Source organism: Oncorhynchus masou, chromosome 22, assembly GCF_036934945.1.
Source record: "Oncorhynchus masou masou isolate Uvic2021 chromosome 22, UVic_Omas_1.1, whole genome shotgun sequence".
NCBI lineage: Eukaryota > Metazoa > Chordata > Actinopteri > Salmoniformes > Salmonidae > Oncorhynchus > Oncorhynchus masou.
The window spans coordinates 50506190-50559536 of record NC_088233.1 but is presented as its reverse complement, the minus strand read 5'-3'; the positions used below and the strand labels follow the sequence as shown (position 1 = coordinate 50559536).

At 42.5% G+C, this 53347-nt stretch overlaps 1 protein-coding gene across 1 annotated transcript; it reads right to left on the bottom strand.

Annotated features, from left to right (window-relative positions):
- Positions 1 to 522: 522 nt before the first annotated feature.
- On the bottom strand, positions 523 to 46782 carry coro2bb (coronin, actin binding protein, 2Bb). The gene is made up of 12 exons (XM_064930495.1): positions 46594 to 46782; positions 24380 to 24580; positions 12231 to 12347; positions 10664 to 10813; positions 9092 to 9256; positions 4933 to 5049; positions 4674 to 4778; positions 4234 to 4330; positions 3565 to 3677; positions 2560 to 2650; positions 2306 to 2439; positions 523 to 2093 (listed from the first exon to the last, which is right to left on the bottom strand). Exons 1-12 carry the CDS (start codon positions 46606 to 46608, stop codon positions 1962 to 1964), a joined length of 1437 nt encoding a protein of 478 aa, XP_064786567.1. The 5' UTR covers positions 46609 to 46782; the 3' UTR covers positions 523 to 1961.
- Between the last annotated feature and the right edge of the window lie 6565 nt (positions 46783 to 53347).

Genomic DNA, 53347 nt, shown 5'->3' with positions numbered 1-53347 from the left:
TATATAACTGGTTGTTCAATGATATCTATAAAAATGTCCTTGTCAGGAATACATTCAGACGACACTATGTCCATTAATGGAATAGGTTCCATTGATGCTGTCAAAATAACCACTTCAGTAGTAGAGACAAAAACCCTTGAGCCAAGTGGATGAGGTGGAACAGCTGCTATTGGGTATTTATATATCACCACCCCTTTTTTTAAACTACTGGTAATTGAATTAGAGAGATAATACACCCTGTCATGTACCATGAAGAGTACTGCAGTTTAGGAAAGGGCTCCACCTAGTGGAGACTTTATGTAGAAGCGTGGTTCCTTTGACCTTGTTATCATGGTGCACCTTTGTGTTGTAACAAAAGAAGATGTGGACACGGCAGAATATAGAATTCCAGTGCTTCTCTAGAACAGACTGTTGATATCATTTTTGTTTCTCTGCAGCATGTTTGCTTCGCGCAGTTCCGATGATGCATACCACTAAGCTGTACACAGATTCAACCACAAATGTCAACGTACTGAACACTCCTTGTCATGGTGTCAATGCATTTATTTAGGGAGAGGGGCAACTTCAGGAAGACATATTATGATATTATGTTACAGTCATTAAGAAATAACATCCTCTAGCAGTCATACATTTACCTTGTATCTTACTAAACCCACTGCTGCCTATGGCTATATCCTTAATACACTTACCCTGTCATTTTTCTCTCCGTACATGACATTATTTGTTTTACTTGCAATAAATACTCTCTCCTATCGTTCTATCATCATGTACTACAATATAAATATACCAGTATCGTTGCCGGTTACGGGCCTACTGTATTATACAGTCAAATGATTAGTGTTTGCCGTTGCTAGTTACCTCTGATCGGTAGTCACACATGACCACAGAGTGGTCATGCAGTAGCTACGTGTGGCCAACGTGAATTGCGAGCATCTCTACCGACTTCATACAGACGTCTGCGAGGACATGGTCCCTCAGTGGTCGAGGGGCATACACACATCCCTCAGGGGTCCCTTCAACCTTAAGAAAGCCTCAGTCATATTCATGTTGTGGTCAACCTGCTACCAAGTCAGCAAATATTTGTCACCCAATATGGCTTTAAAGTCTGTTTTTGCCTTTCATCTAACATGGCGCTCATGTATTTATTTATTTTTTAGTCAGAATGTTCATTTAATGGCAAAATGTAACTATAAAGTGAAAATATGATGAGGCTCTATCGCAGATTCATCATAAGTAATAGGATGAATAATGTATGGGATGAATAGTACTAGACAAGCCATCTGTTTGAATAGGCTTGGTTATCACTCTATTGCCTCATCTCTTTCCCCATCCTCCGATAGGACCACTGCAGAGACTACAGACTACATATGCTCAACCCAGCGATACACCTGCAATACCCCTGCTATGCAACTACAGTCCTCACAAGTCCTCATATTCAAGGGCCTTCAAGTCGCAAGACATGACATTTCATGTCTTGAGGACAGAGCCTGCTTGAAGTTAAAGGGAAACAATGGCTTCACTCCCCACATAACTGATCCTGTCAACTTGAGTAAATTCTAAGCAGAGCTATCTACCACAGTTGGTCTTGGTGCTTTGGCTGAATGGGGACATACTAAGGTTCTGTTGCTGAAGGAGGTGAAGTTCTTTGGAACGTGGAGAAGGGATGAGGAGGTGCAGCCAGGTAGGGTGGTGCTGGGTATATTTTTGGCAGTGTTCAGGGCTTGGTGACCCGCTCTCAGGGTGAGGGACACAGTGTGACAGAGGTTGCCTTCCGATTCCTTACCCTTCTCCCAGAAGTGAGCACAAGCTCACTCACTGGACCCGCATGGACTAGACAGAGGGAGTTTCCACCCGGGGTGAACACTTCGGGAAGAAGGGAAGGGAGTCAGCCACCAGTGGTCTCTCTCCCTGAGTGGGCAGGAGGTCAGAGTGGGGAGGTCAGGGGTCAGCCAGGTCAAAGGTCACAGTTTGTTGGCGTTGTTCCGCAGGTTGTTGAGCTCCAGCTCCAGCTGTTGGAGTCTAACGTCTTTCTGCACCAGCTCCTCTCTCAACCTCTTTAGCTCATCTTGCTGCCTGAAGAACGTCCGCATGAGCTGGGAGAGAGGAATGACACACACACACACACACACACGCACGCACGCACACACACACAGAAGGTCATGGTAAAGGCATAGGCAGATGCATTGGCAAGACAGTGCCTGTGGTTGTCCAGTGTGCTATCTATTCTATGTTGTTCAAGACATGCTAATGCTTCTGAGAGTGAGTAGGGATGTCATATACACAACAACACATCAATTGGTTTCACCTCGTTCTCTGTCTTGGGTGGAATACTCTCCAGCAGGCCATTCATCACCATGGTCTTCCTCTCCCTCACAGGGGCCTTGAAGGCCTTCTGGCAGGGCCGCTTGTATCCAGCCTTTAGGGACATCAACACTGGCTCTGCGCACACACACACACTTGGATGATGCTCACCAGGTTTGCATAATTGTATGTTTGTATCAGTATTCATAAAAACATTATTAACATGTGTATGCCATTTTGCAGTATTGCACTACTCACCTCTGTCCATCCCACTCAGCCACTCATCTGCAGTGAGGGCTGGTTCTGTGCCTGCTGTCATAGGGTAGATGTCCTCCTGGTATGTCTCAGACTGCAAAACCACAAGACAATATTAATGATTCCTATAGCACCCAAAGCAGAAAATCAATGCTGCTGCATTGCCTTGTGCTAGTCTAGAAAGCACCTAGGTGGTATGATAAGGGAGATAAGCCAAGCATAACCCATATGGTGAGAGGATTACATTTCAGCTTGTTTCTGTCCTGGGTAATATTCCACACTAACGTAGCATTAATGGCCAATATCATACAGTATCTCAGCGACTCAGACAACTCCCTTTTTTCCAGGAAGGACAACATTTGATATCACTTGATTTACTATGCTGACGCATTCAGTTATTGAGTGCCCTAACACATTTTCTGTAATATTACTATTTGTGGACTCTTAGGATTTGAACCCAGGTCCTTAGGATTTGAACCCAGGCCCAAAGGCCTTCTTGACCAATGAAGCACATTAGTACCATCTCTCTCTCTCTCTCTCTCTCACACACACACACACACACACACACACACACACACACACACACACACACACACACACACACACACACACACACACACACACACACACACACACACACACACACACACACACACACACACACACTAGTTAATTACATTTTGCCATGTAGCTAACTGCTAGAACAGAAATGTTTCTCATTTTGTTTCATCAGACCTGCCTAATTATCACTTGAAAATGTTTCCATTTTTAGTAGGCTAAATTACACATAATTCCAGAGGGATCTGTTTTAGCAATTTGTAATCTATGACATTTCAGATGGCATTCCTTCCTGCTGGAAGGTGAAATAGGATGTAGTGAACTACTATTTAAAATGAACCTTCAGTTAACTAAACTATATTTTTCCTAAGGCTAGTGTAGCTAAAGTTCTTCCATTGTGAAGTGATTGGTAGCTTCAGAGTAGCTTCCCCAACACTGCACTCCATTCACCCTTCGTGGGACTATCATGGAGATGGGCTCGATGAGGCCCCTCAGAGTCACCAGCTTGTAGAAGCGGAACACCTCGCAGGCTGCCACGTCCAACCCATGTTTTGGCATCACTCCTGTGAGGGTGGACAAAGAGAGGGAAAAGGGGGTTGAGGTGAGTCTTAAAGTTAAAAGGGACACCTACATACCATGCCAATCTAGGGGCTTCTACTGTCAGGAGCAATGTTCAGACTGAGCATGGATAGAAACGGAATGTCTGGAACAGTCACAATTCTCGAGTTCAGTTGGAGATGAGAGGCGAGTCTGGTCTATCTGCAATGTTCTGAGTGCTGCGAATGTCCCTCTTGTTAGGATTCCTGATTGTGCTGTGGGTTCACTGAGTGCTGAATTTGAGATCACATCCTCTAAAGTCATGCATTGATGTCATTTTGCGCTAACATCAGAGTTCTGAGTGCAGATCTCAAGTTTTATGATTCAGGACCAATAGAAAATAACTCAACCATGTACCCTGTCATGTATCTGAAATGTTGTTCCAAGAGTTAGAAAAGTATGATTTTCACTCATTGATTAACCTCAATTTACAGGCTTCCTCACTGATGAACGAGACCTGGAAGGATGGCATTGCGATTTGTGAGACTACTTAGTATTCATCGATTGATGTGACTGACTTACCCAGGCCTTTCTGTGGAGCCGGGGACCTGAACTCCATTAGGTACTGCAGGTAGGGCTTCTCTGTGCCGACCTCATAGTATCTGATGTTACCGTCTCCCTGTGAACCAGACACAGATAACTAAGATCTCACAGCAGATAGCAGTAATGTTGAGGTTCCCATGGTAACACACTATTTTACACACATGCACACATACATACATATACTTCACACACAGACACACACCACACAAAATGCATTTTCACAATTATAAGCAAATGAGGACACACACATCCCACATAGGGGTTCCATTTCAAGTCAGTCAATTCAAAAAGTGAAATTAAATCCCATTTAAATTCAAGAGAGAAATTCACATTAAAATGTACAAAATGTCATTCATACACATCACCTCGTGTGATAGTTGAAAGCTAAGGTCAAGTTGCCTTGGTATGACGTGTCTTACCTTGCCTGCCAGGTAGAGCATGTGTGTGTCAGAATCATAGAAAGGGAAGAGCAGCCCAGAGAGCCCATCAATCTCCTCCTCTATGATGGGCATGGACAGGTCCTCCTGGAGAGAGAACCTTAGTGAGACACTGCTCTTCACACACTCTCTCTCTCTCTCTCTCTCTCTCTCTCTCTCTCTCTCTCTCTCTCTCTCTCTCTCTCTCTCTCTCTCTCTCTCTCTCTCTCTCTCTCTCTCTCTCTCTCACCAATGAGCTCACCTGATCCCACAGTGCCACTTGTCTAGTGTTCCATCGAGAGACTCCGGTGGTCACCAGGCGCTTCATGTTGCCCAGAAACACCACTCTGTTCACCCTGTGGCTCTTACAGTCAGCTTCCTGTTCACATATATGGCAACAGCTCTGGAAAATTATTCAAACTGGCTGTGTTACAGCACAGCGTTACACAATACAGTATCTATGTCTACAGAGTTAATCCTAATGCCAAAGTATTTGTGTGTGTGTGAGGTGTTTAGTGTGTGTGTATGTTTGTGTCCAGGTACCCCACAAATGGTGCTGTATATGGAGACAACCCAGGTGTGTGAACAGGTCACTCTGGCTTTAAAGGCCATGTTGCAAGTAGAATGGGCTACTAAAACTAGAACATACACCCCTTGTAGATGACATCACAAAATGAGAAAATAAATACAAATAAACATATATACACTACCGTCCAAAGATTTAGAACACCTACTCATTCAAGGGTTTTTCTTTATTTTTTGCTATTTTCTACATTGTAGAATAATATGAAATATGAAATAACACATATGGAATCATGTAGTAACCAAAAAAGTGTTAAACAAATCAAATATATATTTTACATTTGAGATTCTTCAAAGTAGCCACCCTTTGCCTTGATGACAGCTTTGCACACTCTTGGAATTCTCTCAACCAGCTTCACGAGGTAGTCACCTGGAATGCATTTAAATTAACAGGTGTGCCTTCTTAAAAGTTAATTTGTGGAATTTCCTCCCTTAATGTGTTTTAGCCAATCAGTTGTGTTGTGACAAGACCAAGTCCATATTAAAAGACCAAGTCCATATTATGGCAAGAATAGCTCAAATAAGCAAAGATAAATGACAGTCCATCATTACTTTAAGACATGTAGGTCAGTCAATATGGAAAATGTCAAGAACTTTAAAAGTTTCTTCAAGTGCAGTCGCAAAAACCATCAAGCGCTATGATGAAACTGACTCATAAGGAATGCCACAGGAATGGATGACCCAGAGTTACCTCTGCTGCAGGGGATAAGTTCATTAGAGTTAACAGCCTCAGAAATTGCAACCCAAATAAATACTTCACAGAGTTCAAGTAGCAGACCCATCTCAACACTGTTCAGAAGAGACTGTGTGAATCAGGCCTTCATGGTCAAATTGCTGCAAAGAAACCCCTACTAAAGGACACCAATAATAAGAAGAGACTTGCTTGGGCCAAGAAACATGAGCAATGGACATTAGACCCATGGAAATGTGTCCTTTGGTCTGGAGTCCAAATTGGAGATTTTTGGTTCTAACCCGCTGTGTCTTTGTGAGACACGATGCGGGTGAACGGATGATCTCTGCATGTGTATTTCCCACTGTAAAGCATGGAGGAGGAGCTCAGTGAGGCTGGTTGAGTGAATGCCAAGAGTGTGCAAAGCTGTTATCAAGGCAAAGCATGGCTATTTGAAGAATCACAAATATTAAATATATTTTTATTTGTTTAAGACTGTTTAGTTTACTACATGATTCCATATGTTTTATTTCATAGTTGAGGTTTTCTATTATTCTACAATGTAGAAAATAGTCAAAATAAAGAAAAACCCTTGAATGAGTAGATATTCAAAAACTTTTGACCCCTAGTGTGTCATGTAATATGTAGCTAATGTTATGTAATTTAGCTAGAAATGTGGGTATCGCTGATCGCTGCTCGCAGTGGTGTAAACAGATAATCAATGTGGCTCAGCAATCGTGTAAAGCCTGGTCAATATTCTATTTCATGTTTTTGTGGTGCGTGTGCAGCCCAGCAGTATATAAGCTATTAGATCTCCAATTTACAATGTCATATTGAAAAATATTTGACAAATCCAATTGATATATATCCCACTATTGATTATTGTTTTTAATTGTTTTAAAGTGAAACATAGCCTTTGTAAAAAAATTAAAAAATAATGTAATCGCTAGGACCCATTTCTGAATACTTACTGTAGGTCACTTTTTCAAAACTCTTCACACAATGAGCACAACAGCAGTCTGTGGGCTAAACTGCGGATAGTTTTCCATTGCTTTGTCACAAAATGTATTCAATGACTACATCTATCAAATTTCATGAATTACTTTCTCCCTCAGACACAACCACCACCAAAACTCTATGTACCTACAGGCCAATTTTCACATTTACATACTCTTTTTAAAACTGTTAAACTTAAGTTCAAAACCTAACATGACACAAAATTGAGTAAGACAGCAATTTGCTACATTTCTGCCCTATTGAAATATATTCCAAATCTAAAAAATGAAATACTATCAAAAACAATTAGACCAACCACAGCTGATTCCCATTGTAGCTGAACACCTACACAGGTGTTAGTCTTTCAATTTCATTACCATCTATACAAAAGGAGACATTTTAGGAATAACGCTGTAGTGTAATGTAAACATGGACCCAGCCAGAGATAGAGAAGTGGCTGACAGAGGAAGAAGAGTGAGGAGAGGGAGAGGAGTACTTATGCGTGGTGGAAGAATACTGAGAGTAAGATCAAGAGCTCTAGTCTCAGATGAGATTAGGGCTGCTATAATTGATCATGTAATAAATCATGGTCTGTCAATGAGAGAGGCTGGTCTGAGAGTGCAGCCAAATCTGCAACGCTCAACAGTGGCATCTATTGTGAGAAATTTTCAGCAAAACAACAGGTAAGATGTGCATTCTGCAAGGACATCTGACTGACCTGTGCATTACAGAAGTAAATTGAGCAAAGCCTCCAAACCCACTTGTGTACAATTATTTTTGTATTCCTGCTTAGGACCCAATGGTTACCTCCCACAGGCGGGAGAGGTAGGATTTTCACTGCTGCATTGGAAACTGCAATCGTTGATATGGCCATCAGAAATAATGGCATAAAACTCAGAGATTCAGGACAGTGTTGGCAGACAACATTACATTTGGAAATATTCACAATGTAAGCATAACTATTTCGAGAGTCCTGAAACAACATCAAATCAGGATGAAGCAGTTGTACACTGTCACCTTTGAGAGGAACTCTGAACGAGTCAAGCAAACTCAGGAACCAATATGGTATAGCCTAACCCTTATGTTGCCTTGTGGATTTATTTTAGAGAGTCATGGAGATTGAAGCCAGGCCAACAACCCAGATATTCATCTTTGTGGATGAGGCTGTTTTCAAACTTGGCCAAAACACGGTGGCGAGGAAGGAAGGTGATTGGGAAAAGAGGCACAGTGGATGTCCCGGGTCAGAGGGGCGCCAACATCACAACGTGTACAGCAATATACTCTGATGGATTGCTGTTACACAAATCGCTAATTGGGCCATACAACACCGAGCGTCTCATTTCATTCCTGGATGACCTCTATGGAAGGGTTGTGCCAGGTGAGGAAAGGGTTGCAGTGTGGCGAAATGGGCCAACGTTTGCAATTGTATTGGACAATGTGGCATTTCACCATTCCACGATGGTGTCACTTTTCCTCCCACCTTACTCTCCATTCCTCAACCTCATAGAGGAATTATTTTCCTCATGGACCACCATCCTCATGATCAAATGTCCCTCCTGGACGCAATGAATGCTGGATGCTTGGACATATCTGTAGAAGATTGCCAGGGATGGACCATTAATGCCAAAAGATTATTTCCAATGTACATTGCCCAAGATGACATAAGATGTGGATGAGAACCTGTGGCCAAATGCAGAAGACAGGGTTGACAAGACGGTGTATATACAAATTCTTGTATTTTGGAATCACTCAATGCCAAAAAATGTCATAAAGCATCATGTCTGATTAATTCCTGTAACATATACTGCAGTGAATTCTAATCAGTAGAGAGGTGTCATTCTTGTGTTGTAAAGACATTTTTACAAAAGAAAACATTGTGTATTGCTACCTGTTGTTAGTGTTTTTTTATTCATTGTTTTATGAATGACAAAGTGTGCTTGTTTGGTGACAACCTTTGCTTGTGTTATGGAAGAATGAGTTGATTTGAGACATGTATGAAGTGTTCTGGTAGTTTTATTGCATTTTGGATGTGAAATGAACTGCTTTGCCAAGCTGAAAGTTGGTTAGGAGATTTGCGTGAAGAGTTTCCTAAGTATTGAGAAATGGGTCCTCGCAATTGTAAAAAACTGTAATATAGCTGGTGTCTCTAAGTCTACATGGGTGAATGACCAACCTGCAGGACCTTGCCCGAGCGAGGCTCGATCACACGCAGGTGTTTGTCCTTGCAGCTGGTGGCCAGCAGGCTGCCATCGGTGTTGAAGGACATGCAGAGCACCACGTCTGAGTGACAGTCAATCATCTTCACTGGGCCTCCCACCTCCAGGTTCCAGATCAGGATCTGACAAATGGAGGGACATAAAGAGTGAAAGTTAATGAGGGAGAGACAAAAGTCTGAGGATTTGATGTGATATAAGAGAGAGAAATGGGAGTGAATTTATAGGAATATATATATATATATATATATATATATACAAAAGTATGTGGACATTACTTCAAATGAGTGAATTCATCTATTTCAGCCACAATCGTTCCTGACAGGTGGAGACAATTGAGCACACAGCCATGCAATTAACATAGACAATCATTGGCAGTAAAATGGCCTTACTGAAGAGCTCAGTGACTTTAGGATGCCACCTTTACAACAAGTCAGTTCGTCAAATTTCTGCCCTGCTCGAGCTGCCCCTGTCAAATGTAAGCTCTGTTATTGTGAAGTGGAAACGTCTAGGAACAACAACGTCTCAACCGCAAAGTGGTAGGCCACATAAGCTCACAGACCACCAGGTGCTGAAGCGCTTACAAATGTTCTGTCCTCGGTTGCAACATTCACTACCGAGTACCAAACTGCTTCTGGAAGCAATGTCAGCACAAGAACTGTTTGTCGTGAGCTTCATGAAGTGGGTTTCCATGGCCGAGCAGCCATACACAAGTCTAAGATCACCATGCGCAATGCCAGGCGTCGGCTGGTGGAGTACGCCACCATTGGACTCTGGAGTGATGAATCACGCTTGGTGGATGCCAGGAGAATGCTACCTTCCCGAATGCATAGTGCCAACTGTAAAGTTTGGTGGAGGAGGAATAATTTTCTGGGGCTGTTTTTCATGGTTTGAACTAGGCCCCTTTGTTCTAGTGAAGGGAAATCTTAATGCTATAGCATACAATGACAGTCTGTGCTTTCAACTTTGTTGCAACAGTTTGGGGCAGGCCCTTTCACGCTTCAGCATGGCAATGCCCCCGTTCACAAAGCGAGATCCATAAAGAAATGGTTTGTCGAGATCGGTGTGGAAGAACTTGACTAGCCTGCACAGAGCCGTGACCTTAATCCCATCAATCACCTTTGACCTTAATCCCATCGAACACCTATGGGAACGCCAACTGCGAGCCAGGCCTAATCGCCCAACAGTGCCCGACCTCACTAATACTCTTGTGGCTGAATGAAAGCAAGCCCCCTACAGCAATGTTTTAACATCTAGTGGAAGGCCTTCCCAGAAGAGTGAAGGCTGTTATAGCAGCAAAGGGGGGACGAACGCCATATTAATGTCTATGATTTTGGAAGGATATGTTTGACAAGCAGGTGTCCACATACATTTTTTTTCATGTAGTGTTTAGAGAGAGAGAGAGAGAGAGAGAGATGAAAGGGTGAACAAAGTGAGAGATTAAGATGGGTAAAGCGAGTGAGGGGAGTGAGAGAATTCATTAAAGAGAGGAAAGGATGGTAAAGAACACGACAGCAATGATTTACTGATACCTTAAAGTCGTAGCCAGCGCTGAAGAGGATGCCACTGCAGGTGGGGTGCCACTCTATGAGACCCACTCGTCGGCTGTGTCCATACAACTCCAGCACCGCCTCGGACATGTTCCGCCTCAGCCCTCCCTCTGGAATCTCCCATATCCGCACCTATAGGCCACATATAGATAACGGTCATAGACATCGGCATGTCATCGTGGAATGCTCTGCCACCAGAGGTTACTCAGAAAAAAGGAAGTTTAGCTTTAAAAAACAGTTAAATAAGACCTCTCCTCTTTCTAAAGATCTAATTTTAAAAATACTGTATATCATATATATATATATAATACAGTGCTATCAGAAAGTATTTCCATCCCTTGACTTATTCCACATTATTTCTTGTAATAGCCTGAATTTAAAATGGTTTAAATTCAGATTTTGTGTCACTTGCGTACACACAAGACACCATAATGTCGAAGTGGAATTATGTTTTTTGACATTTTTACTAGTTATAGTAAAAATAAAAAGCTTAAATGTCTGGAGTGAAGAGTATGAAGTAATGTCTGGAGTAAGTAAGTATTCAACCTCTTTGTTATGGCAAGCCTAATGGGTTAAGGAGTAAAAATGTGCTAAACAAGTCACATAAGTTGCATGGACTGTGTGCAATAATAGTGTTTAACATGATTTTTGAATGACTTCCTCATATCTGTACCCCACACATACAATTATCTGTAAGGTCCCTCTGTCGAGCAGTGAATTTCTAACACAGATTCAACCATAACGGAGTTTTGCCAATGCCTTGCAAAAAAAACAAAAACATTACATACCCATTTGAGCATGGTGAAGTTGTTAATTACACTTTGGATGGTGTATCAAAATACCCAGTCATTACAATGATACAGGCGTCCTTCCAAACTCAAATGTCGGAGAGGAAGGAAACTGCTCAGGGATTTCAACATGAGGCCGATAGTGACTTTAAAACATTTACAGAATTGAATGCCTGTGATAGAAGAAAACTGAGGATGGATCAACAACATTGTAGTCACTCCAAAATACTAACCCAAATCACAGAGTGAAAAGAAGGAAGCCTGTCCAGAAAAACATGCATCCTATTAGGCACTAAAGTAAACTGCAAAAATATTTGCTTGAAGAATTACAAAAATAATAACTGTTAAAATATTGCACAATCCAGGTGTGAAAAGTTCTTAGAGACTCAGCTGTAATCACTGCCAAAGCTGATTCACACATGTATTGACACAGGCTTGTGAATAGTTATGTTAAAGACATTATTTCTGTATATCATTTTCAATAAATTTGCCAAGTTTTCACTTTGTCATTATGGGGTATTATGTGTAGAAAAAAAACAAACATATTTCATCTATTTTGAACACAACAAAATGTGGAATAAGTCAATGGGTATAAAACTTTCCCCTATGCACAGGGATACCCACATGCACACACAGGAAGCACACACACAGACATGTGTGCACACACGCACACAGAGACATGCTTGCGTGCTCCCAAAAACACACACACACAGACATAGACACACATGCACACACACACACCAACAATTGTTGTTACTCACAGAGCAGTCCTCTGAGCAGGAGGCTATGATGTTGTCGATGAAGGGGTTCCATTTGATGTCCAGCACGCCTCCCTGGTGGCCGCACACTTTAGGTTGGTGAGGGTCAATTCGCCCAGCCTGGAGGAGCACATGGAGGAGAGAAACAGAGACAACACAAAACAGATACTGTAACTAGCATAAAAGCATTATCATCCCTTTATTTTAATCTAAACATGCTGATCAAAATTCAATCCCATACTCAAAACCTTGCTGAACTCAATGAGTAAGATAACTCAGGATATTTGAATTCAACAGAATATTGTCTACGAAGAAAAATGACACATAACTGTCTACCACCAATACATAACATGAAATGCATCAACAGGGTTGACACCAATATTGACAGCCAGTGTTTACCCCTAACGCCCACTGAGTGGTGCCACTGTACTGTGCCATATGTTGCACTGCATGAAGCCTTTCACATCATCCTGCTTCCCTCAGCATCTCTGAGCTACTGGATCTTAGGGTCAAAAGCTGGATCAATTATAACAAAATAGATGCATTTTGATTTTGAGTAGATGCTTTCTGATGTGTATAAGGACAGTGAGCAATAGGGCTATTTTGACAGAAACCACACAAGTTAAGTATATGATTTCCAAAATAGGGTTAGAAGGAAATCCAGTTGGAAGTACAAAGGAAAGTAGCCTAATTTGTAATTCAAACATGCCTCACAGGCCACATTGCTATCATTGCTTAATGGAACCCATTGTATCAGTGACATTGTCAGTCTTTGTCTTAAAGTGTCTGATACAACAGTTAGGATAGAAAGAGAACATTGTAAGACAGGAGGGTCACATGACTGAAAAAATAGGATTCAAGCTAACTCTGTACCAGTCACACCCTATAGCATGGCTGTTTACAAGTGGAAGATGTAGAAGTGACTAATGTGGGTTAATCCTATAATAAGTGGGCCTATACAAGCCATATGACCTAGACAGTAGCAGAGAAGCCTGTGGCTTAAACTGAGGAACCCTTGTTCACTATCACTTCTACTAATTGGCTATTAAGAGCAGTATTTTAAAGCTGTAGGCTTCCTCATCATGGCCAACAATTAATCATTGTTTCCCCAATCAAACCCCCCCCCTTCCCCACTCCTTCATGCTTAACATATTGGTTTCTGAGCACATTATTTCCTCTAATAAATATCACTTTTTACCACTTACACATCTCAGTAAAAAAAATGTTGTATGTAGGCTAGTAATAATTTTTTGGAGCCTTGTTTTCAGTCCTAACAAACTGGCATCACTAACATGAGTATTGAAAAAGTTTATGCACACCTCACACCAGTGACAACAGACATAGCTAAGCCAACTATTGAAACATTCAATGGCAAAGAATTTATATGTAGTGCCAGTGGTAGAAATAACTAAGCATGTTAATTTGGAGTCAAAAAGGACCGCGTGCGCACTGTGAGCAATAGATGAGAGGGAGGAAGCCATCATATTTTGCAGGTCCTTTTCATCGGTCTCAATCTTATCTATAGATTATTATACAATAATTTAGGGGGGTTTTGGACTATGAAATAACTATCCAAGGGAATATCTTGTCAGAAATGAGGATACTGTGAAGCCACAGGACGCTGAGCTGCGGTAAATTTGCAGGACAGGTAGCTAAGAACAATCAAGTGATCTAGTCAAGTGATCTAATGGACTAGTGATCTAGTCCATTAGCTAGCTAGCTAGCCAAGACATTTGGGTAGCTGAAGGTATTTTCATCCTAGGCTCTAGCAAGGTTGTTGATAATTTCATGGCTGCAGATGTGAAGAATGCTTCATTAACATGTTGCTGCCATGGTAATTCTTACACAGGTACACTCAAAGTCAATCTTAAAATAATGTCCTTCTCGTGGTCTGAACACACATAGGACTATTGATTAATTATAATGTAATTATTAGTGTTTACACAGCCCATTTAAATCTCACCCAATGTCTCTATTCTTTCTAGTGAGGGTGATCTGGCCTCAGGTCAGTCAGCCCTATTAAGTGAGGGTTGCTTTCTTGTACCTCAGACATTAAAGATATATCAAACATTTTGTGCATTAGGTTTACATTGGGGTTTTCAGTACATTTCTTATCAAAATAATTTACATGTGGACAACCAAAACTTTGACAATAGAATCTTCAGAAAATGTCATTTTTTTGTACCCTTTAAGTTGCATCCTTTCTAACCCGTGAAAAACCCACTAAAACAAAAATAAACCACACAATAAATCAAAGAGTATTAACGACTAACAGATATTCATTAACAGGTGGGTTGTGTGTGGTGGCGTGTGTGTGGTAAATATCGTAGGGTAAACAACGTTCTGCTTTCCCCCTATTGCAAGGTTTATTACAAGACAAACATGATAACTTTCTCCATATTAGAAGGCATTGTTTTACATTTTAGTATACTTTCAAAAAGTTACTCTATATTTTTATTACCTATCTCTGTTGGATATTCAATTTCTGCTTAAAAAAAAGCATATTATTTTAAGATTAATACGTAATGCTTTGGAGGGATCAATATGTATGAACTGGGTTGGCACTGTCTGTCAGTCCCCTGTAGATGGGGCGCTTGGTCCGTAATAAGTCTGGTACCTGAGACAGCTTATACAGGGAAACAGATGCATTTTCTATTTTGCCTACTCACGAATAGAACGTCATCATTTGGGATATCAACTATCTTGGAGTACAATACATTGTAGCCTTAAGTTGAATTAACAGAAAATCATAGGTTCTATTTAACAGGGTATGGGGTTTACTTCAAAATGTATTTTAGGGGGAAGTCAAGTCCCGTACAATGCTTTAACCTTATATTTATCAAATGATCAATAAAGGGACCACTCTGAACATTTCTCAGAATAATTCTAACACCACTTACGTACGTCTATGTGTAGGTGTGCCAGGTGTATATTATTATAATGTTTTCTATTGTTACTTCATCAGATCTCTAGTAACCCATTACACTCAATATTATGTTACTTTATCTCTAGTAACCCATTATACATTTTTGTGTTACATCACAAATTTCTCCCCTACACCAGTGTTCTATTTATACAGGTGTTTGAATATTCCCCCTAGTGTTCTATTTAGCAGAATATTCAGGAATAGTGCTTTCTCCTTTCATATCTCCACATACACAATGACATTATACCATCAAACTCCACCTATGAGTCATGTTATCCTTATGTCATCTAAAGTCATGTTACCCTCAGAGACATGTTATCCTCACTACTAATGAGATGTGTAATCATGTTATCCTCATTACTAATCGAGACATGTTATCATCTGAGAAATGTTACTCGAATGAGATTTCTGAGACATGTTATCCTCTACCTGTAGATCAAATGGGCAGGGGTGGACAGAACCCCAGATAACATTACAGATACAAAATAACTTGAGCTAGTCCTCTGACAGCTCTAATTCACTCAATAATTTATAGCTAATTTCAATCTCTAATTATCCAATTTTCTATCAGTTTATTATCCATATTTCAATGTTGTTATCCAAATTTCAATTAGTTTAATATCCACAATTCAATCAAAATTTCAATCTTAATAGTACTAATTTCGATCCATTTATCATTCAAATTTCAATCAACTTAATATGTTATATCTCACAATCACACAAATTTCACATCCACATTCACTTAGTACTATTCCCAAACACACTTGATAATCTCCCTTATTACCCATGTGCATCTTCAACAATTCTCTTGTTGTTACTTGCTTTGCACTATATGTATCTTCAACGGTTCTCTTGCTGCTACTTCCTATACAGTACCAGTCAAAAGTTTGGACACACCTACTCATTCAAGAGTTTTTTTAATTTAAATTTTTACCATTTTCTACATTGTAGAATAATAGTTAAAACATCAAAACTATGAAATAACACATAACCAAAAAAGTATTGAACCAACCAAAATATATTTAGATTCTTCAAAGCAGCCTTTCTTTGCCTTGATGACAGCTTTGCAAACTCTTGGCATTCCCTCAACTAGCTTCATGGGGTAGTCACCTGGAATGCATTTCAATTAAACAGGTGTGCCTTCTTAAAAGTTAATTTGTGTAATTTCTTTCATTCTTAATATATTTGAGCCAATCAGTTGTGTTGTGACAAGACAGGGGTGGTATACAGAAGATAGCCCTATTTGGTAAAAGTCAATATTATGGCAAGAACATCTCAAATAAGCAAAGAGAAATGAAAGTCAATCCGGGAATTTCAAGAGCTTTGAAAGTTTCTTCAAGTGCAGTCGCAAAAACCATCAAGCGCTATGATGAATCTGGCTCTCATGAGGACCGCCACAGCAATGGAAGACCCAGAGGTACCTCTGCTGCAGAGGATAAGTTCATTAGAGTTACCAGCCTCAGAAATTGCAGCCCAAACAAATGAATGCTTCACAGAGTTCAAGTAACAGACACATCTCAACATCAACTGTTCAGAGGAGACTGTGTGAATCAGGCCTTCATTGTCAAATTGCTTCAAGGAAACCACTACGAAAGTACACCAATAATAAGAAGAGACTTGTTTGGGCCAAGAAACACGAGCAATGAACATTGTCCTTTGGTTTGGATTACAAATTGGAAATTTTTGGTTTGAACTGGCGTGTCTTTGTAAGACTAGCACAGCATTCTGCAGCGATACGCCAGTCCCACTAGGCCCAACCCAGATGGGATATCACTTGTTTTTCAACAGGCCATGACCCAACACACCACCAGGTTTTGTAAGGGCTATTTGACCAATAAGGAGAGTGATGAAGTGCTGCATCAGATGACCTGGCCTCCACAATCCCCCGACCTCAAACAAATTGAGATGGTTTGGGATGAGTCGGACCACAGAGTGAAGGAAAATCAGCCAACAAGTGCTCAGCATATGTGAGAACTCCTTCAAGACTGTTGGGAAAGCATTTCAGGTGAAACTGGTTGAGAGAATGCCAAGGGTGCGCAAAGCTCTCATCAAGGCTAAGGGTGGATATTTGAAGAATCTCAAATATCAATTATATTTCGATTTGTTTAAACCTTCTTAGGGATAGGAGGCAGTATTTTCACGTCCGGATGAAAAGCATGTCCAAAGTAACCTGCCTACTACTCAGGCCCAGAAGCTATTAGTAGATTTGGATAGAAAACACTCTGAAGTTTCTGAAACTGTTTGAATGACGTCTGTGAGTATAATATAACTTATTTGGCAGGCAAAAGCCCGACGACAAACAATTCCGTTTTTTTGAGGTCACTCTCTTTTCAATGGGTTTTCAATGGGAATCCAGATTTCTAAGGCACTTGCTTGCAGTTCCTATCGCTTCCACTGGATGTCAACAGTCTTTAGAAATTGGTTGAGGGATTTCCTTTGAGAAATGAAGAAGTAGCACTGTTCAGAACGAGGGTAGAGAGAAATGTACTCTTTGTTAGAGGTGCGTGACCTGAAAGCTCGCTACACTTTGTTTTCCTCCGGTATTGAATGCAGTTTATCCCTTAAATTTGATTGATTAATTACGTTAAAAATACCTAAAGTTATATAAGGAAAGTTGTTTGAAATCTTTGGACAAAGATTACAGGTGACATATGAGATATTTTGTAGTCATGTTGCGCGAGTTGGAACCAGTGTTTTTCTGGATCAAACGCGCCAAATAAATGGACATTTTGGATATAATGTCTGGATTTAAGAAAATATATCAGTTACAGTTGAAGTCGGAAGTTTACATACACCTTAGCCAAATACATTTAAACTCAGTTTTTCGCAATTCCTGACAATTAATCCTAGTAAAAATTCCCTGTCTTAGGTCAGTTAGGATCACCACTTTATTTTAAGAATGTGAAATGTCAGAATAATAGTAGAGAGAATTATTTCATTCAGCTTTTATTTCGTTCATCACATTCCCAGTGGGTCAGAAGTTTGCATATAGTCAATTAGTATTTGGTAGCACTGCCTTTAAATTATTTAACTTGGGTCAAACGTTTCGGGTATTTTGTGAAGTGCACCAGTCCCTCCTGCAGCAAAACACCCCCACAACATGATGCTGCCACCCCGTGCTTCACGGTTGGGATGATGTTCTTTGGCTTGCAAGCCTCCCCCTTTTTCCTCCAAACATATCGATGGTCTTTATGGCCAAACAGTTCTATTTTTGTTTCATCAGACCAGAGGACATTTCTCCAAAAAGTACGATCTTTGTCCCCATGTGCAGTTTTAAACCGTAGTCTGGCATTTTTATGGCAGTTTTGGAGCAGTGGCTTCAATGGCAGTGGCTGAGTGGCCTTTCAGGTTACGTCGATATAGGACTCATTTTTACTGTGGATATAGATGATTTTGTGCCTGTTTCCTCTAGCATCTTCACAAGGTCCTTTGCTGTTGTTCTGGGATCGATTTGCACTTTTCGCACCAAAGTACGTTCATCTCTAGGAGACAGAATGCGTCTCCTTCGTGAGCGGTATGATAGCTGCGTGGTCCCATGATGTTAATACTTGCGTACTATTGTTCGTACAGATGAATGTGGTACCTTCAGGCGTTTGGAAATTGCTCCCAAGGATGAACCAGACTTGTGGAGGTCTATAATTTTTTTTCTGATTTCTTTTGATTTTCCCATGATGTCAAGGAAAGAGACACTGAGTTTGAAGGTAGGCCTTGAAATACATTTCCAAGCTGTTTTAAGGCACGGTCAATATAGTGTATGTAAACTTCTGACCCACCGGAATTGTGATACAGTGAATTATAAGTGAAATAATCTGTCTGTAAAAAATTGTTGGAACATTACTTGTGTCATGCACAAAGTAGATGTCCATACCGACTTGCCAAAACTATAGTTTGTTAACAAGAAATTTGTGGAGTTGTTGAAAAACGAGTTTTAATGACTCCAACCTAAGTGAATGTAAACCTCCCGACTTCAACTGTAGATTTGGGTATGTCATTTTATGTGAAGATTGAGAAAAAGGGTCCGATCCTTTTAAGCAATAGAGTGCATTAAGGGCAAAACCTAATCTTGACTGAGCACACACCTGTTTCATGAGTCTGAATCAATAGACTGCAGCCAGTGAACAATGATTTGTTTAAAGTTTTTTTTTAACCTTTATTTATCTAGGCAAGTCAGTTAAGAACAAATTCTTATTTATAATGACAGCCCACCCCAGTCAAACCCAGACAACGCTTGGCCAATTGTGCACTGCTCAATGGGACTCCCAATCACAGCTAGATGTTAATCAGCCTGGATTCAAACAAGGAACTGTAGTGTCGCCTCTTGCACTGAGATGCAGTGCCTTAGACCGCTGCGCCACTCGGGAGCCCTAACGTCAGCCAGTGTTTCCAACCCTGTACATGTACAGTGCCTTGCGAAAGTATTCGGCCCCCTTGAACTTTGCAACCTTTTGCCACATTTCAGGCTTCAAACATAAAGATATAAAACTGTATTTTTTTGTGAAGAATCAACAACAAGTGGGACACAATCATGATGTGGAACGACATTTATTGGATATTTCAAACTTTTTTAACAAATCAAAAACTGAAAAATTGGGCGTGCAAAATTATTCAGCCCCTTTACTTTCAGTGCAGCAAACTCTCTCCAGAAGTTCAGTGAGGATCTCTGAATGAGCCAATGTTGACCTAAATGACTAATGATGATAAATACAATCCACCTGTGTGTAATCAAGTCTCCGTATAAATGCACCTGCACTGTGATAGTCTCAGAGGTCCATTAAAAGCGCAGAGAGCATCATGAAGAACAAGGAACACACCAGGCAGGTCCGAGATACTGTTGTGAAGAAGTTTAAAGCCGGATTTGGATACAAAAAGATTTCCCAAGCTTTAAACATCCCAAGGAGCGCTGTGCAAGCGATAATATTGAAATGGAAGGAGTATCAGACCACTGCAAATCTACCAAGACCTGGCCGTCCCTCTAAACTTTCAGCTCATACAAGGAGAAGACTGATCAGAGATGCAGCCAAGAGGCCCATGATCACTCGGGATGAACTGCAGAGATCTACAGCTGAGGTTGGTGACTCTGTCCATAGGACAACAATCAGTCGTATATTGCACAAATCTGGCCTTTATGGAAGAGTGGCAAGAAGAAAGCCATTTCTTAAAGATATCCATAAAAAGTGTCATTTAAAGTTTGCCACAAGCCACCTGGGAGACACACCAAACATGTGGAAGAAGGTGCTCTGGTCAGATGAAACCAAAATTGAACTTTTTGGCAACAATGCAAAACATTATGTTTGGCGTAAAAGCAACACAGCTCATCACCCTGAACACACCATACCCACTGTCAAACATGGTGGTGGCAGCATCTTGGTTTGGGCTTGCTTTTCTTCATCAGGTTACAGGGAAGATGGTTAAAATTGATGGGAAGATGGATGGAGCCAAATACAGGACCATTCGGAAGAAAACCTGATGGAGTCTGCAAAAGACCTGAGACTGGGACGGAGATTTGTCTTCCAACAAGACAATGATCCAATGGCCAAGTCAAAGTCCAGACCTGAATCCAATCGAGAATCTGTGGAAAGAACTGAAAACTGCTGTTCACAAATGCTCTCCATCCAACCTCACTGAGCTCGAGCTGTTTTGCAAGGAGGAATGGGAAAAAATTTCAGTCTCTCGATGTGCAAAACTGATAGAGACATACCCCAAGCGACTTACAGCTGTAATCGCAGCAAAAGGTGGCGCTACAAAGTATTAACTTAAGGGGGCTGAATAATTTTGCACGCCCAATTTTCAGTTTTTGATTTGTTAAAAAAGTTTGAAATATCCAATAAATGTCGTTCCACTTCATGATTGTGTCCCACTTGTTGTTGATCCTTCACAAAAAAATACAGTTTTATATCTTTATGTTTGAAGCCTGAAATGTGGCAAAAGGTTGCAAAGTTCAAGGGGGCCGAATACTTTCGCAAGGCACTGTATATCTGAATAATGCATTGAATCCCAAAATTGTTCTAAAAGATGCTTAAGTTATTGAGGCATGTATCTTTGGTTATTGAGGCATGTATCTCACTGTGACATTAAAATGTTTAATCGTACTTTTCATCAATTGTTTTATATGAAATGTTGTTTACACCACACTCTGTCAATACCACAATGCTGAGTCATTACCATCACGGTACATGTATTAAATTACAATTGATATTTCCCATACCTTATATGCTTGTTATTAAGATCATTCCTAAAATAATGTAAAATATTGTCACGCCCTGACCTTAGAGATCCTTGTTATTCTCTATGTTTGGTTAGGTCAGGGTGTGATTTGGGTGGGCATTCTATGTTCTCTATTTCTTTGTTTGGCTGAGTGTGGTTCCCAATCAGAGGCAGCTGTCTTACTTTGTCTCAGATTGGGGATCATACTTTTTTCCCCTCCTTCAGTGTGGGATTGTGTCTTTGTTTCAGTGCATGTAGTTTGCACGACAAAGCTTTTCGTTCATTGTATTGTTTTTCTTGGTGGAACATTTAAATAAAATAATGTACGCCTACCACGCTGAACCTCGGTCTCCTTCCAACGACAAACATTACAAATATTGAGATGTTGATGTGGTAAATACATGTTCCTGAGTATCATCAAGGCATATATGGACATTTAGACATGACAATGTTGAATACATATAATTAAGAAAATGTCAAAATAGTTTTAAACTATATTTGAAAAATTATAATGTGAAATGTTGTATAAAATACCGTAGGCACAATTTCTGTCATTTCCTTTTCAACTAAAATAGCAAATTTAATGACGGTGTAGACATTGTTAATGTTGTAAATGACTATTGTAGCTGGAAACAGCAGATTTTTTTCTGGGAATATCTACATAGGAGTACAGAGGCCCATTATCAGCAACCATCACTACTGTGTTCCAATGGCACATTGTGTTAGCAAATCCAAGTTTATCATTTTAAAAGGCTAATTGATCATTACAAAAATTATGTTAGAACAGCTGAAAACTGTTGTCCTGATTAAAGAAGCAATACAACTGGCCTTCTTTAGACTAGTTGAGTATCTGGAGGATTAGCATTTGGGGGTTCGATTACAGGCTCAAAATGGCCAGAAACAAAGAACTTTCTTCTGAAACTCGTCAGTCTATTCTTGTTCTGAGAAATGAAAGCTATTCCATGTAAGAAATTTCCAAGAAACTGAATATCTCGTACAATGCTGTGTACTACTCCCTTCAAAGAACAGCGCAAACTGGCTCTAACCAGAATAGAAAGAGGTATATGAGGCCCCGGTGCACAACTGAGCAAGAGGACAAGTATATTAGAGTGTCTAGTTTGAGGGACACCTCACAAGTACTCAACTGGCAGCTTCAATCAATAGTACCCTCAAAACACCAGTCTCAACGTCAACAGTGAAGAGGCGACTCCGGGATGCCGGCTTTCTAGGCAGATTTGCAAAGAAAAAGCCATATCTCAGACTGGCCAATAAAAATAAAAGATTAAGATGGGCAAAAGAACACAGACACTGGTCAGAGGAAGATTGGAAAAAAGTGTTACGGACAGACGAATCTAAGTTTGAGGTGTTCGGATCACATAGAAGAACATTTGTGAGATGCAGAAATAATTAAAAGATGATGGAGTGCTTGATGCCATCTGTCAAGCATGGTGGAGGCAATGTGATGGTCTGGGGGTACTTTGGTGGTGGTAAAGTGGGAGATTTGTACAGGGTAAAAGGGATCTTGAAGAAGGAAGGCTATCATTTTGTAAAGCCATGCCATACCCTCTAGACGGGGCTTAAATGGAGACCATTTCCTCCTACAACAGGACAATGACCCAAAGCACAGCTCCAAACTATACAATAACTATTTAGGGAAGAAGCGGTCAGCTGGTATTCTGTCTATAATGGACTGGCCAGCACAGTCCCCGGATCCCAACCCTATTGAGCTGTTGTGGGAGCAGCTTGACCGTATGGTACGTATGAAGTGCTCATCAAGCCAATCCAACTTGTGGGAGGGGTGAAATCTCTTCAGATTACCTCACCAAATTGACAACTAGAATGCCAAAGGACTGCAAGGCTGTAATTGTTGCAAATGGAGGATTTTTTGACAAAAGCTAAGTTTGAAGGACACAATTATTATTTCTATTAAAAATCATTATTTATAACCTTGCCAACGTCTTGACTATATTTCCTATCCATTTTGCAACTCATTTCATGTATGTTTTCATTGAAAACAAGAACATTTCTAAGTGACCCCAAACTTGAACGGTATTGTACGCTGTGACCACACCCACAAATGTGATATTTTTTGTCATACAGAAATAACAAAACATGCCAAAAAGCTTCTGTGTTGCTCAATGTACATTTAACCAGGTCAGAAATCCCAACCTATGGTTCGCAATTCTCCCACGTAGGGGCTGCGAGAAAAGCCCTGTGGCTTCAGGCTATTCGGTGTGGGAGAGTGGGAAATGTTGGGAACCAGTGTCCAAGTAGGCTACACATAGCTATGTGTGTGGAAAACATTTAATCACAGATAAGACTTTTAACATTTTTTTGTATAATCTGTTTGTAACTCCACTCACTACTTGTAGCTGTATAGTCCATTTGTTTGTGTTGTTGGTCTTGGCTAGCTTAACGTTCCAGTAGGTAGCTAGCTATCACTCATTCAAGTGGCTGCTAGCACCATCATGAAAAGGGGCATGAGGGAAGCAATGGTGTGTAAGTAGTGAGAACGCTAGGGCAAGTGAGAACTAAGTAGTGAGAACGCTAGGGCAATGATGAAAAGTAATCTTTAGATAAGTTGCACTTTTTTTAAATGTAGTTTTGTAATTGATTAAAATAAGTTTCTTGACAACAACTTAACTGTGTTTGAAAAAGGTGAAGTTTTTGCTGTGGGCCAATGGAGTAACTTAACCTTATTTACCCTACAAGCGGGCATGGCCATGATGATCTATCTAATACCGACTTGGGCTATAGCTTTGGTAATCAGTGTCAATCATGGAGCACATTCTGATTGGCAAGTGAGGGGTCAAACCTCGACACACCTTCAACTTGTTTATTCATCAAAACCCAGCCCTTTCGCCCCACCGCCAGCTACTGCGCTTATCATTCTGGTTGTGAAAATAGCACAAATATTTCTGACACCTCCCGTACCTACAGAGCTACTGCCAGCGCTTAGATTTACCATTTCGTTAGGCTTGTTAAAATAGAGCGCTCAATGTCATTATGGTGTGCAGCCTACCTTGTTGACAGGGATGACGAGAAAGGACCCTCCACCTGCAGTCTCAGTGACAATGGCCAGGAACTTGGCATTGACAGCACAGAAGTGGTTATCATGAACGTTTCTGGTGATGGGGATGCCATCGAAGCACTGCTCTCGGTTTCCTGCCTTGCCATACACATTCCGAAACTTTGAGCTTCTGTATGTCGGACGCCATGATATCTGGAAACAAAGCACAGTAAATATATCAGTGAAACAGTAAACAGCCTGTCCGCAAAGAGGAGACACATTCTCTTTCTTTATTTTCATATTCTGTGTCCTTTTCAGGGCACTTCCTAGAGGTTTTGTTGGGGATTTCAAGTGTGCAAATGACCCCTGCAAGCTTTAGTGATGATGTTTTCATTGTGAATGGAGGCAGGCAGTAGTCCTTGGCTGTCCTCCCACGTTGTCAGTGTAGTTGTGATTTAATATGAGGTGACCTGAGAGTGCTGTGGGTCTTTGTGGCATGGCATGGTGGGTTACTTAAGGGAATGATAGTCAAGGTGTAATGAGCAGACAGATAAGTTTGGTGAAAAGCCTTCAGAGCGACAGGATCATCTGGTAAAATAATGGGGGTTGCAGCTTATTCATGACTAGCAGCAACACACTGGGAGGCAACGCTTGCCCTATCAAGATCAGTTAGCCCTCAATACAGTTGAGCGTATTTCCACTGTCTGTCTGATATTCAACCCTGAGTGTGTGATCCATAAACAGCAAGGTGCATGAATTAGGGGCTGGTAATATCTGGTGGTCTTGGTAGGTTGATAAGCTGTTATTCTCTGTGGCTTGGAGTTTATGTTGATATAAGCCCATATGTTGTTGGACTGTGTTCCTCCTTACTTACTGACAATGCCGGAGGAGTTTGAGTTCTTAAAGCCAACATTTCTTATTTGCCATCATGTCCTTAGCTGAGAAATGGGACAGGCAGCTGTCAGTATACGGCCCACATGACATTGTAACACGTTTCAAATAGTCATAAGGGCGTGAGGACTTTGACCTATTTTCATATGTAGCAGTTTTTTTACACTGAGAGGATTCCAAGGATAAGCCGTAGCTAGTGAGGGCATCATTATTTTTCCTACTTTTAGGAAGGTGATTTTTGTTGTACAACTCCATTACAACTGAAAAAGAATGTGAAAAAAAATGCAACGGAAAAAAGAGCAGAATGTGATGGCAGATGGATCAGTAATCATTTCAATGGCTTTCTTGTGAAACACACTGTTGGCTATACAACCACCATGCATGATGATGGACTACCTGTTAGGAGTAGATCCTACCAATTTTAAATCCTAAGAAAACACAATTTTCCCTTCCTGATGATAAATATTTTTCTTTCTCCGTGTCTACTACAGAAATAGCTTCCAGTGTAGACTATGCCCCTCCGTGCTGAGCCAACTCTTCCTCTTCTCACCTGGCTCACCTTATTTTTTATACAGTTTCTGCTCTCAGCTTAGATGGGCTTGTCAATAGAACCTGTTTATTAAAATAATTTTCTTGGCCTGTAGTTGCTATAAGACTGGAAACAATGCTCTGACACAAAGTCAAGGTTCCTCTTTATAGGAAACACCTGCCACTTGTCAGAACGTTGATATTTTATAAACCTGAACTTTTATTTTATCCTCTGTATCACATTGTTAACACACTATGCCGTGAAGAACTGAAATCCTGCAGCGTCCGCAAGGTCCCCCTGCTCAAGAAAGCACATACATGCCCTTCTGAAGTTTGCCAATGAACATCTGAATGATTCAGAGGACAACTGGGTGAAAGTGTTGTGGTCATATGAGACCAAAATGGAGCTCTTTGGCATCAACTCAACTCGCCGTGTTTGGAGGAGGAGGAATGCTGCCTATGATCCCAAGAACACCATCCCCGCCGTCAAACATGGCGTAGCAGTCAGACGTCTTGTCGTGTCGTGTTGTGTCGTGTCCCTTGTATATATCGTTTTTTTTAAAACATATTTTTCTTCGCATATCTATTAAACATTTTGCTAAACCTCAACATCTAAATACTCTCCTGCAACCCGCCTCACCCAATGTAGCGTGGATCTGCTTTTTTTCTGAAGTATTTATATTTACTTCGGATCCGGAACCCCTCAACTGAAGCTAGCCAGCTAACTACCAGCTATCAGTCAGCAAACCATTGCTAGCGGTCATCAGCTAACCGGTCATCAGCTAACCTTTAGCTCGGAAAGCTCTCGCCAGTTCGAACAACGCGACTCTAACCAGAGCATAACGGACCTATTATTTTTATTATTTTTATCCCCAGATTCCCACCACAAACGGAACATTCTCATCTGGATCTTCACAACTAGCTAACTAGCTAACCGCAACCCCGGATGATTACTCCTGGCTAGCGTTTCCATCCACTTAGCTTGTAGCTAGCCCGGCCAGATCTCCTGTGCTACCACCGAAGCATACTCCTGGGCTACAATATCAGGACCCACGACCGGTCTATCGATGTCACCGCATGAAGAGGCATAAACAGACTTAACCCCATCGCGACGTCCCCCCAAAGGCTAACTTTCTAGCCCTTGCTATCTGCTTGCTTGCTAATTCGGCCTGCTAACTGCTAGCTTGTTCAGCCCCTGTCTGCTAACTGCTAGCTTGTTTAGCCCCGGCCTACTAACTGTTAGCTTGTTAGCACAGGCCTGCTAAATGTCTGAATCGCCGCGTCCCCAGCCAGCCCAACCACTCACTGGACCCATATTTACTTTCAATCTCTTTTTGATTTTTAATTCGATTATACCTCCCGGTAGCCTGCCTCACCCAATGTGATACGGAATCGCTATTATTTTTAATTTTTTTAACAAATTCAAGAACCTCCAGAAGCTAACCAGCTAACTAGCTACAAGCTATTTAGTCATTGTTAGCCACTGCTAGCGGCTTTTACCTTCTGCACAGCCAGACAGTTTTTTTTAACCTGGATAATACTCGCCAGTCTAGCTTCCCTGTCCCATCCACCGCTGCCCCCTGGACACTGATCACTTGGCGACATAGCTGATGCCTGCTGGACTGTCCATTAATCACGGTACTCCATTCTGCTTGTTTATGTTTTATCTGTCGGCCCCAGCCGCACTCAGGCTCTGTGTGTAGTTAATCCGACCCTCCCTGCCTAGTCAACTCCATTGTACCTGCTGTTGTTGTTCTAGCTGATTAGCTGTTGTTGTCTCACCTACTGTTTTAGCTAGCTCTCCCAATTCAACACCTGTGATTACTGTATGCCTCGCTGTATGTCTCTCTCAAATGTCAATATGCCTTGTATACTGTTGTTCCGGTTAGTTATCATTGTTTTAGTTCACAATGGAGCCCCTAGTTCCACTCTTCATACCCCTGATACCCCCTTTGTCCCACCTCCCACACCTGCGGTGACCTCACCCATTACAACCAGCATGTCCAGAGATACAACCTCTCTCATCATCACCCAGTGCCTGGGCTTACCTCCGCTGTTCCCGCACCCCACCATACCCCTGTCTGCGCATTATGCCCTGAATATATTCTACCATGCCCAGAAATCTGCTCCTTTTATTCTTTGTCCCCAACGCTCTAGGCGACCAGTTTTGATAGCCTTTAGCCGCACCCTCAACTACTCCTCCTCTGTTCCGCGGGTGATGTGGAGGTAAACCCAGGCCCTGCATGTCCCCAGGCACCCTCATTTGTTGACTTCTGTGATCGAAAAAGCCTTGGTTTCATGCATGTCAACATCAGAAGCCTCCTCCCTAAGTTTGTTTTACTCACTGCTTTAGCACACTCTGCTAACCCTTGCCGTGTCTAAATCCTGGCTCAGGAAGGCCACCAAAAATTCTGAGATTTCCATACGCAACTATAACTTTTCCGTCAAGATAGAACTGCCAAAGGTGGAGGAGTTGCAGTCTACTGCAGAGATAGCCTGCAAAGTAATGTCATACTTTCCAGGTCCATACCCAAACAGTTCGAACTACTAATCTTAAAAATTACTCTCTCCAGAAATAAGTCTCTCACTGTTGCCGCCTGCTACCGACCCCCCTCAGCTCCCAGCTGTGCCCTGGATACCATTTGTGAATTGATCGCCCCCCATCTATCTTCAGAGTTTGTTTTGTTAGGTGACCTAAACTGGGATATGCTTAACCCCACGGCAGTCCTACAATCTAAGCTAGATGCCCTCAATCTCACACAAATCATCAAGGAACCCACCAGATACAACCCTAAATCTGTAAACAAGGGCACCCTCATAGACGTCATCCTGACCAACTGGCCCTCCAAATACACTTCCGCCGTCTTCAACCAGGATCTCAGCGATCACTGCCTCTTGCCTGTATCCACTACGGAGCCGCAGTCAAATGACCACCCCTCATCACTGTCAAATGCTCCCTAAAACACTTCTGTGAGCAGGCCTTTCTAATCGACCTCATCCCGTCAGTTGAGGATGCCTGGTCATTCTTTAAAAGTAACTTCCTCACCATTTTAGATAAGCATGCTCCATTCAAAAAATGCAGAACTAAGAACAGATATAGCCCTTGGTTCACTCCAGACCTCGCCCAAGCCTCTCCAGGTTCTCCTTTACCCAAATCCAGATAGCAGATGTTCTGAAAGAGCTGCAAAACCTGGACCCGTACAAATCAGCTGGGCTTGACAATCTGGACCCTCTATTTCTGAAACTATCCGCCGCCATTGTCGCAACCCCTATTACCAGCCTGTTCAACCTCTCTTTCATATCGTCTGAGATCCCCAAGGATTGGAAAGCTGCCACAGTCATCCCCCTCTTCAAAGGGGGAGACACCCTGGACCCAAACTGTTACAGACCTATATCCATCCTGCCCTGCCTATCTAAGGTCTTTGAAAGCCAAGTCAACAAACAGGTCACTGACCATCTCGAATCACACCGTACCTTCTCCTCTGTGCAATCTGTGCAATTTGTCACTAAAGCACCTTATACCACCCACCACTGCGACCTGTATGCTCAAGTCGGCTGGCCCTCGCTACATATTCGTCGCCAGACCCACTGGTTCCAGGTCATCTACAAGTCCATGCTAGGTAAAGCTCCGCCTTATCTCAGTTCACTGGTCACGATGGCAACACCCACCCGTAGCACGCGCTCCAGCAGGTGTATCTCACTGATCATCCCTAAAGCCAACACCTCATTTGGCCGCCTTTCGTTCCAGTTCTCTGCTGCCTGTGACTGGAACGAATTGCAAAAATCGCTGAAGTTCGAGACTTTTATCTCCCTCACCAACTTCAAACATCTGCTATCTGAGCAGCTAACCAATCGCTGCAGCTGTACATAGTCTATCGGTAAATAGCCCACCCAATTTTACCTACCTCATCCCCATACTGTTTTTATTTATTTACTTTTCTGCTCTTTTGCACACCAATATCTCTACCTAGCTCCTTGCAGACTGGCAGCTCCTTGCAGACTGGCAGCTCCTTGCAGACTGGCAGCTCCATGCAGACTGGCAGCTCTAGCTGCTCCATGCAGACTAGCAGCTCTAGCTGCTCCATGCAGACTGGCAGTTCTAGCTGCTCCATGCAGACTGGCAGCTCTGGCTGCTCCATGCAGACTAGCAGCTCAGGCTGCTCCGAACAGGCAGGAGGCTCCGGCAGAGCTGGAGAGGAGAAAGGCTCTGATAGCGCTGGAGAGGCGAGGCGCACTGTAGGCCTGATGCGTGGTGCTGGCACTGGTGGTATTGGGCCAAAGACACGCACAGGATGCCTGGTGCGGGGAGCTGCTACCGGAGGGCTGGGGTGTGGAGGTGGTACTGGATAGACCGGACCGTGCAGGCGCACTGGAGCTGTTGAGCACCGAGCCTGCCCAACCTTACCCGGTTGAATACTCTCGGTCGCCCTGCCAGTGCGGCGAGGTGGAATAGCCCGCACTGGGCTATGTAGGCGAACCGGAGACACCGAGCGCAAGGCTGGTGCCATGTAAGCCGGCCCAAGGAGACGCACTGGGGACCAGATGCGTAGAGCCGGCTTCATGGCATTTGGCTCGACGCTCAATCTAGCCCGGCCGATACGCGGAGCTGAAATATACTGCACCGGGCTATGCACCCGCACTGGGGACACCGTGCGCACCACTGTATAACACGGTGCCTGCCCGGGGGGCTACCGGTAGGCACAGGGAGATTGCGCAGGTCTCCTACCTGGCGTAGCCATACTCCCTGAAAGCCCCCCCCCCCCAGGACATTTTTGGGGCTGATTCCCGGGCTTCCATCCACGTCGCCGTGCTGCCTCCTCATACCAGCGCCTCTCCGCTTTAGCCTTCTCTAGTTCCTCCTTGGGGTGGCGATATTCACCAGGCTGAGCCCAGGGTCCTTTTCCGTCCAGTTCGTCCTCCCATGTCCAATTCTCCAAGTGGTGCAGCCTCTCCCACTGAAGCTGCTTCTGTTGCCTCTCCTGTGGCTCCTGCCTGTTAACACGCTGCTCGGTCCGTGTGTGGTGGGTGATTCTGTAACGGCGTTCTTCGTTTGTCGAAAGAGAGTCGGACCGAAATGCAGCGTGTTGGTTACTCATGTTTTTTAATGAATGAATCGCGGAACATGAAATAACTGATATAAATAAATAACAACAAAACGGAACGTGAAACCTAATTACAGCCTATCTGGTGAAACTACACAGAGACAGGAACAATCACCCACGAAATACACAGTGAAACCCAGGCTACCTAAAAACGGTTCCCTATCAGACACAACAAGAATCACCTGACTCTGATTGAGAACCGCCTCAGGCAGCCAAACCTAAACTAAACACACCAATACGACAACACAATAACATAAACCCATGTCACACCCTGGCCTGACCAACTAATTAACTAAAAACACAAAATACTAAGACCAAGGCGTGACAGATATAGCAATAAAACCATTTTTACAAAGAAGAAACATAATAAACACTACTATAAAAATAATATACTTGCATTGACAAAATCACACATTTGCGTTATAACAGTAAGACACAGTAACTGTTGAGCTCCACAAGGGGGCAGGGCAGAACAGAGCTATGCTAAATAGTCCAAAAGAAAACAATCCATGGTCAAATATTTTTAATTTATTTAACCTTTATATAACTAGGCAAGTCATTTAAGAACAAATTCTTATTTACAATGACAACCTACACTGGCCAAACTCGGACAACACTAGGCCAATTGTGCACCGCCCTATGGGACTCCCAATCATGGCTGGTTGTGATACAGCCTGTATTCAAACCAGGGTGTCTGTAGTGACACCTCTAGCACTGAGATTGCAGTGCCTTAGACCACAGCACCACTTGAGAGTCATAAGGCCAGGGTAGCTTCAAAAGACAACACAAGCTAATACTTCTCTGACGCAATTAGCATTATTTTGCAGAGCTAATAGAAGAATGTAGCTAGCTACATAAGCACAACTGACTATAACACCATAAAGGTTATGAAATGAGTAACATTACTTTGAGTGTCCGTGGTTATATAAGGAATATACACAAATATATTGAGTTACAGTAGAAACGACATAACGTAATAAGACACTTACTTTGATAGAAACGCACACATTTCCAAAGTTATTGTTAGTAATGAAAACAATAATGACTGCGATGCAGATGGAAAATGTGAACACGTGTGTGCAGATGCTGTTCTGATGGGAGATGCGCAAATGTCTGCAGACTTGAACTGCACAAACAATTTGCAAGTGCTTGGGGAATTTTGTCAGGGTCAGAAATTCCCAAACTGTAAATTGTCCACAAAGGTGAATTAATGAGGATGCGTAACACACCTAAATTCAAACTGTTCTTAGAAAATAAAAACTCGTTAGAAAATCATTTGAAATTGATAGGTTGAAAACAGCCTATAAATAAAAACAGGCAGCAAGTGCCTTGGTTTGAGGGCAGCGCTGATTAAATGTCCTGTTGCGCAAAAATCACATTCTGGAATGGAGAGAGCATTCTGACATCATGTGCATAAAAACATCACGCTGGGGCGACCATTAGAGATATTTGGAACTCATGTATTAAAAGGATAGAGTTACATTAGAAATGACATCATATCACATTATATCTATAGTAGCTTTGATTGGACTGATCATGTCAACATCATACTTTCAAATTCTTAGCTAGCAAGCTAGACAAGCAGTCATCATCATGAATCAAGTTGACAATCTACTGGCAAATCCTTTTTAATCCTTGTCATCTGAAGAGAAATAATGAAGGGAAATTTTAGATAAAACGTATCGGTGCTCATCGGCCATAAACATTACACAACAAGTTGGAAATCGCAAAATCAACAATTAATGGTCTGGAAGGAATCCGTGGCTAACTGTGAGTTCAATACAACTGGGAACTCATGAAAAAAACTATTTACGACTGAGAAAACAGGTTTTGAACTTTCATCCAACTCGGAATTGTAAATCGGGAACTCGGGCCACTTTCTAGAGCTACGACCTGAAGATCACTGACGTCATTATGATTCAACCAGTTGTTCCCAGTTGTCTTGAAAGAGCCATAAATCCGTGGCTTTGATGACAAAGTTTGATGACAAAATTTGCCCATGAAGGACAGCCGCGCTATCTTCCTGTTCAAGTGAGCACAACAAGGTGAGTCCAAAAATGTATTGTATGCTGCTGCATAAATGATGTAACATACTAGGGAGATATGTATATACTGTAGCTAAGAAAGTAATACTCAGGTTATGCTGTGTAATAAGCTGTTAGTAGCCCATGTGCCTCACCCTAATAATTTGGTCTATTTTCAATTCTTAATTTCACCTACTCTTCTGATTTGGTGGTGCACATGTAGCCTATAACCTGTTTTTGAGAAATGTAATAATCTAATATTGTAAGAGCTTTCATTGTCTGCTTATATGCCCCCTTTATTCATCCTACGGTTCTGACTTGGTGTACAGGGAGAACAGTGTAAGAATGGCCCATGTTCTGAATTATGTCACTGTGCATGCAGAACAAATAGTTATATTGACTACGTCCGTCCTATTTTGCTCATTATGTCTTAATTGAAATTACGGATAGCCCCTTATCCTCTTGTCGTCCCCTCATGTCATAGTTTGTACATTTCAATTTTCAGTAGAAACCACATTTGTTCAAGCAAGCAAGCCAGCCATATCAGCTATGCTTTTTACAAGGCAGAAAATGAGGCTGAAGGAACTGTTTCGCTGCCAGACAAGGCTACGCTGATAACCAGGTGTAGCAGTGGTAAGGTGATGGGACAGCTGTTGGGACTGTGCTGTTGGGACAGCTTTATGTAGGCCCTAACATTTTGTGTAATGAATGTATTGTTTAGTGTTGTGTTGTGTAGGGGCTTTGCTGGCATGCATCCCACATTTTTTTTGTTTGCCCCATCAAGATGTACATGCTAAAATCGCCACTGGGGTCAAGACAGCTTCACGTTGGGCGTTCATACAACAAATGTTATATTTTTTAAACTAGGCGTACATATACAGTAGTTGGATGGCTAATGGTGTCAAACTGTAATGCTGAAGCACCATGACGCTTCTGCCGAGCGAAGCTGTCAAAAATCCAACTTGCAGGGCAATACTGTCTCCTGTGACACTGCTCTCTAGCTGAAGTGCTGAAAGGCGCAGAAAGTGAATTCACATCAGCAGCAGTAAATGATCATGCTGGGACCCGCTACTGTACAGTGCAGAGGCAGCACCGATAAGGAGCTTATATATTTATAGCCAAGAGATTATCTGATCATTATGAGATTGTCCATTCTTGTTTATGCACAGGGTCACATCATGTTTCACTCACAGACTTAGGCTGTAAAAAAGGTGTTGGGAACAAATGGTTGTAAGTTCGTGGCGAGGGAGCAGAGAAAGAGATGCATTGTGTTTGTAGAGCCATGACTGATTACTATGTGATGGAGACAATCTGACTGATTGGTGCACCACATGTAGGCACACTGGACACAGTGACAGGATGCAGGGCTGGCCCTAGCCTTTTGGGGCCCTAAGCGAGATTTGGTTGACTCACCCCAGGCAAAAAAATGTAGTGGTCCCCCTCTTGACGGCGGAGAGGGAGAAAAAAAGCTTGAAAGTTAATTTTCTGCAATCCTACAGATTTTGCTATGGGGTGGAGAGAAACATTTGCAGTTTTAAAGCTAATTTGCTGTAATTATAGACATTTTGACATGACTTATGCCATGTTAATAGGATATTTGAGTGAGAGTGACTAACACAACGAATGGAGGCCCCTGGAGGTCAACCCCCTGTGCATGTTCCCTCCGTGCCTAGTCGATAATTTGACCATGATTACTACAAGGTTTAGATAGCTGGCTAGACTAATTTACCAATATTTATTCTTTAGCTGACATAGGCTAATTGAGTGACTGTCAATGACTGACATAAGAGAAAAACTAATGATGAACAAACACATTTTTGTTTATTGCACTTTCTGTATTCTACTGTACTAACTCTCAACAGTAAATTGAGACCCCAATTGAGAAATAAATTGGTCGGGGAGACCTAAGCAGGATGCTATCAGAATGCCAGGCAGATTAATAATGTTTGTAGATATATCTTTTGGCTAACACTGCTGTTCAGTGGAGGGAAAAAATATAGTTGGTCTATGCGATGAAACACCCGTGTGTTTGAACATCAGCTAAAACAGATATGCCAGCATTAACTCTGTGGTATTCAAGGACGGATAAAACAGTATGTTGTATTTTTCAGCACACTCAGTGCCTGCTGCATACCAAGTCTATCAACTCCTTAAGCCACAGCATGTTTTAGATATTGTATTTAAACTATAATATAGAATATCAGACTAATAGACAGCACTACATATACCCCTTACTAGATTAAGATAGCAATCTGCTTTTGTCCCAGGCAGGCTAAGATCTGAACCCTGGTCCACAGGAGAAGCCAACGTTTTACCATTAGGAGAAGAGGAAATTCACACTTAAGCTGAGGGTAACACTAATTTTGAAGTTGCAGTTATGCCACACGTTCCCAGTGAGACCATAAGCCTGACTCATGTGGGAGACCAGGGTTCAGATCTTGCCTGTGACAAAGGCAGATTGCTATCTTGAGCTAGTAAGGGATATACTGTATATGTAGTGTTGTCTCTTGGCGCCGATAGAGAGGGCAGCTGTGCTTCTAGCCCCTAGGCAACTTTGCAGTATTTTTTTGTTTGTTTGTTATTTCTTACATTATTAGGCCAGACATTCTTTTGTGTTATTACATACAGCCGGAAAGAACTTTTGGATATCAGAGCGGCAGTTACTGACCAGCATTACCAGCATTACGACCAGGAATGCGACATTCCAGAATCCTTTGTCCGTACCCACCAGGGCAATTGAACTGATTCCAGAGGCTGATACAATAAATCGGCGGTGAAGAAGATGTACTCGGGTGGACTATTCCAATTCAGGAGGCACGCACACAACCCACAGCTTCCAAGTATATTACTCGCTAATGTTCCGTCTCTGGATAATAAAGTTTACTTTTTTATCAAAGATTGTGAGGATTTCTTTCTAGAGAAACATCAGGGATTTTAACATACTCTGTTTCACAGAAACATGGATCTCTCTGGATATACTGTCTGAGTCTGTACAGCCAGTTGGGTCATTGCACAGACAGGAATAAATATCTCTCTGGGAAAAAGAAGGGTGGGGGTGTATGTTTCATGATTAACTACTCATGGTGTAATTACGATAACATACAGGAACTCAATTCCTTTTGGTCACACAACCTAGAATACCTCACAATCAAATGCCGGCCGTATTACCTCCCGAGAGCATTCCCTTCGGTTACAGTCACAGCTGTGTATATTCACCCTCAAGCCGATACCAACTTCACTGGACTTTATGTGAACTGGAAATCATATATCCCGAGGCCGCATTTGTTGTAGCTGGGGATTTTAACAAAGCAAATTTGAGGAAAATGCTACCGAAGTTCTATCAACACATTGACTGTAGTACTGTAGTACTTGTGCTGCTAAAACGCTTGACCACTGCTACTCCAACTTCCGGGATGCCTACAAGGCCCTCCCGCGTCCTCCGGCAAATCCATTTTGCTCCTTCTTTCCTATAGGCAGAAACTCAAACAGGAAGTACATGTGCTAACCAATTGGAATCCACCAGCTGGCTAGAGTGTTTACGGACATATTCAATCTCTCCCGATTCCAGTCTGCTGTCCCCACATGTTTCAAGATGGCCACCATTGCTCCTGTACCCAAGAAAGCAAAGGTACTGAAATAAATGACTATCGCCCCGTAGCACTGACTTTTGTCATCATGAAGTACTTTAAGAGACTAGTCAAGGATCATATCACCTCTACCTTACTTGACACTCTAGCCCACTTCAATTTGCTTTCCGCCCCAACTGATCCACAGACGATGCAATCGCCATCACACTGCACACTGCCATATCCCATCTGGACAAGGGGAATACCTACAGTATGTAAGAATGTGGTTCAGGGGGGCGCTAGAGAGCGTGCTATGGAGTTTGAAACAAATTAGTTTTTATCTTAACCTCTCACGACCTATATCTTCAAACAAATATGACAAAGGGAAAAGGCACCAGAAAAGGGAGCGCTAAACAAGATCATTTGAATGAGATAGACAGCGAACCAATTTCAACGTCGCCAACCCACGAGGAGTTAGCTGAAGAGGCTAGCTTCCAAGAGTTCCCCACAGAGCCTACTCAAAGTGACATACTGGCTGCCATAAACTCACTAAGCAAGAAGGTGGACACAAGGTTGGCTGATATCTCAAAGAGTATTGGGACTTTGGCCGAAACTGTGAAGGCAACTCAGAGAAGGGTGCATGAGGTTGAGCAGACGACAGTCGATCACGAGGCCAGGGTACAGGACATAGAGAAACAGTGCGCAACGTTCAAAAATGACAACAAAACCCTGAAAGCCTGACTGGAAATGCTTGAGTCGCATTCAAGACGCCAGAACATCCGAATATGTAGCATCCAGGAGGAAACTGAGAAAGGGAAACCCACTGAATTTGTCTCGGAGCTGATACCGGCCCTGCTGGGGAGTGAACACTTCAAAACGGCCATTCTGATCGACCGTGCACACAGATCTCAGGCAACGAAGCCGGCCATGTGCGGGCCACCAAGGCCATTCATTGTACGGCTGCACTATGCCCAGACCAGGGATCTCATCCTCAAGCTGGCTAGTCAAAAGTTCCCCCTTAACTTCAACGGAGCCAGGGTGTCTTTCTACCCAGTTCTTACCTTGGAGGTGAGGAACCAACGGAAAGAGTATGATCAGGTACACAACAAATGCAGGGCGGCCAACATCCGATATGGATTCCTCTTCCCAGCCCGGTTGACAACCCAAAAGAGGCCGATCGGTTCTTGACAAGCAAGCTCCCTGGCTGAGGATACAGAACGGCTGTGTCAGCCGGCTAAATGACCAAATACAGGCCATGAATGTGTTTGGATTTCCGGACTAAGGCTTTTCGATTAGAAGATAAGAATTTGGGACTTATGATTGGTGAGATGTTGTGGCTAATATAGCATTGTTTGGCACATCATGTTTTAGCGCCACTCACCCCCTAATGTGAGAGTTAAGTGTTAAGTGTTATTTAATATTAGCGTATATGTGGAGCATCTATAGACGACGAGTTAGTTCAAGCTGTATGTCTAGACACCCTAAGGTTTGTGTGTTAGCCAAGGAGTGCTTCGTTTGGGGAAGTCACTCAGTAAAGGGACGGGAGGGGGGATGGGGTATGTGTTTTATGTTCACATTTATTATTAGTACAGGTGGCACGACAAGCTCCCGCATGGCGGGACGTTTTTCTTCTGAGTTTTGTATGGCAGCAACAATTTGCTCTAAAATAAGAAATGCCACATAGTGACAGAGCACAGAGTAGACCAGGTGGAATAAAGATAGTCAGCTGGAACTGTAATGGCTTAGGGCATGTGGTGAAATGAGCTAAGGTTTTTTCTCATCACTGGGTGATGACATAGTGTTTCTTCAAGGAACTCATATTAAACGCTCCGCTCAGGCCAAGCTACGAGTCGGCTGGATCGGTCAGATATACCAGTCTAACTTTGATGCAAAAGCGAGAGGGGTAGCAATCCTGAGGTAAGGTAAAACATTCCGTTTGTTTACTCATCCTCGATTTCAGATCCTAATGGTCGGTATATTATTGTGGCTGGTACACTGAATTTGAAACCAGTAACCTTGGTCAATTTATATGGACCCAACTTCGATGATCCATTATTTTTTCAAAGGGTATTTAAGGACATACCAAATATCTCAGATACAAGTGTTATTGTTGGAGGGGACTTTAACTGTACGTTAGATCCTCTTTTAGATAAACAGCTATCAAGGTCACTTCAACAATCAAATGCCAGTGTCTGTCTAAATACATTGATGACAAACCTTAACATTGTCGATATTTGGAGACTGACGCACCCAACAGACAGGGATTACTCTTTCTTTTCATCAGTTCATAAATCATATTCCAGAATTGACTATTTTTTGTTGGACTCTAAACTAATTTCAGCAGCTGAGTCGGTTACCTATCACCCTATTCTAATTACGGACCTCTCTCCTCTGTCCATGGTGCTGAAACTCGTCAATATGTCGACAGGTCGGCGAGCGTGGCGATTAGACACATACATGCTGAAAGATGAGGCTTTTTGTCAGTATTTGAAGGAGCAGATTGTCTTTTTCCTCAGAACCAACGACACGGGGGATGTTGACGACTCTACCCTTTGGGAATCTCTAAAGGCTGTGATTAGAGGTTACATTATTTCTTATACATCAGAGAGGAAGAAACGCGCCAATACTAGGCTGAGAGACATTGAAACAACGTTTTTAGGACGAATTCCTCGTATACAGTCCTTGAGAAGATCACAAAGTTAAAATATGAATACAATACCATCCTTTCGAAACAGGTGGGCTCTTTACTTGCTAGAACGCAACAAAGTTATTTTGAACTGGGTGACAAACCACATAAATTATTAGCAAGACAGCTGAGGCATGTACAGGCATCTAGAGCTATTCACAAAATAAAAGACAAGAAGGGTAAAATGGTAACAGATCCGCAGGATATTAATAAATGCTTTGCGCAGTTTTACTCAGAGCTATACCAATGAAAATGCGCTGCTACTGATCCACAAACTATGGAACGCTTTCTCGCTGAATGTGAACTTCCTAAACTAGACAGGGGGGCAGCTGCTGCACTCGATGCAGGGATAACTTTGGAGGAAATTAACTCAGCGATAGCACAATTTCCAAACAGCAAGGCCCCTGGGCCCGATGGATATGTAATAGAATTCTATAAGAAGTACTGCGCCAGTCTAGCTCCACTTATGTTGTGAATGTTTAAACAATCCAAAGAAAATGCTAAACTCCCGCAAACACTGTATGAGGCTACAATAGCACTGATCTTGAAAAAAGATAGAGATTCCATGGAGATGTCGTCTTATCGCCCCGTGTCGTTACTCCCCATAGAAAACAAGGGGTTGACAAAGATATTGGCAAACCGATTGAAAACATATATTTCTGACATCATACACCCTGACCAGACAGGTTTTATCCCGGGCCGACATATACACTACAATTTGAGACGTCTTTTCAACGTAATGTATCACGATCATAAGGCTGAGGCAGTGGTAATAGCTCTTGATGCAGAGAAGGCGTTTGACCGGATTGAGTGGAAATATATGATGTCTGTTCTGGAGCATTTCGGGTTCGGAAAGGAATTTATTAATTGGATAAGAATTATTTATGCACACCCAATGGCGTCCGTGGTAACCAATCAAGAAATGTCGCAGTCATTCCGCTTGTTCAAGGGGTGTCGACAGGGGTGCCCTATTTCCCCTGCTCTCTTCGCTATAGCCATGGAACCCCTTGCTACTCGCATTCGGGCATGTGCCGATATAGCTTCTGTTAAAATAAAGGACACACAGCACAAAATTTCCCTCTATGCAGACGATGTTCTTTTATTCTTTTACTTCTATTCCACCCTTACTTAACTTGATAAACACATTTGGCTCCTTCTCTGGCTAAAGATAAAGATAAGATAAACTGGCAAAAAAGTGAGTTGATGCCAATTTCACGGCCTGTGGATATGCAATTTCTGCAATCTACCCCGTTTAGAACAGGGATGGACAAGTTCACAAGCCTTGGCATTGTAGTGACAAGAGACCTTGATCAGCTATTGAAAGCGAATTGGGACATGAAAATATATCAGCTTAAACAAAATATAGATTTTTGGAAAACTCTGCCTATCTCCTTGGTTGGTCGTATAAACGCTATTAAAATGGTTGTCCTACCCAGGTTTCTTTACCTCTTCCAATGTCTACCCAATTTCATACCACAAAGCTATTTTAAGAAACTGGATTCAATAGTATCTCCATTTTTATGGGATAACAAGGCAGCCAGAATTTCAAAGAAGCATTTATGCAAGTACAAAATAGAGGGGGGCTTTGGCCTTCCTCACTTTAAACTGTATTATTGGGCTGCTAATCTGAACATTGTGTCTTTCTGGAGGGAAAGCTTACCTGCGATGAGACAGAAGGATATGCCTGCATAGCTTTTGATTGAGCAGGCCTCCTGTCAACGTTCCTCACTCCCTGCACTTGTTAATAGCCCATCATATGTGAAAAACTCCACTTATGACTCAAACCCAGTCATTTGTCATACGCTTAGGATCTGGAAACAGATGAGGTATTTTCTAAACATACCCACTGTATACATTGACAGCCCGATTTGCCTGAATCATGCTTTCCACCCCGCATTGGATGATGTGGTGTTTTCACAGTGGAGGGAGAAGGGGCTCACAACAATTGGTAATCTATACATAGATGGTCAGTTAGCTTCATTTCAACAATTACAGGGAAAGTTCAACATGCCAACAACACGTTTTTTCAGATACCTCCAAATCAGGAATTTCGTAAGGACACATATCCCACAGTATGGCATGAAGCCAAATAGTCCTACATTAGATCGTTTGATCCTTGTCAAACCCCATTCAAAAGGGTCGGTCTCTAGACTGTATGATGTGCTACAGGCCCACATAGAGGTATCCACAGACACCATTAAAAGGGCTTGGGAACAAGAACTTGGGTCAGAAATCTCAGATGAGGACTGGGTAGAAGCTCTCAGGAAGATAAACCACAGTTCAGTGAATGCCAGACACAACCTTGTACAGTTTAAGGTAATACACAGGTTACATTACTCAAAAGTGAAACTGCATAATATATTCCCGGACACCTCACCACTGTGTGAGAGGTGCAAGCAGGATGAGTGGACGTTGACCCACTTATTCTGGACATGTCCTAAGTTACATGTTTACTGCGCTCTCATTTTTGATTATTTATCTAGAGCCTTTGATAGAGTTCTAGCCCCAGACCCATTGACCGCTCTGTTTGGTACAGTTGATGGGAATAACCACGAAGGGAAAGCTGTCTCTCTTTGTACTCTATTAGCCAAAAGGCTCATATTGCAATTTTGGAAACTGGAGACTGTACCTACCTTTGAAATGTGGTTACGGGATTTAGGGAATGTAATACATATGGAAAAGATTCAATATAATACCTCCAATAGAAGTCCAATGTTTTACAAAATATGGCAGCCGATACTGGATAAATGGTCTAGTCCTGCTTCATAACTGGGTTGACGATCTGCTGCTACTCTGTGCTGTACTCCACTCAACATTTATTTTGGGCTGAACTACACTGCTTGTAATGACTATATGCTGTCTTCATATACATGTACCACCGAATAGGATTTTGTTTTATTTTGTGTATGTGTGAGTTAAGTTTTGTTTTGTCCTCTAAATTGGCCATCCCATTCAACAGTACAATGAATGTCATTGTTAGTATTGCTGTTTTTTTTATCTGATTTTTTATTTTAAAATAATAAACATATTATAAAAAAAAGAATGCGGTTCATTGACTATAGCTCAGCATTCAACACCATAGTACCCATTAAGCTCGAGGCCCTGGGTCTGAATCCTGTCCTGTGCAACTTGGTCGATCCTGGACTTCCTGACGGGCCGCCCCAGGCTGGTGATGAAGGTAGGAAACAACACCTCCACTTCACTGATCCTCAACACTGGGGCCCCACAAGGGTGCGTGCTCAGCCCCTTCCTGTACTCCCTGTTCACATATGACTGCATAACCCTGCACACCTCCAACTCAATCATCAAGTTTGCAGATGACACAACAGTAGTAGGCTTGATTACCAACAATGACGAGACAGCCTACAGGGAGGTGGTGAGGGCTCTGGGAGCGTGGTGCCAGGTTAATAACCTCTCACTTAACATCAACAAAACAAAGGAACTGATCGTGCATTTCAGGAAACAGCAGAGGAGCACCCCCTATCCACATCGACGAGACCACAGTGGAGAAGGTGGAAAGCTTCAAGTTCCTCGGAGTACAAATGACTGACAAACTGAAATAGTCCACCCACAGTGACAGTGTGGTGAAGAAGGTGCAACCTCAGGAGGCGAGAAACTTGGCTTGGCACCTAAAACCCTCACAAACTTTTACAGATGCACAATTGAGAGCATCCTGTCAGGCTGTATCACCGCCTGGTATGGCAACTGCACCACCCACAGCCGCTGGGCTCTCCAGAGGATGGTGCAGTCTGCCCAACGCATCACCGGGGGTAAACTGCCCCCCAGGACATCTACAGCACCAGATGCCACAGGAAAGCCAGGACAACAACCACCCGAGCCACTGCTTGTTCACCCCACTATCATCCAGAAGGTGAGGTCAGTACAGGTGCATCAAAGCTGGGACCGAGAGAATGAAAAACAGATTCTATCTCAAGGCCATCAGGCTGTTAAATAGCCATCACTAGCACATTAAAGACTGCTGCCTATACTCGGCCTTGTCCGGGGCTATACTCAGCCTTGACTCCTTGCTGTCCCCAGTCCACCTGGTCATGCTGCTGCTCCAGTTTAAACTGTTCTGCCTGCGGCTATGGAAACCTGACCTGTTCACTGGACATGCTACCTTGTCCCGGACCTGGTGTTTTGAACTCTCTCTCTACCGCACCTGCTGTCTCTAACTCTGAGTGATCGGCTATGAAAAGCCAACTGACATTTATTCCTGAGGTGCTGTCCTGTTGCACCCTCTATAACCACTATGATTATTATTATCTGATCCTGCTGGTCATGTATGAACGCTTGAGCATCTTGGCCATGTTCTGTTATAATCTCCACCCATCACAGCCAGAAGAGGACTGGCCACCTCTCAGAGCCTGGTTCCTCTCGAGGTTTCTTCTTAGGTTCTGGCCTTTCTAAGGAGTTTTTGTTTGGGGATTTAGGCTGTGTTTCTGTACAGCACTTTGTGACCGGCTGATGTAAATAGGGCTTTATAAATACATTTGATTGATTGATTGATTGACATACATAGACTTGAAATCACTGGCCACAATAATGATTACATATTTTGCATTACTCATCTCAAATGTATATACTGTATTATATTATATTCTACTGTATCTTAGTCTATGGCACTCTGACATTGCTCGTCCATATATTTACATATTCTTTAATTCCATTCCTTTACTTAGATTTGTGTGTATTGTGCGTATTGTTGTGAAATTGTTAGATATTATTTGTTAAATATCACTGCACTGTTGGAGCTAGAAACACAAGCCTTTCTCTACACCCGCAATAACATCTGCTAAACACGTGTATGTGACCAAAAACAGTTTGTTTGATTTATATTCACCCCCTTTGACCTCCTCCCCCATGAGAGACCACCCCGCGTTGGACGTCATTGTCACATGCGGGATCTGAACCCTGTTTTCCCATGGGAGAAACCAACTTCTTAGCATTGAACAAAGAGGGAAATCAGTGTCACCATTACACCTTTAACCAGATTAGTACGGTATGTCAATACAGTACAAACAGGTCTATTGTGGTAGTTGACGCATGGACTCATCAACCTTATGAGCCCTTGATCATCAAAAACAGGTATTTCCTTTGAGTCATGTAGGAGGAAGAAAGTCTCTTTCCTTCCATAACCCCAGAACAACGACAGACCTCTCACTGCCCACGCTCCATTTCCATCCCACCTTATCTCCCTCTTGGTTCCTTTATTAATGGATGACTTCCTGCTCTTCCTCTACCTGTGGAACCCTTTGACATTTCAATCGGCATGCATCTGAGGCAAAGTGAGATGGCACATGTTCCCAGTGATCCGGACCTTCACCCCTTTGCTGTTTTTTTGGTCATTGGTTTGACTGGATTTGTTTTGACAGCTCTGAGATAGTTTGAGCAGATCTGAACCGCAGACCAGGGTTTTATTTATTAGGCACCAAATGGAAGGAAATGGCCTGAAACAGGAAGGGACTACCTGGACCTGTCCAATAAGAAACACACATCTTAAAACGTTTTCCATTGCGTATAAACCAGGGTAGTCTCCAGCGCAGATAGAGGGGTAAGAAACTATCCTTATAGGGACCATCTGACCTCCTCAGACTCAAATCCCCGTATCACTTGTCTAGCTCCAGAAATCTTTTAGTTTCACATAGAATACAAGACCTACAGTACTGTAGGTGAGTCATGATTGTGTATGGGCCTCATCACTTTGTCAGAGCCTACGACCGCACCTAGTGGTACTTAATCGGCAGACCTAGACCCTGTCACACTGAACGAGCCAAGACGTCCAACAATCGTTCACAACCTAAGAATTTGCCCATGACATGGCCATTTATTTGGGAAGTCAAAATTGTGGCATAAAATCATACAATCTGCAAAGGCCTTAAGAGGCTCAGACACAATCACAACACAAACTCCACAGCCTAATGGATATGACTGGGCAAAGGTAAGGATACAATCTGAGTTTGGTCTTTCTACTGCATTTGTATTACACAATCAGCATTTTAGGCCTATGGTTAGCTCATATACAGTATTCCAAGTTCCTCAAGAGATTCGGGTTAATAATGTATCATTAGGTTAACATAGTTGGCTGTGATTTGATTCAACATGAGTGCTTTACTCATATGTATTATGTTTGTCATGGTCTTTTTTAGATTGTTGAGATTTTGACTGTGAGCTCTCTTTGTATCATTATCAGCCTGTGTCCCTTTCCTGTGATACCATATCCCTGACATCCATCCAGCCCCAAGGTCTGCTAGAACGCTACAGCAAGGTCACAGTGTGCTGAGTGAGGATGGTCTGTTCTCCACTGTGTTTATCACAGCAACCCAGTCAGCATCTCTCTCTCTCTCTCTCTCTCTCTCCAGAGGCCAGGCCTCCCATTTCACGGAGACAGATATCTCTGTGTGTCTGAGTGATGTGGGTGAGGCCAGGGCACTGGTTAGCATTACAGACGGCTGTACGGCTAACACCTGTTCTCAGCCTCCTACTCCACACCACGCCACACTGCTTCCCCGTCTCTAATTTCCTCCCCCCTCTCTCTTCACTCTTTCTCACCCCATCTATCTCCTTTCTCTGTGTCTATTTCTGTCTCTCATCATGTATGCATGCACCCCTCCCTATTCGACTCTTTTTTGTGTGGGATGCTGCTGCTCGTAGGGGCTTAGTGTAACTCTAGCAGTAGTGGATTATTTTCTACATATGGGCTCAACAGCTCTAGCGCTGCCTATGGTATGCATGTGTGTAATGGAATATGATTGTCATATTTATTTGTCATAGAACACAGCAAATGGGCATAATGCTAATTTCCCAGTGGAAAGCATCTGTCTTGTTGTTATTTCATTAAGGGGATTGAGCCTGCTGCTGGCTGCAAGCTCAAACTGGCAGTGTACTGTTCATGATTTGAACACAAACAAAACACATGCGCTCCCCTCAGCTCGGCAACTCTACTGCTGAACTAAACAATGCCAAATCGACTGCAAAAGGCTGGGCTAATATGACAATCATGATACGAAAAATGCAATTCGCAAATTCATTGCATACCCCAAAATGAATACACCTTTCTGAAACATACAAAAAGTGATATTTCACCTAAAAGCCCCCCGCCTCTTTTAACCACAATGGCAGCAGGTCAGCCTGGCATCAATGACAGCCCTGCAACTTTATCTTGTTTCCCTCCACCTGTCAAAGCTGAACCACAGGGACGGACACAGCCAACCATGTTTCCCCACCCAGCAACTTCCAAAGCAGCATCTGGCTTCACAATCTAGGAGCAGTTCCCTCCCTAACTCCTACCAAAACAGCATCTTGGCTGAAGCAGTGACAGAAGAGCATCACTTCCCTAACCACCCATTTTGAACTTTATCACCACCACCTCCCCAAAGCAGCATCCTCCTGACCCAGCCAGCATCTCTCTCCTCAGTCTGCTGCTTACCTTTGTGAGAGCCATGCAGTGGAGGCGTGTGGGTGTTCCACCAACGTGCTCTTATCGCACAGGAACTCCTTTTAATCTGAGAGACACAACGAGAGAGAGAAAAAGAGAGAGAGGGGAGAGGAAGAGGGAGTGAAGCTGCACTCTCACTCACTATGTGGAAGGAGCCAATAGCTGCTGCTGTTGTGATGATGCTGCTGTCGGTCTGAGAGTGATGCAGTGAGGCAGGAGGCGCACGTGGTCACTACAACAGGAAGAGCTCCTCCTCCTCTCCTCCCTTCCCTCATCCCTCCATTGTAATCTCCTCTCTCTCACAGCCTCACTGAAGCTCAGTGATTTACTGGCTTAGGGAAAGAAGCAATACCAGAGAGATGGAGGAGAGGGCAGGGGAGAGGAGAGGATTGGAGAAGAGAGGAAAGGAGAGAAAGAGGATGGATGTCAACGTGGGAGAGGATGAGAGTCAGGGAACTGGAGAGTAGGAGAGGATTGGAGAGTAGAGAAGAGAATGTTGTTCAGTGAAATGGTAACTATTTGTGAGCAACTTGCAAGTGAAGTTTACAAGTGAAGTGAAGTTCAGGTTCGGTGGTGGTGGGCTCCCGTTCAGGTTTCCACTGGCATGAAGCACATGAATTCCCCCAGTGCTCGTGTTCCTGAAACAAGAGGTGGTTGGCTACTGGCAACAGACAAACAACCCACTCTCTCTCTCTCACACAAACTACAAACTACAAATGTTTTCACTCACCTGGAGCACCTGGAGCATCACTCTCCTTAAATAACCTTTGTTCATCTTGAAATAGTCTGTTAAGAGATGAATAACGACAATAGTATTCAGATTGAACTCTGCGCAGATAATGTTGTAAGATGTCAATGTGTTCTACCTGGCATGCATTACGTTTTTTAAAATCCATTTGTCAGAAAGTACAATATCTCAGTATGTTGTAGTAGGAGTTGCTTGTAAAATATTTGCGTGAACTTGAATTTATTGAGAGAACTTGTGTTCTTCAAGCATTAGCTGATGTTATGCTGCCACTGTGTGGTTGTTTTTTAGGAACAACAGCAATGACATCTCTTTTGCAAACAACAACCCAAGTCCTGTTACATACAATACATCCACCCATGAACAACCTCAGCCTGTCACCCCCCACCAGGGATGTATTCATAGCCTACTGAGTGTACAAAATATTAAAGGGAAACTTCAAAACGTTTCAACATATTCCTCATCTCCAGCACCACCCCAACATCAACATAAAATGATGCATTTCTATGTTTTGTAGTTAAAAAAGATAGAGGAAGATAAGTGTTTCCAATGACAACATTGGTATGCATTGTGTGATTTTGACCAATTGTGAGTAGGAAATGCCTACAAATTCCCGACGAATTGGTTGAAGATGTCATTGGAAAAACTGAGAGCTCTTTCCCTGTCTTTTTTTACAACAAAACATCAAAATGCGCAAATTCACATATGTTGATTGTGGAGTGTTGCTGAAGATTATGAACATGAACTCAACAATTTAAAAAAAAATGTTCCTTTAAGCACACCTGCTCTTTCCATAACATAGACTGCCAGGTGAATCCAGGTGAAAGCCATGATCCCTTATTGATGCCACTTGTTATGTAAATCCACTTCAATCAGTGTAGCTGAAGGGGAGGAGAGAGGTTAAAGAAGGAGTTTTAAGCCTTGAGACAATTGAGACAATGTTTAAATGGGCAAGACAAAATATTTAAGTGCTTTCAAAACAGGGTATGGTAGTAAAGTATGTGCCAGTGTTTTTCACACTCTACAGTTTCCTATGTCTGCCAACAATGGTCCACTGACATCTAATGAACTTAACACTGTGAGAAGCATTGGAGTCAACATTTTTTATTTAACCAGGCAAGTCAGTTACAAACAAAATCTTATTTTGAATGACACCCTAGGAACAGTGGGTTAACTGCCTGTTCAGGGCCAGAACAACAGATTTGTACCTTGTCAGCTCAGGGGTTTGAACTTGCAACCTTCTGGTCACTAGTCCAACTCTCTCTAACCACTAGGCTTCCCTGCCGCTACCCTGAGCCAGTATATCCCTGTGGAAGTCTTTCAAACACCTTGTAGAGTCCATGGGGGGGGGTTAATGTTTTGTGCACTGTGTGCACTGTGTACATAGTATGTATTTATCTGATCAGCCCTCCTTCTGTCGATTAAACACCCGAATAACAAATTCTAGATGAACGAATGATAACAAAGCAAGATCGACATCTCTCAGTGAGCTGTCACAATATTGCCTCAGACTTTCATGTACTTACTTTGTAAAGCATATCATCAACCACAGTCGGTAGCTCTTCTTAAACGCTTAACGAAGCTGTTGAGGTTGAGGGCAATGGCGTAAGAAAATTCAATAGTGCAAGTCCTTTTCTGTATGATTCCTTACTTGCTGAAGGAGTGTGACAATGAAGAGTTTGCACTGCAACCCTATGCTAGTCCACATGGGGGCTCTGGTATCAACAGGCTCTCACAGTCTCACTGCAGGATTAGACATTTATCCACATTTCAAAAATATTCAAAGTTGCTCCAAACACCAAAAGTGTTTTTGACACCCTGGGTTGACTCCTCCTGCTCAGCATCGTAATGTTTCTCCAATAGTCAAATTTCGAAGTTAAAGCAGAAATGTTTTCACTTTGAACGAAAAGAAGGCGGTTGAGCATTGTGCCAACTTTGGCTGTTCGCCACCTAATCAAATGACCATGCGGCTCCGGAGCTGGAGAAAAAGTGAATGCCACTTGCAACCTAACGTTACAGCTGCCAAAAACAAACAAAGCAGACGAAGCCAACAAGCATCATTCTCGGTTCTTGGATCTGAATCAGCTCGACTGCAAAAGAGCAAAAGAGGCGAGGAAAAAGACTGCTCATGACCAATCGAGAAACAAGATTAATATTGGAATACATTTTGAAAGGTGAAAGAGTGACTGCGAAATTGCCACTGTTCTCATGGACTGGTAACATTAGGGAAGTGCTGGGTTGCGTTTTTAGCCTGCAAGCTACGTCAGCTTCTGATCTTAGTGTGTTCAATGTTCACGCTAGTTAATAAGGCTACTAACATATTCTGAATACTTACTGTTTTGTACTCAAATTAATCTAACAATAGAATCATGTCGCTACACTGCATAAACCCCACAAGATGCCCAATGCCTTAATTTCAACAAATGTATGTTAGCTATCTAAAGCAAGATATGCAGATTGTTGACATGGCTGTCTTGGCTGTCTTTAGTTTGTAGATGATAATACTAGCTATCTAGGCAGTCGACAGCATTTTCGGCCCAGGACCACCCAAAAAAATGCATCTAGCTAAAAAATTCAATACAGTAAGATCACACAAACATGTATTTCTCAGTGACACCAACAAACGAACATGGTCCAAGCACACCAAGACAGTCATGAAGAGGGCACAAAACCTACTCCACCTCAGGAGGTCTAAAAAGATTTGTCAAAAGGATCTACAGCTGCACCATCGAGAGCATCCTGATGGGTTTCATCACTGCCTGGTATGGCAACCGCTCGGCCTCCGACTACAGAGGGTAGTACGTACGGCCCAGTACATTACTGGGGCCAAGCTTCCTGCCATCCAGGACCTCTACACCAGGCGGTGTCAGAGGAAGGCCCTAAAAATTGTCAAAGACTCCAGTAACCCTAGTCATAGACTGTCCTCTCTGCTACCGCTAGGCAGCGGTACCGGAGCTCCAAGTCTATGTCCAAGAGGCTTCTAAACAGCTTCTACCCCCAAGGCATAAGACTCCGGAACATCTAATCAAATGGCTAACCAGACTACTTGCATTGCGCCCCCCCTCCCCTCTTTTACACTGCTGCTACTCTCTGTTATTATATATACATAGTCACATTAATAACTCTACCTACATGTACATATTATCTCAATTACATCGACTAACTGGTGCCCCCAGCACATTGACTCTGTACCGGTACCCCCTGTATATAGCCTCGCTATTGTTATTTTACTGCTGCTCTTTTAATTATTTGTTACTTTTGTAAGCATTTCACGGTTTCACTGCTGTATTTGGCGCATGTGACTAATAAAATTGGATTTGATTTGAGATACTGGTGGATTTCGAGGGAACCTGAACCTGTACAAGTTGTGGTTGTGTAAACCCCAACACTGAAAGAGAGGTAAGAAATGCTGTATGCAATTTCTGTAATGGTTTGTGATTCAATAATTATTTTGTTAGCGCACTATTTTGTCGATTGCCATGTTTGACTGTTCAGCACATTGCCAGCCTATATACAGTACAGCATTGATTACTATCTAGTGTGAACTACCCACCAGAAAGACGGAATGAATATCCATTTTGGTCAGTCAAGTAAACAATGGCTCATCTGCATGACATGGAAGTTACAGCCTTATTCTAAAATTGACTACATCGTTTTTTCCTCATCAATCTACACACAATACCCCATAATGACAAAGCAAAAACAGATTTGTAGAAATCTTTTCAATGTATTAATAATAAAAACTGAAATATCATATTAACATAAGTATTCAGACCATTTACTTAGTACTTTGTTGAAGGACCTTTGGCAGCAATTACAGCCTTGAGTCCTCTTGGGTATTACACTACAAGCTTGGCACACCTGTATTTGGGGAGTTTCTCCCATTCTTCACTGCAGATCCTCTCAAGTTCTGTCAGGTTGGACGGGGAGCGTCGCTGCTCAGCTATTTTCAGGTCTCTCCAGAAAAGTCTGATCTGATTCATGTCCGGGCTCTGGCTGGGCCACAAAAGGACATTCAGAGACTTGTTCCGGAGCCACTCCTGCGTTGCCTTGGCTGTGTGCTTAGGGTCGTTGTCCTGTTGGAAGGTGAATCTTCAACCCAGTCTGAGGTCCTGAGCGCTCTGGAGCAGGTTTTCATCAAGAATCTCTCTGTACTTTGCTCCGTTCATCTTTCCCTCAATCCTGACAAGTCTCCCAGTCCTTGCAGCTGAAATACATCCCCACAGCATGATGCTGCCACCACCGTGCTTCACCGTAGGGATCGTGCCAGGTTTCCTCCAGACGTGACGCTTGGCATTCAGGCCAAAGAGTTCAACCTTGGTTTCATCAGACCAGAGAATCTTGTTTCACATGTTCTGAGAGTCCTTTAGGTGCCTTTTGGCCAACTCCAAACAGGCTGTCATGTGCCTTTTACTGAAGAGTGGCTTCGTCTGGCCACTACCATAAAGGCCTGATTGGTGGAGTGCTGCAAAGATGGTTGTCCTTCTGGATGGTTCTCCCATCTCCACACAGGAACTTTGGAGCTCTGTCAGAGTGCCCATCAGGTTCATGGTCACCTCCCTGACCAAGGCCCTTCTCCCCGATTGCTCAGTTTGGCCAGGCGGCCAGCCCTAGGAAGAGTCTTGGTGGTTCCAAACTTCTTCCATTTAATAATGTGTTCTTGGGGACCTTCAATGCTGCAGACATGTTTTGGTATCTTTCCCCAGATCTGTGCCTTGACACAATCCTGTGTCAGAGCTCTACGGACAATGTCCTCAAGGCTTGTTTTTTGCTCTGACATGCACTGTCAAATGTGGGATCTGACATAAACAGGTGAGTGCTTTTCCAAATCATATCCAATCAATTGAATTTACCACAGGTGGACTCCAATCAAGTTGTAGAAACATCTCAAGAAGGATCAATGGAAACAGGATGCACCTGAGCTCAATTTCGAGTCTCATAGCAAAGCGTCTGAATACTTATGTAAATAAGGTATTTATTTTGTGTATTTTTTATACATTTGCAAACATTTCTAAAAACCTGTTTTCCCTTTGTCATTATGGGGTTGTAAGGGAGTGCGTAACTGGCGGCAGGGAAGTCAGGCGCAGGAGAGCAAAACTGGGTCAACGGAGCAGTTTTATTCATAAAACCACCGGAAACCAGAACAACAAACAAATGGGTACAAAACCCATCGCGCTCCAGAGAAACCGTGCACATGCACTTACAATAAACAATTCCGCACAAAGACATGGGGGGAACAGAGGGTTAAATACACAACATGTAAGGAGGGAACTGAGACCAGGTGTGTGGGAAGACAAGACAAAAAAAAGGAAAATTGAAAGTGGATCGCTGATGGCTAGAAGACTGGCGACGCCGACCGCCGAGCGCCACCCGAACAAGGAGAGGAACCGACTTCAGCGGAAGTCATGGCAGGGGTATTGGGTGTAGATTGATGAGGATTCGTTTTTTAAATCCATTTTAGAATAAGGCTGTAACGTAACAAAATGTGGAGAAAGTGAAGGGGTCTGAATATTTTCAGAATGTATTGGTTGAGTATGGACCATCAATTAATTGGATGGTTACCATAGCGTGTTACACTGGTTAAAGCAACACAATACATATTCCATCCATATTATGCTATCAAAATTAACGTTTATTTGTCATATGCACAGGACATAGTGGGGTATATACGGGAACATGACATTGCATTGTACTGGATACTATTGAAGTAACAATTCGTTTGATGTTTTCCCACACAGTGCCAACAATCCCCAAAGACTCAGACTCGTCCCTCCTGTCCCACTAGCAACCAAGCAAGAGTTTTTCCAGGAACATCAGTGCAAAGGGTTTGGTAGGAAACTTATGTTCATACAGAATGTCAGACATTACGCTTGTTACAAGTATTTTACTGATGAAACTTGAGAAATGAATATACAATTACATTGAGTTAGAATCAATACTATACAAATTTGGTTCGTGAAGGCCATTGACACTTGTGCTAATAAGGGATTTCAATACGTT

Excerpts from the sequence above, each read along its gene's own strand:
- coro2bb (XM_064930495.1), bottom strand. Across the intron at positions 12,348-24,379 it reads TCGTCATCCCTGTCAACAAG|GCTGGGCGAATTGACCCTCA; the intron begins GTAGGCTGCACA and ends GTGCTCCTCCAG. Across the intron at positions 5,050-9,091 it reads GCTCGGGCAAGGTCCTGCAG|GAAGCTGACTGTAAGAGCCA; the intron begins GTTGGTCATTCA and ends ATATGTGAACAG.